The sequence below is a fragment of the Arachis ipaensis genome, chromosome B1, assembly GCF_059453495.1.
Source record: "Arachis ipaensis isolate K30076 ecotype BB chromosome B1, ASM5945349v1, whole genome shotgun sequence".
Lineage (NCBI taxonomy): Eukaryota > Viridiplantae > Streptophyta > Magnoliopsida > Fabales > Fabaceae > Arachis > Arachis ipaensis.
Window position 1 is genome coordinate 137440535 of NC_142436.1, and position 64849 is coordinate 137505383.

Genomic DNA, 64849 nt, shown 5'->3' on the forward strand with positions numbered 1-64849 from the left:
AGAGATATACATCCCATACATATGGATGTTTCATCAATGCATTATTGAAGCCAAGGGTTTTCAGTAGTTACTAATCCCCTGCTGTGATCAATTGGAGAGCCGTGCGTGTTCTTTCTAGTGCCTAAATATATAAGGTAGGAGGGAAAGTTAAGTAATAAATATTAGACGAGTCTATATGTTGTGTTATATATATTGTTACCAAAGCCAAACAGAGGTTGGCACGGTAACAAATTCAAAACCAGGTTCTAGCATTAGTTGGTGGTCGCAAACTCTCTGAAAACAAATCCCTGACCTCGTTATCCATGAGTAACAATAAGGCTATTTTTGCTTACTCTTCATGTGTATTAAAATTTAGAAACATGTATATACAGTAACACATATTTGCGGTATTTTTAATAGGATACAGATTTAGAACAACACGTTGGGGGTATATATACCGGTGAATTTTAGTATGACTATGATATGGTAATTATAATGATCATGTAAGTATTGTTAAAATTAAAGTCGCACTTTTTTTTTTACATTTTAGTAATACTTTTTAAAAAGCATTGTTTAACCATAAAAAAGTGTTACTTTCATTTTATCAATATTTTTTGAAACACCTATAATTACTATAATTATCGTAATATAGTCATACCAAAATGACTTATAAATATTTGGGGTCTTACTAAAAAATTACGATATAAATATTAAACATGTATGAATCAACTTTTTAAAATTTCATCATCTTTGTCACTAACAATTTCCTCTTTATTAGGATCTTTGTCACTAACAATTTCTTCTTTATTAGGGATAAACTCTATAAATAAAACGCTGAATATCGTCGGATTTAGTATCGTACATTAGCGTCAGATTTACCGACAGTTTAGGTGTCGAATTCGTAAGGTCAAATTATTATCGGCAGATTTTCGTTTTCGACGATAAATTTGCCGGTAATAATTAGAGAGAAAACAGGAAAAACAGGCGCAAAATTTAGAGTGGGATTTACCGGCAGATTTTTTCGCCAATAAATCCAATTAGTGGAACGCCGCGTTTTGGTGACTCGCAATGTGTTACTAGACGGTAACGAACTCTAAAATTCAAAGCGCGAACCATCTCCTCCTTCATTTCGAATCCTACTTTCTCTCTTCTCTACCCTCTCTTCTCCCACCCTCTCTAACCCTATCCCCGCCTCCGTCATCCCCGCCGCAGCTGGCAGCCCCTCTGCAGCCCACGCCGCCTCCTCTCGCTTCACCCTCTGCAGCCCACTCTCTCTAATCCTCTCCCACTTTCGTCGGCCCTCCAACATTCTCCTGTCGCCGCTGTCGTCGTTGCTACTAGGGTGGCAAGCGGGGAAGTCGGCCCCGCTCCATCCCGCTAAAAGCCAGCCTTTTGGCGGGTTGACCCGTTCCGCCCCGCCTAATGAAGCGGTCTTGAAACCTCAACCCGCCCCCGCCTAACAGCGGGCTGGCAGGTTGGCGGACCAAACTCGTCAATTTTTTTTTTACTATTAAGTATTAAATAATATATATAATTTCACAACTATTTTAATAAATTTATAATTTCTAAAGACTTAAAAAAATTATAATTTCTAAATTTATAAACATTAAAATTTTTATAATTATAAATATGTAATAAACATAATCATAAAGCAAGTTTTTTGAAACAAAATAATAAAACATACATTGTTCAAAATAAAATAAATATTATCCAAAATATATAATTAAACATCTACAAGTTTAGAACATAATCCAAGACACTAAATTAGAATATTTTCAAAAAAAGCCTGAGCCCGCGCGGGAAAGTCCTCCCAGCCTTGCCAAAACCCACGGTTTAAGCGGTGCGGGTTAGACTGGCTTTTGATTTGTGGCGGTCTCAATTTTTCATCCCGACCCACCTTTTTTGGCAAGTTACGCGGGCGGCTCGGCGGGTTTAGGCCTGTTTGCCACCCCTAGCTGCTACCGTCGGTACTGCCGTCGTTATTGCCGTTGCCGCCGCCCCTTCTCTGTTCTCTTCTCTACTTTTGCATTCCAGGTTCTTCATTTTAATATTAATTTCAATCTTTATTTTAGTTATCCTTAGTCTTATTATAGGTTTTAGTTGTTGGTTAGTATTATGCTCAAGTTAGATTTAATTTTTAGTTTTAGAAGATTTTAATCTTTTATTTAAGTTATCCTTAGTATTATAATAGGTTTTAGTTGTTAATTAGTATTATGCTCGAGTTAGATTTAATTTTTAGTTTTAGAGAATTTAGGTTTTTAAGATAGGTCATATTCAAAGTATTCGATTTTAAGTTGTTGAAAAGTGTTTGGAACTGTGAGTGAATTGATCGATTAAAATTGTTTGTTTGGATATTGTAAACCCCGCTAAAATTAGTAAATAATTAGTCAATAAATCAAATTTTAATTAGAAAAATTAAAAATATAAATCTAATATTAAAATAGGGTAGAGCTCTTCAAAACGAGAATTTTGACACTAATTTCAAAAAAATTTGACCCAAAATTGGGTCGAATGGGACGAACCGATTGAACCGGGTCCAAATCGGGCCCGTGGGCCCAACCAGACCCAATCACTTAAAGGGACAGAAGCTATCTCTTTCCCCATTCAGCAACAAAACACGCTAAACAGCCTTGGGGGAGAGGAGAGCTCCCTAACCCTCACCACCATTTTAATCCACCATAACTTCTTCGTTCGAGCTCCGATCGCCGCACCGTTTGCGGCCACGCGTCCAACGCGTCGAGCTCTATGTTTCTATCGGATCAATTTTACAGGTAAGCCACAATCTCATATCAGATTCTCTACCCCCCCTTTTGATTTTTGAAATTGAGCCCTTGTAATGAGATTGTCAAATTTGGTATTCTAGGTTCGATTTAGCTTGCGGAGCTTGTTGGGCTTGAGTTGTTTTGTTCGTGAGGACGGTAAGGATCACAAACTTTAGCCAATTCTTGATTTTATTATGTGAATTCTAGATTTTGAGGTATACATGTGTAATAGGTGTGAACTAAGTATATATATATATATACATTGGAATTGAATTGTGAACATTTGCAGGATTGATGGAGGATTGGTGCTGAGATTTTGGTGATTTTTAAAACTTGTGAGGCTGTGTGTGTGGCTTGAGTGGTTGCCTTGGACCAAACATGGTGATCGGCTAAGGTATGGTTTAGATTTCGTGCATTTAATATGTAATGCTCTGCAAAAACTTAGGCTAGATGACCATAAGATAAGCTGGAATGCACGGAAATATACCATGCTTTGTATCCTTGATATTTATGTTGAAGGTTGGTTATGTTATGATGATGGTTGCTTTATTGGTATTGGAATGGAAAATGATTGTGTTGGTAATGATATGATTGTAGATATATTGAGTTAGTGTATAACGAAATTGTTGAAAAATGAGAATGTGAATTGTTAATGTGTGATGGATGAAAAATGGTATAATTGAGTTGTGTATTGGGTTGAGTAATTGTTGTGGATGGTAGTAATAGAATGTGAATTAATGAATTTATGATTATGGACTTGTTGAAAGAAATACATGAATGTCCTTGATAGGTGGATGATAAACTTGTTGACATATTTGCAAGGTTGATATATGTGATATTGTGGAGTTGAGTTATGATAGTCATGGGAGGATTATTGTGGTAATGGTAATGTGATGTTGAGCTAATTTTGGTGCATGAAACATTATGTTGAAACTGAATTTTAAGGAAAAGAGGTTTTGAAGCTTTTGTGATATTTGATTTTTGGCCGAACTTCGGTGACTCATAACTTGGCTTCCGGACCTCCAAATGGTTTCAAACTGATTTTGTATGAAAACTGGGTCCGTGAAGTTTACGCCGTTTGAAGAACGGAGGAAAAATGTTTTAAGATAGAAAAGTTATGCGTGCTGGAAGTTCGGGGTTTAAAATGGCAAAGCTGCAGTTTTAGGCTTGGTGAAAAAAATTTTGGAAAATCGTGCATCCACGCGTACGCGTGGCTGACGCGTACGCGTGGCATGGAGGCTTACATGTGTACACGTAACCAGGGGACGTGTACGCGACCTGAGCTAAACGCCTACCCACGTGTACGTGTGGCCCTGTTTTCTACAAAACCAGATTTTGAATTTTTTTAAAACCGAATTTTAAACTTCTAAACCTCTATTTTCATCCTTTTAGTCTCAAATCATAGTATGAGGTCCAGTATTAGGATGGAGATAGGAAATTGGGATAACTTGGAGGTAAAGTAAAATAGGAAAATTGATGAAGCAAATATGGAAATGGGTATTATTGGAGTATATATGATATTATGGCATGTATGATATGCTTTTGCAAAGTTTATAATGGTTATAAATGTTATTGTGGCATTATATACTCATTTAATCTGAGATACGAGTTTCTCTGGATAAAGTACCGTGGCCTGCTACCACGTGTTCCAGGTCGATACTCGATACTCCGTTGACCCGACGACGTAAGATGTGACCGGGCACTCTAAATTCCTGGGAAGGTTGACCCCCATTGAGCAATTTATAACATGAGAAAAAGCTATGCATAGACTCTTGGGGATGCGCGTCGGGGGACAGTCCAAAGGTTTAGCAAACCAGACTTGTCAGGTTGGCTTAATAATCGACAGATGAGACTCATCAGCCATAGGACAGGCAGACATCATGTGCATTTTGTTTGTTTTGTCTGCTATGCATTACTTGGAATTGCCTAACTGAATATATATCATGATAACTGGTATATTTGCTACTTGCACTATCTGTTTCCTACTTGTGTGTGAAATTATTTGGTTGTTTGTCTCTGGTAAATCAATGGTGATGGAGGTACGGAGGAAGGGTGGATCAGTTTGGTGTAATGTTATGTTTAAAGTAAGCAAGGTTAGAATTCTTTAGGTCACCTACCCCTTTTATGGCTTTTGCTTAGAGTTTAAGTTTTAAAACTGTGTGTTGGAGTTCTAGGATTGCCATTGGCATTTCCAGGACCTTATATATTATATGTGTGGCACCTTTACCATGCTGAGAACCCCTGGTTCTCACCCCAGGACCTTATATATTATATGCATGGCACCTTTACCATGCTGAGAACCCTTGGTTCTCACCCCATACTGTGTTGTTGTTCTCAGATGCAGGTCAAGAGGCTCCTCGCTAAGCGTCTGGATTCTTGAAGCGGAGTAGTCCCTGGGTTCTTTTGGATTATCAGTTTATGTATATATGTACTTAGCTACTTAGCTTTCTCTCCAAGAAACTTGATTATTTTGTCCCTCATAGAGGTTACAGGAGAGTTAGGGTTTTATTTCTGTATTTTGCGTATTTTGGGATACTTGTATATGTATGTATATATCCTCCGGCCAGCCTTGGCTTCGCAGGTTGAGTCATGAGCTAGTTATACTGTATTTTTGGCTCTCTATTCCCTCTTTCGCTTATTCATGTCTGTGACCTTTAGGTTTCTTAGCACGCAAGTTATTCGTTTCCTGAAGTGTTGCGCTTTAAATTTTGCGATTTTGCTTTACCTATTTTTCAAGGCTCCTAGTATATTATATTTCTCCACTATTATACGTATGTATTTTCTGATTAGAGATCTGTAATACCACGCTACCTCTATTCTATGACTTAAGCGTAAAGCTCTGTGTAGTAGGGTATTACAGATATTCTGCTGAAAATGTTGTAAATTACTACAGCTAGTATATTATTAATGTTGACTTCTTGTCAATTAGAGTTGAAAGAATATGTGGTTGTGCTATTTGATATGTTTGATGTTTCTGAATGCCAAGTGTTCGATAATATGCTTCTTTTAATAATTGAGTTTTTGGTGTGTATCTAGTGATATAATGTCATATTGGTTTGTTTGTGAACTTACTTTCAATCACTACATATTACACTTTAAAACTTTGCTTTTGCACAAATTAATGATGAATTGTTGTTATCTTTTGTATGTGTATTAAAAATTTTAGATTTGGTGGATTTAATTGAGTTTTGACTGATATTGTGGATTGAGGTTGGTTGGATTTGTGGGAATCGTAAAGGTGGATATATGTCTAATTTTAGGGGAGGCTATGTCATTTTTTTTTAAATAATATAAATATTGAAGGATTTATGTTGTATATGCTGATTAGTTTTAATTGGTATTCTCTTTGCAGACATGACAATAGATAACAGAGGTGTCACGAATCGGCCTCGTGGTTGTGATAAAGGGAGGATTTTCACCGGTACCCCAAGGACTTCTCAATTATTTCCCTCTATCCCGACTACCACGTTGACCTCTGTGACATTACAGGCGCGTCCATCGGACCAGCAATTCATCATAGTCTCAAACCCCAACTACATGGCTCCTTCAGTCCTTCTGCTACGCACCCCCCAACTCCAGCGACAGAGACTGCAACGTCGAAATTCTCTAATACATCCTAGCCGGATGCCCCTCTACCACCACCCATTATACGGATGATGATTTGGGTTGATGGCATGTCAGCGTGAGTACTATTTTAATGTCTTTTATTTCACAATCTATTTTGAATTTTTAAAGTTTTATGTGTTTGCTAATCTTAAATTTTTCATTGATAGATTTGCACCAAAAAATAATGCATGTACATAGGAGCTCTCCAATGTGAGTAAATTCATGTACGACAACCGACGACTGAGCTACATGAAAATTCTTACTGAGACCAGAGAGCGATGGTTTCAAAAGTGGACGGTAAGAATCCAATGTTGTTGAATTAACTGTATTTTTATGTTGTTGAATTACTTTGTGCAGGAGAAATTTATATGGGACAAGGAACATGATCTCATGATTAGGAAGATCTATGACCACCGGATAACTAGACGACTTCAGCAGATGATGCAGGACGTTCGTGAGGGGCACGACCACCTCACGATGTGGATCTGTCAAGATATTAAGAGGGCATTTGACAACCATTTTAGTACTGATGAGGAGTTCAGGCATCGTCGTCTGATGAACAGAGCTAACATGGCATCATCAAAGTCGTCGAAGTATACTGGTAGGTCGGTGACTTTCATGAAGACAAAGAGCAGGATGGTATGTAGTTTGCTAATCTTTGTTAATTATTACTTGAAATAATTGTTACTTGATTTATTTTATTACTTGGTTTCAATACGTGTAGTCTAAGTCATAGGAGCATGAGGTAACATTGGCAGAGACTTTTAAGTATACTCATACATTGAAGGCCAATAAGAAGATTTTTTCTGATGAGCGGTCCACGGCTCATTATGTGAATTTTCAATTAATTCAAAGTTTGAAGTGTGTTCGGTTTAATTTCAATTAACTATCATCCTAATCACATCGTATGTTACACAAGAGGACTACATGCAGAGATTGGAGGTCATGACCTAGCAATCTCAGCCTAGTGGGGACGATCCCAACTCTAATGCCTCAGTTATCAATCGTGATAGGGTTAGGCGCGACTTCACCTTTGAGTCCTAGCTACAAGAATCGCATCTACGAGTTGGGGTCGTTCTTCGCCAGCGGCCTCCGTAACTCCACATTGGCGGCTTCATCTATCTCTACCTCTGCCACCAGCCCTTTCGATCCTGAGAAAGTCATCGATTTGAGAGATTAGGTGTAGAACCTAACATAGGAGCTTCCCCAACAAGCTTAGCAATCTAACGAGAGATACAACGAGTTTCTTGCATGTGCGGGAGCCATCGATTCGCTCGGGCTGCAGCTGAGGGGGGACCCGGAGCGGCTAGAGCATTTGTAAGACCAGATGACTGTATACAATGAGCAAATTCACGTTAGAGGCAACAACGCTGCTGGTGGGCACCGACATCACCACCTAGTCCGCTGCCTCAGCAGAGGAAGACGACAATGATGACGATTATCAAGATCCGTAGGGTTTACTGTTTAGAGATTTTATTTATTTTGTCTATGTCATTGAATTTTACTTCTTTGACTTTTTATTATATTCAGACCCTTAATATTTAATAAAATCATTTGTTTATTTCTGTTATATAGAATTTGTGCACTAATTTTTGTAAAAAAAAATTAGTTTGACTACTAATTGTGAAAAAATTGCGTACAGTCAGATTTACCGGCGAAAACATTCGACGATAAGTGGGCTCCACAAAACATAATATGGCGCCAAAAATTACCGTCGAAAATATCCGCCAGTAACCAATTGCTTATTTCATCGTATTTATTGCAAACTCCGACGCAAAATCAGCCGATAATTACCGTCGGACAAAGTAACATTTAGCACAAGACACAACGACCTATGCAAATTGTTCAGACTTCAAACCCGTATTTATTATATCTAGATCTAGCTTATTGATAAGAAATTTAATTAAGGTTATATATTAAATAATGTTTTATCTTGCTAATTAGGTACTCCTTAGGTACTCCTGGGGTTCTCTGATGTATATAAATTGTTAGATAGAATATGTTTATTAGGATAAGGGTGTCTATTCCTCTTGTATATATATATATATATATATATATATATATATGGATAATAGTAATAACAAAGAAAACAAAGTTTTTCATCCCTTGACTATCTTTTTTCTCTCTTTTCAGAGCCTCCCTCTCATATGGTGCTTGATCCACTGTTTCACCCCTCAACTCTGCAAGTTGAACAGAGTTTTTTCATGGTGCAAGTGAGCATGGAGCCTACAACAAAGTGTGGATTGTTCACCACATATGAAAACTTGTAGTGAGAGTAGCGCGTGAAAGATAGATCTGACCAATTTATTCATCAATGGCAATGAATAAGGCAGAAGAGGTGATGAATCTAGATACGCAACGTTTTACTGCAACAGATTTCCAGAACTTTGCAAAGATGATGGCTCAGTTTTAAGCATTCCAAGCTACTTTCAGATCTAACACCAACCTTCTTCAAGATCCTTCAAGTTGTTACTACCTTCACCCAAGTGAGACACCTGGAATCGCTTTCACAACCACTCTACTGACCACATTGAACTACTACACCTGGTTCAGATCTGTGTGGATCTGTCTAAAATTGAAAAATAAAATTAGATTCATTGATGGCACGTTGCTCAAACTAGCTCCAACAGATAATTCATATGATGCTTGGGACCGTTGCAATACGTTTGTGCTATCATGGCTACATGGATCATTGTGCCCAAAAATTTTAGAGAGTGTACCGTGGTGCGATAATGCACATGAACTGTGGAAAGACCTCAAACATCAATTTTACGAGGGTGGTCTATTTTGGATTGCTGAGCTTGAGGAAGATCTGTCCAGCACAAAGCAAGGTGAGTTATCCATCACCTCTTACTATACAAAACTGAATGGGATTTGGGAAGAACTAGACGAATCCAAACCCATACCAACTTGTACTTGATTGAGTAATTGTAGCTGTGGATTAGACATAATGAGGCAATATAGATTACAGTCTTATATAATTCGTTTTCTTAGAGGTTTAAATGACCAATATGCAAGTGTGCACTCCCATGTTATGTTGCTTAAACCCCTTTCAGATGTGAATACTATTTTTCTCTACTTCTTCAATAAGAGAGATAAATGATGCATCTCATTGAACCACACTCTAGAATGCTAGTGAATGTTGTTCACACTAAATCTATAGGTGAAAAAGAGACATACCAGACTAGGCAAGGCAGTGCCAAATTTGTCAATACATTTGGCAATAATGGAGGTGAAAGAGGCTAATTTAGGCCAACAATGTCAGAGGAAGAGAAAAAGGGCGTGGTAAAAGTGGTAGAGGTACTATTAAAGAAGCTCCCAAACTTTGCTCTTATTGTAAAAAACAAGGTCACTTGGTGGATACATGTTACCAGAAGGCATGGCTTCCCACCACATTACAACCAAATCACTCTAATGGAGTACCACTTTCAGCTAATTCAATGAACTCAGTGGTAGTTGTGTGTAATGTAGAATGCAACCCCTATCCAAAATGAAGGATGGGATATTCTCGGATAGACAGAAAGAAGCACTTATTGCACTATTCCAACAACATAAAGAACCTCTTCATGATGGAAATTTGGCAACTATTCATGCTCTTTTAGCCGTTATATTTCATCTTATTTCTCTTTTCGGTTTTGAACTAAATTCCCAAGATTGGATCTTAGATACTGGGGCAACTGCTCACATTTGCTTTAGTCTTAAATATTTTCATTCTATTAAACATATTAATCTAGTTAAAATTGTCATGCCAAATGGTTCACAGATTGTTACAGCCTTATGTAGAACAGTTTTCTTCTCAACTAATTTTTATTTGATTGAGGTTCTATATATGTCAAGTTTTAAATGCAATCTCATTTCTATTTCAAAAGTTACTAATGCCTTATTTTGTTATTTTATGTTCAATGCTCATAATTGTGAGTTTCAAGAGCGGTCTACCTTTAGGATTATTATTGAAATTGCTGATCAAAAGCGAGGGTTGTCAACAATGAATACTCAAGCAAAGATGTCTGTTAACTTTAGTAAATTAGAAGAAAAGATTTTGAATATTATGACAGAAGAACAAGACATACATATTTCACACACTTCACAGAGTGTTCTTTAGCATTACAGCTTAGACCATATTTCTTTTAGTAGCACTACAAGAAAAAACAATATTTGTAACAAAAAAAAGTTACAAAAAATCGAAATTTTGAAACAAAAAAGGGGTCGTTGCAGTATGTCCTGTTACAAAAAGTTTTTGTAATAAAAACGGAACTGTTACAATTCATAGTGATATTTTGTAACACATTTTTCTGATACAAAAACACCAGAAGTCGTTACAAAAGTGGTAACAAATTTTGATCTTCAAGGTATTTTTTGTGACAATCTATTTTTTCCTATCATTAAATTTTGTTACAAAATGTAACTTGATTTTGTAACATTTTTTTCTTTTAGTTACAAAAGCAAAATAATTATTTTGTAACAATTTTTTTTAATACAAATTGCATGCATAATTTACTAAATTATTTTTTTAATTAACTAATATATTAACTATTTTACTAAGCAAGTCTACATTTATATAATATGTAAAATCATACATAATTCAAACATGCCTCATTTAGCTCAAATTATTTTAAAACAAAATATTAGTGAGTATATTGATTAGTTCTACAAGTTATATGTCTTGCACAAGTTCAACAAAAAGTTAAAAGTTCTAACAGATTAGTGTCTCTATGAATCAAAATATTCTTGAGCCCTCAAGGTAGCATGTGGTCACCAGTTCAGCACTCCTATAAATAAGAAAAACCGAAACAAAAAATTAGAAACAAGATATAACACTAATTATAATTTTTTTCATTAAGTTTTATCCAAAATATTTAGAAAAATTTGAGCAAAACCTCCCCTAAAACTTGGATATTTCCACCGTCTACGGTTCCAACAAAAACAATCAATTCATAACTTATTTCTCAGCCAATACACAACCAAATTTAGGCATAAAGTTAAAATGAACTTGAATATGCCATATAACTAACCATTAGTAACTGTGCTCCTTTACTCTTGCCCTTTGTATTGTATCACAACATATGGATCTATTTTGCCTATTAAACACAAAAAATAAATTATAAAAACTTGTTAGCATATTTATTAGCATAGTTAGAATTGCACAACTTGAACATAGTTAGAATGTTCATTAAATAATACCATCTATTTGAGTATTAAAAGGGAAAGAATTAGCACAAAAAAGAAATTAGGAGAATATATAAAACCAAGTATAACATATCCAGATTCTTTGGTAAGTATAACAAATAGTAACACATGACACTTGGTATTTATATAAAACCAAGTAAAAAATATCCAGATTCTTTGGTAAGCCAGAGCATCTAGTGTACAACGACAATCAACATACTAGTCACTGAACAAATTCAATCAAGAAAAGGAGAATAGCAAAACAAAACAAAATAAATAAATAAAGGCATATTAAATAAAGGACAGAAGATGTTGGAAGGCTCACCGTGCGGTTGCTGACAACATTAGACTAAGCTTTCATAATCTCGACATCACGCTCTTGTTGCTGCTTCTAATCAGAAAGCAAGGTCTCATCCTGTACAAGTTTCAAATTAAAACTGATCCTTGAACTGTTGATGGCAACCAAACAAATTGTACAATAATATTAATCTATGGTGATACCTGAGGTAGCTGTATAGTCACTCTGTTTGGGAAAAGACGACCGAGTTGCTTCATTACTTTGGGTGTTTTTTTGCTCCTATCATGCAGTCTACCAAAATTATCCTGCACAAAGTTAAATACCAAATTACAGTAGTTCAATAATCAATCATTCCTGAAGGAGCCATGACAAAAAGCTAATATATATAATCAATAATCAATAGGTCATTAATAAAGTAAGAAAATATCATCATGCAACATTTGCTTCAAAGCTTTCTTAGTCCCTACCTCAATCAAAATTGTGTCACTTCATCAAAGCTGGTGACATATTCCTCCATCAAATTCTCTATATACAGTGCCTAACCTTGGCCCTTAAAAGGTATTTTAATTTAATATAATTAAGATTTTTTGCAGATTCCTAATAAACTTGAGTACATGACAGCTTGAAGGCAATAAGATAATGATGAAAATTAAAGAACCAAAGTTCATTTTCCTTCCAAGAACAACAGTTAGATTAGTTCTGTTGTGTGCATGTTGAAATTAAACTTGTATTGTAATACTATTTTTTTGTGAACCTTTTCTTCTGATCTTTTAGCTAGTCACTATCTCATCTCTTTAAAGGCTCAAAGGCACTAACTAAGTACTTTTCTACGGTTGGTAGAGAATAGCTTAGAAGAATAATCAACTTTGTTTTAAAAAGCACCTAAACAGAACTCTCTTTTTGTTTTAAAATATTTGAGAAACACCTAAACCTTACACTCATCACTATATGCCCCAAAACACAAACATGAAAGCATTTTTTGACCACTTCACTCACTCAATACCCAATTCCTCTTATTATTTTTGCTAAAGTTATGCATTTGTTGTCTTCATTTTATGTTTAGAAACTGTTATTGTAAACACAAAAAAAGAAGTAATCAATCAGCTTTATTTGTATTATCATTTCATAACGGAATTGCATCAACAAAATTAAATTAACAAAGATGAAAGCATATTTAGTCATTTACAAAATCAAATGGAGAGTAATAAATCTCCAATAGCATAAATTAGAGAAAACAAAATATATCCATAGAAAATAAAAGGAAAACTAAAAATTGATTGATTACTGGTAATAAACGTGGAAAAATTAGTTGGAACAAAACCGGGAGCAATACAATTTACACGAGTGTTTGGGCCATCTCAGCAGCCAAGGCCTATGCAGCATATTACAAATAATTATCAGACTTAAAAATAAGAAGATATATGCAGTTTTGTTAGCTGTTCAAGGAATACTTTGCAGGGCAAGTGAAGTACCTACTTTGGTAACTCCAAAAAGGGCTGTTTTGGTCACTCCATACATAGACATAGAAGCAGGAGGATTGAAGCCGGCGATGGAGAAAATAATAACCACAGATGAGCCTTTGTGCAAGTGAGGAGGTGCATCCTGCAAGAACATAAAGGTTGTTAACACATCAATTAGAACATTAGCTCATAACAATAAGCAATTGACAGCTTGAACTAATTTACCTTGAGAAGAAGTATAGAGGCCTTAACATTAATCTTCTAAAGCTTGTCAAGAACAGAGGGTGTGTTTGGCAAACACGTTGAAGAGAAGAGAAGTCCGTTTGAGCTTCTTGAAAGTTTAACTTTAATGTTTGGCAATTTTTATTTTTCTGAACGCAGAATTGATTATGCCACTGAACGCACGTTCAGGAGAAGCTAAAATTTGTAACTTCTGCATTTCACGTTCATGGTTGCTATTACCCTTAGAAAATTAGGTAAAAAATTTATTTCTTTTTTACCAACTCTACCCTTTATTTTCTTCTATAAGAATGATACCAGTAACTATTACTTTCACAGTAGTTCTTTGTAGTTCTTCCTACTTCTTCACAGTTTTTCGTTCTAATTTTTTTTTATCAAAATCAGTCAGATTTGTTTCAATCATTAGCAAATTGAATATTTTAATTTTTTATTATTTTTAGTATTCATTTTCATATTTTAATTTTTATATTTTTATTGTATTTTTTATTTATATTTTTTTATTATATTGTTTATTTATATGATAAATATTTTATATTATTTGTATAATATTCTGATTTCTCATGTTATATTTTTATATGAGTTTTTTTTTATCATTTACTATATTATTTTTTATATGCATATTTTTTATGAAATCTTTTTTTATTTTTGTTTGGCTTTGTTCATATGATTTTTTATTTATTTTATTGTATTTTTTTTATTCATATGACAAATATTGTTGACTTTTTTTATTTTTTATAGTGCTCTAATTTTTTAGATATTGTATTAATTTTTATGATATTTTTATTATTTTTTTCATATAAATTCTTTTTTTTTCTATCCTTTAGTGCATTGTATTTATGTTGTGTATGAAATTTTTTATTTTTTTTATTTGATTTTATCCATATGAATTTTATTTATTTTTTTTTTGTTCATATGATATATGTGGTTGGTTTATGGAATTTTTATTATTTCTTATCTGTATATTTTTTTCTATTCTTTGATGTACTCTAATTTTGTTTTGTATTAATTTTTTTATTTTTTATTCTGACTTTGTAAAATTTGTAATTGTAATTATTATATACTACGTTTATTATCAAAATTTTGTATAATATAAATTATGATCCTATAAAAAAGGACAAAATAAATAAATAATTAATTATAAGTAACAATAGAGCCATAAATAATGAAAATTTATAGTCCAAAATAATACTAAATTATAGAGTACTGATAGTACTAAAAATATTATAAAATATTTTTTTTGTCTGACATTATAAAATTTATAGTACTCTCTTTTATATTTTTATTTTTTATTGTATTTATTTTATTTATATGATAAATATTTTTTATATTATTTTTTATAGTGTTCTAATTTTGCATGTATATAAAAAAATTATTTAAATTGATGTCTCTTTTAGTAATTTTTCATCTAAAAGTAATTTTGATTAGTATAATCCAAACAACATTTATTTTACTATGATCAATTTTGATATAAAGATTGCGAAACATAAATCATGTTAACCCAAACTTACTTTTCATCAAAATCAATTTTATAAAATCAATTTTATGCAAACTCTCATTTGCAAACTGTAATCCAAACATACACAGAGAGTCTTTGGTTTGCAAAATAGGGTCAACAGAAGGATTTGCAGCTGCGTTTGACAGTGATGGATTTGACAGTGATGGGATTCTCGGCGGCGGCAAGAGCTTCTAATGGCGACGGCGTCTGGTTCACGAACGACAGTGACGACGGAGCACGAACGGCGACGGCGACGGCTTCTTCCTCCCGCTCCCGCTCCTCCTCTTCGCCTCGGGCTCGATGATGGCGACGCGTGGAAGCTAAGGCAGCTCCCTCTCTCGTACAGTTTGCTCAACGGTGTCCCCTTCTCTCCTCTTCGTCAGTGGAAGCAGCGGCGACTTCGCAGTCCACAGTAGCGTCAACGGTGGTGGCGATACCCACGGCACCGGTGCTGTCTTGCTCTGCTTCTCTCTTCTCCCACAGCTCTGATTCTCCCTCTCTTCCCTCAAGCCCTCATCGTTTCTTTCTTTCCCTTTCTTTTTTTTCTGTGTTGGTGAGGGGTAACAAGGTGAGGGTGGGTAGTGGTGGTAGAGGACTAGAATTTGTGTAGGTTAGTGTTAAATTAGGGTTTTGGGTAGTTTAGGAAATCTAAATAAAAATAGGGTAATAATGTGATTTTATAAAATAAATGAAAGGATAGAATAATAATAAAAAAATTAAATTAAATATAAAATATTCATCTTTAAAATACTTTTCAATTACGAATTTGTAAATTAATTTCAATTAAATGCTAATTAAATAAAAATTGGAGATAAATAAATTAATTTTCATTCATTTATAAATAAGGTTAAAAAAATATAAATATTTAAAATTAAGGCATATAAAATATTCACTATTTTTTAATTATAAAAACTCTAAATCAAAATAAGAGTTTACTCAATTTTTATATAAAAAACTCTAAAAACAGTCTTAAATAAGTATAATATATCAGAAATAATTAATTAATAACTTTTAAAAATTTAGGGTCTTACACACTGCGACGGCTGAGAGCTTTAGGATTTGTTTGGAGGGGGTTGAGAATTTTAATTATGTGTAATAGTGGGGGAATTTTTAAAATTATGCAGAGAGTTTTATAATTTGTCACAAATAAAATATTTTGTGTAAATTTTTAAAAATTCTCACTAAAAAATCTCCACTAATTATTAAAAAATTTGTAGTGTAAAAATCTGATTATTAATAAAAATTATATATTAATTATTTAGAAGAATATAAAATAATATTTATAATTTTTAAAAATTAATGAATACACATACTATATAAAAAATTTTAATTTTTGAAATAAAATAAAATTATTTTTTAAAAAATATATACACAATTTTTTTTACTCTTAAAGTGTATAACATTTTGAAAAAAAAAATTTGTTATAACATATACTTATATTTTGTGACAAATAATTAACTTATTACAAACAATTTAAATTTTGTGACAAATTAATTTTTTGTTACAAAACAATTGGAGTTTTTGAAACAAAAAAAAATTGTTACAAAATATTTTAAATTTTTGCAACTTATTTTTTTTTTGTTACAAAATATTACAATATTTTGTAACAAAACACTATATCGTTACAAAAACTAACATAATTTGTAACAAAATAAAAGAGGTTGTTACAAAGTATTATCATGTTTTGTAACAACTTGTAATGTTGTTACAAAACATTATTCTTTTGTAACAATAAAAAATTATTATTACAAAATATTACTTTTTTGTAACAATTTTAAATTTGATACAAATTTTTTGTTACAAATGTTCTATTTTCTTGTAGTGTAGATTACAACAATTAAAAAAAATACATCCATTCATCTCATGTCCAAACAATAATGTACCATGTGATCCATGTCATTTTGTAATACAAAAGAGGTTACCTTTCTTTAATAGTTTGAGTAAATCTGAATTTTATTTTGATTTGATTCATGGTGATATTTGGGGGCCTATTACCATACCATATACTTCTGGCCATAGATATTTTTTAACCATTGTTGAGGATAGGAGTAGGTTTACTTGGATTTTTTTTATGAAAAATAAATCTAAAATTCGCTCTCTTTTAGAGAATTTTATTGAAATGATCTACACACAAAAGGGAATCATGGTAAAAGACATTAGAACTGAAGAATTTTTTATGACTTTTTTCTATAAAAAAAAAATTACATTAAAGAAGCTGTGTGAAAATACCACAGCAAAATGAAATCATCGAAAGAAAGCATCAAGATATTCTAAATATAGTTAGGGCTATCATATTTGCTTATAACCTTCCAAATTGTTTTTGGTATTATGCAGTGGCTCATTCTATTTACATAATTAATAGAGTACTCCAAGTTGTATTCAAACACATATATCGAATTCTTAATGGCAACATTCAAGAGTTAACATCTCTAAAGTTTTTTGGTTGTTTAGCCTTTGATTCCACTTTATATGTTCATTGAAAGAAATTGGATCACAGAACACGAAAGTGTGTCTTTCTTGGATATAAATCAGGGACAAAAGGCTATATTTTACTTGATATTAAAACTAAAAAAGTTGTTATTTTTCGAAATGTTATTTTCTATGAATTCTATTTTTCTTTCAAAGAAATTTTGTCTTCAAATGATCAATCTTTAGGCATTAAAAATTTGTACTCTCAAAATTCCAATTCTTCTCATCTTGAAATGAATTTTCATTCAGATCTTTTTTGCAGTAGTGAAACGTCAAATAAAATGCTAAATTTGGACACTCTTTCTAATTTTAAAAATAATTCACTGACAAGATCAAGAGACTTGCATTCTAATAAAGAAATTCTCGTTTGTAAACCTCATGCACCTGCATCTAATTCTCATGCATCATCCTATTCTGATTCTCACTCACTTGAAATTGCATCTCATGATTTTTCTCCTGGCCAACCTTCTATTTTTGAAGCAAATAATTTGAATCCTGCTGCATTAATAAGTAATCTAAATAGCACATCTGAGGTTAATGAACTTAGAAGATCATGCAGGCAAAGAAAACAGCCATTCTATTTGCAAGAGTACCATTGCATGCAAGTCAATGTTTCGGCTCAGCAATCTCCAACTTCCTTTGAAGGGAAGTATCCAATATCTGACTATGTATCTTACAAGACACTCTTAATAAGGCATAAAACTTTTTCAACTACTATATCCTCCACCACAAAACCAAGAAGTTATGAAGATGTCATCCTCTATGATTGTTGGCGTAAGGCAATAAGTGTTGAATTGAAGGCTCTTGAGGAGAATAAAACATGGAAACTGACTTCTCTTTCTTTTGGAAAGAAGGTAATCAATTACAAATGGGTTTTCAAAACCAAGTTCAAACCCAATGGTGAGGTAAAATGCCACAAGGCAAGGCTCGTTGCTAGAGGCTTCACTCAAAGGGTAGGTTTTGACTACTTTGATACCTTTAGTCCAGTCATCAAATTCACTACTTTAAGAATGCTTTTGGCTATTGCTGCTACCAAAAGATGGTATGTTCACCAATTGGACGTCAATTCTACTTTTTTCCATGGAGATTTATCAGAAGAGGTATATATGAAACCTCCATTAGGATTGACAGTGTCAGTTAGTTCAGTTTCTAAGCTGGAGAAATCGTTATATGGCTTGAACTAAACTAGTAGACAATGGCCTCAAAAGTTGTGTTGTGTTCTCGTTGACAATGGATATACTCAATCAAAATCAGACAGTTGTTTATTCACTAAACTATCTTATTCAGGCTTTACATGTATCCTTATTTATATGGACGACCTAGTTTTAGTAGGGGATGATTGGAGAGAAATTACAAGGATTAAATAGTTCCTGGATAACAAATTTAAAATTAAGGATATTGGCAAATTAAAATTTTTTCTTCGTTTGAAAACTGCCAAAAGTCAACAGGGTATTGCCATGTATCAACGCAAATATATACTTGACTTGCTTGATGAGTTTGGGTTGATGAATGCAAAATCAGCCTCCACGCCAATCGATTATACAACTCATCTATCTAAATTTTTAGGAATTCCTCTTGATGATGTTGCTCCTTATAGACAGCTAATTGGATGTTTAATTTACCTCACCAATATACGGCCAGATATATGCTTCGCGGTTGGCAAGCTTAGCCAGTTTTTAGATTGTGCCACAACAAAATATTTCCAAGCCGATCTACATATACTTCTCCGGCCAAGGGAATGCTATTTTTCACCTCCAACAATCTCACACTCACTGCCTTCTTTGACTCGGATTGGGGAGCTTGTCTAGACACTAGACCTTCAATATCTGGATTTTGTTTCTTTCTTGAAAAGTAGTTGATTTCTTGATGAAGTAAGAAGCAACACACTCTAGCTCGCTCTATGGCTGAAGCTGAATACAGAGCCATGGCTCTTGCCACTTGTGAGGGAGTGTGGCTCTCTTACTTCTTGAAATACTTTAGAATACTTCTCTCTCGTCCTATTGTTATGTACTGTGAGAATCAATCCGCTCTGCATATTGCTGTTAATCCAGTCTTTCACGAAAGGACATATAGAGATTGACTATCATACTATTTGTGATAGAGCTTAGGAAGGACGGATTAAGCTCCTTCCAGTTTCTTTAACAAACCAAGTTGTTGATGCCCTAACCAAGTCACTATCACCTAAAAGTTTTTTCTCTTGTAATGACAAACTGGGTCTCATCAATTTTCATGTGCCCCAACTTTAGGGGATGTAATTAAAATTATATATTAAATAATATTTTATCTTGTTAATTAGGTACTCCTAGATACTCATGAGGTATTCTAGTGTATATAGATTGTTAGATAGAGTATGTTTATTAGGGTAAGAATGTCTAATACTCTTGTATATATATAGATGATAATAACAAAGGAAACAAAATTTTTTATCCCTTAACTATCTTTTTTCTCTATTTTCAGAGCCTCCTTCTCATATGGTGCTTGCTCTACTATTTCACTGCTTAACTCTGCAGATTTAAATAAAATTTTGTCAAGAAAGGTAAAATAATGGAAGAAAGTAAACTAAACAAATAAATAACTGAAAGTTCAAGTTAAGTTGTAATTTATCAAGGGTTGTAAAATGGCTCAATCTGGATCATTCATCTACGTGTACCCTTCTAGCGATTAGCTAATAATGGTGTAGGTAGGTGGTGGTGCTCCACAGTCTCAAGCCATGTTTCATGTTTTAAATTAAGTAGTTAAAATAGACTAATTTGGACGCTATTAAATCGATAAAAAAAGATATTTTTTCAATAAAAAAAGATTTTTTTTATTTTTTTAATGTGTTTGGCAAATTTCTAATAGTAAAAGTAAAAACACTAGAAAAATTTAAAAAATATCTTTTTTAAAAAGCTACAATTTACATCTTTTTTTCAAAGATCCTTTTTAAAAAAAAAAGATATTTTTTACATAATAAATGAACAAAAAAGTACTTATATCTTATTTTACTCAAACATAATTGATAAATAAAAAAAATCTTTTATTATGAGATATCCAAACATAAAATCACTTTTATTTTTGTAAAAAAAATTTTAAAAAATATCATTTAAAAAAAAGATCTTTTTCGAGAATGGCGCACAAAAAATCCCTTAAAATTATTCTCTTTGTCTATTTAAATGAAGAAATTTTTTATTTCTAAAATTAGGTTTATTTAAAATTTGAATTGAGCTCAACTAATCCAAAAAAATTAGTAGGTCAAATGGATTATAACCCACGAGTTAAATGGATAATCCATTTATTTTTTGTGTATTTTTTTAATATTATCCCTGGTTCAGATTCGAAAATCTAATACATCTTAAAAAATGACACTTTATCTAAAATATTTTTAACAATTAAAAAATAAAAAATAAACGTGCAGCCTATATAATTTGAGAAACTTTTCAAATGATCCAGACCGTTTTTCTGAAAATCTGATGATTCGGTTTTAATGTTCGTTAGATTTAACAATTAAATAATGATATGGTTGTGATTGAGATGGATTAATGTAATGTGAATCCTCAAAAATTTGAAACACCATATGAGTTGACCTGATGGTCCAGTTGTCCCCAATTTGGGGGGTTTATAGGGGAGTAGGGGTAGTTGATGGCCTTTTATGGCACCGTGCTGGAAGTGATAGCCAGCTAACTGGATGAACGGGTAGCTGAGTAGTGGATGTGCCAGGATGTGGGTTATTTCCACTATGGGCCATGTGGTTATGGGACCATGTAAAGTGTTAGTAGGCCTTGATGTAACAGCTGGTCTTATTACTATGTGATCCAATCTGGATATGCCACAGTTTCGAGTGTAATCTGCTGCGATGGTCGAGTGGCGACAGCCATGGATAGAAGAAGGTTTGTTGGGTCGTGTTACCTGCGACAGGGTTATGCGATGGAGATTGGGTCAGGTTGGACGGCCCAAGAACAAAAAAAAACAAAATAGGTCATTCTAGAAGGTTTTAGCCACTGATAACAAATATTTCAAACCCTATCGCCAATCCAACACAAGCACGAGGAACTCCCGAACATATAGGGATCTCAGATGGGAAGCATCCACTCCATGTTTTGTATCATAGCAATGTTCCGGTTTGGCCTCGTAAGTCCTCGTGCTTGTATTCGCCGAGTCTGTTGTTTGATTTTGTGGTTTATGTTATTCAAAGTCGTTGTGGTTCATTTTGTTTGATGATTTCATTAATTCTGAAATCAGGTTGACGGTGGGCTAGGGATGTGAATACAGACGGATCCGAAACACCTTCGGATTAGGTGGATGGATTCGTCAGTATCGATGACGGCGATAACCGTTTGGGTCTTAACGGACTCGGGACCACTGAAGGTGGCAGAAACCCACATCGGAATTTATCTGTAAGTTTAACCACCAATATTTGGACATGCTAATATTTAAATTTTGGTTATGAAGGAGGTTGAATCAATACTGTTAATATAATTTGTGTAATTTTTGTATTATAGACTGTTGTTGGAGTGTATCGGATGACAGATGCAGATGGATCGGGCAAAGAAAGTGCAGTTTGTATGTATGACTTGCCCACGTGAGTGTCCATGAACTCTGTGTGTGTGTCATATTTTAATTTTGTAATCAGTTGTTAATTGTAGTAGAGTTAGTCACCAATTACTAAACAAGTGAATTTGCACTGTTAAACAATTTGATACACAAGTAATTGGTTTAGGGTTTTTACTTGTTAAGTTGATAAGTTCCATTGTTTCATCTCCTGTTAACAAGTTTCTGGCTTTTCTATAAGCATTTATTCCCGCAATGGGAGATAAAATTTGTTGCTCGAATGCTGATATTGAATGTTTTATGAAATGATGGTAGTGATTTTTGATCGGCTAAATCATTCAATGTTTACAAAGTTTATAAAGAAAAGTGGCGAAATTTGCGAGGAACTTTGTGTTTTACATGTATGTTCATGATCCGACGTGACGATAATTTTGAATGCTCTTGAATGTCTTCATCAAACCTAGTCAACGAATATTTCTGGCAGAAGACAACTAAATGATAGTTCATGTTATAATTTTTGCTCAATAGAGACCTACATATCACTATCGAAAGTATGAGCATTTCACTTGATGCATGTAAAGCCCCTGGGTCTTTCTTATTAACACAATGGACTCCTGTTACGTGGTATATATTTTAGCATGAGTTACATTTATACATATAGAAGTTAATCTACAGCAAATATGAAATCTTACGGAACATTTATTTGGCAGTTAGTGAAGTGATGGGGGGCATAAAAATCATTAAGAAGTTGAATCCATTGAAGAAGTTGGCTTATTCAGGCATTGTGGGAATTCTAATTCTTTCTTATGAATGGTATGTAACTTTGTTTTAGTAACTTCTTTTCTGTGTAAAAAGTGACTTCGGTTTTTGGTTTCCAAGTCCCTCAGATGCTGCCAGAGCTCTCACCCTATGGAATAATGCAAAGAGGCCGTTGAAAAACAGTAGCACCTCAAAACCTGTTGACCTAACTGCTTATTCCGTCCTCTTCTTCGACATCATGAATCGGTTCGTAATAATTATTTGCGTTTCTTTAATTTGCCTCTTGCTAACAATTAATTGCGCACGTGTCGCCGAACACAGTAATAAGGATCAGTTTTGGTAAAATAAAGTTCAGATGGGAATTTGGTATCATGAATATCGTCGGACGTATCATCCGGGGATGGAGTAAAAGTAGAATGGAGCTAGAATCACGTGGTACTAGCACGATTTAACGAAGGTAGGTCCAGACTTCCCGATTTATTAGTGTCAAAGCGTTGTTATTTCGTTTTTTTAAGTGTAACGATGAAGATATGTTTAAATTCATTGTGATCCATCTGAGTGAGTCGGGGAGTGATTATTCTAGTTTAAGCAGTTTTCATGGCGATCACCCTCGCATGGGAAATAAATTTCTGTTTCGTACGGGGGTCGTCATTATGGAAACTCCCCAAACTTGAGTAATCAATCTCCGAAGCATTTGAATGAATTGCGATGAATATAAATTTAGATTCACTGTTATACTTAAATGCAACGAAATAGCCATGTTTTAAGCCGAATAACTCGACAAGTCCGTTGCAACCTTGGTTCGACGAAGCAGTATCATTTTCTTTCTTGCTCCATTTTACTTTTATTTCATCCCCGGTTGGTACCTCCAACGATATTGGCTTCCATATTTGTTTCCAACGTTTGGCTGAAATAAAGACATTCCACCCAGATGTGTCAGCAATATGCGGTAATTTAAATACTAACAAAATCCTTGTTATATTGATGTCAACGATGTCATATTCTATGTGTGTCTACTAAAATTATTTTTGCTACCGAAGGATACGATCGCACTTTCTGGATAACAATTATACATTTTATCCAATTCCCCATCCATGTGTAAGTAAATGTTTATTCATCAAATTTAATTTTATAACCAACTATTTTCTTCCCCATTTGATGACGAGGACGAAAGCGATCAGGGGGTAATCGGAAGCCGTGCGAGGCGAACTGGCTAATGGATCAGAGCAGGATTAATTAGAAGCCTTTGGGCCACTCATTGGTAGTCTTTGCTCACCTTGCTTTTTTCGATGTTGCATTATTATGTTGACTGCTCCCTTCTTTACAGTTTTATGCAACCATATAGCAAGTTAACCGATGCATGTGGAAGAGTGGGGTGACAATGGAAGCAGTTGTCGAAGAGGAAGGGATAAACAGCCCTCGACACTCGCGGTAAAAGGTAAATTATTACTTTGTTACAGAAATACGTCATCACTGGCGGATTATTACCATGTTAATTCTAGGGGCTTTTCCTTTAGATAAATGGTTTAATAGAACGAATTCGCAATGAATACATGCTCCTTTGGTTGTTGTTGATGCCGTATTACCACTTCCCATGACTTGTATGTCTCTATCCGTTCAGACCGCTTGTGAGGAGTATGAAAACTCCATACAATAATTGTGACTGGCTTTGGCACAGGCAGTACTATCCATCAGGTGTTAACGTCCTACAGTTGAAAGATTCATAGCAGCCATGCATGGGTTATGAGTCCACTCGCTTTGTTGTGTAGTTGAGCCGTCACATTCATGTGAGTGCTATTATAAGAACTATAAGAGTGACGCTAAGAAACATACGTCGGTAAGTAACACCTAGCGCGACAACGACTACGGCTTGTCGTAACTTGGCAGAGTAAGCATTCATCAATAAAAGTGATTGTGGATGTCCAAGTATCGCATGACTAAGGTTGCCTGCTTTATGGGGAGATATGATTTATCATAGACAGACTCTTTCTGGACAATGAAAACAAATGTTGTTACTAAGGGTAATTCATCGTTGTGCGGCAACATGAAGTTACAATAATTATTTTGTTTCAAAACTCATTGGTGTACCTTAAGCCAATTCTATCTTCAATGCCATTGCGTTACTAGTTATTTTCAATGGTTTTGTCAATGAGTAATCAATCAGCCATATTTTACACTTAACATAAGTTTTCAAATCAGCTAAATGTTATGTTAACATAAGTTTTCCGAACACAATTTCTATTCATGACAATCAAATGTTAATGATGGTGGGAAAATGTTACATGAACCTTGCTAATTACTTTTTAAGTGACATTATCAACAATGAGCTCAACCTCACAGGCAAATCCAGGTGATTGATGTCGACATTTACTGAATAACGAAAAATTTACATATTTTGAACTCTTGAAGCCAGTTTAAAAATTCTTTATTTACATTTAACTCCCGATTCGCGTTTTTCATAATTTAATCAGCAAACCTGAAGTGTCAGTCGCCTCCGACCATTTGGTTGCAGATCATGGCATCGTAAAGAACGTGTTAAAAGTTTTTGGAAGCGTTTCCCAGTCTCACTTCATCAGGACATACAAGATAGATAACCACGAATGGTATTTTTTCAAACAAAAGTGGCTAGTTCTTTACTTAAACCAAGTAAAAGATACATGCAAAGGACAAATATTAGAAAACCAAACTTAGAAGCAAGAAATAAACAATTAGCCCGGGGTAGTAGCCATGATTTTTACTTCAATCTACGGGGTGATGCAGTCAAGGCTGTTGTCGCAAATAGATTCAAGCATATGTATCTTAGACTCCAGCCTCGTTATCTGTTCCTGAAGATTTGCGTTTTCCCTCTGCAAAGCCTTAGCACGAAGATAGTTGAAGTCTCTGACCTCTTTACCCGTGTTTTCTAAAAGGACCCACAACATGGTGAACACAGCGTCCTCCCTCGCATCATTCTCCAGGAACGTGTACCGACCCTTTGCACAGACGTTTGGCTCGAACGGGTTTCCAGGGATGATAACATTGAATGCATACAGAGGTCTGAGTTCGCGGTGGAATTTTTCCTTACGGAAGAAACATGGGGCGGGAATTGCAGTGTCGTAGCAATACATCAATAGCCAGAGTTCCATGCTGTTGGTAAGGGTGAAGTGATGCGATACACACTCATCTGTTGGAATCAATGGTGCTCCTGTTTATAAATACAGTACACAGTGAATGTGGAAGTGTTTGGTCTCTCATAAATCTATGACTATGTAGTTAATAGGTTGCTAAATTGTCATATAGTGACATTCATGAATGGGTAAATGAGAACGTTACCACAAATAACTAGCGCAACGCGTCCGTCGAATGTTGGGAGCATTCGGGGTGCACGCGGTGGAGACTCCACTGTGCTTATCTCCGCCATCATTTCCACAATGGCCTCTTTGTCCGCCTGTAGCGTTTCCATCCTTGCTTCATAGGCGTGAAGTGCGAGCACGTAACTATTGAACCCGGTGTACTCCGGTTTGGGGTGGTTGACGATCTGCCTGTTGGCTTCTTCAAATGACACGTATACGCCCATGTTATGTCCCTTTGTGACAACGAGATATGTGAACTGCTGCATGCTCTGCTCCATTCCCCCTGACAAGCGTCGCTGAGTAAGTATTTATGGGGGTTTGGCGGTGGAAGGATTTGGGGAACGAAATCTTAAGTGGTTTTGCTTCCTCCACCTTCAGCATGAATACTGTCTTTATAGGGTGTACGAGACTTCTTGGGGAAGCTTCGACACTGCTTTTTTTTATAACAACACCCAAAAAAGCCTGAAGATAGCGTCTTGTCTCTTCAATCACGTCACATCACTCTTGATTGGATTGATACTTCTGCCGTTATTCGACAATATTGCCCTTTCCGGAACATCTAAGATTAGGCAAGTTGATAAAGTCGTATCTGTTGCTGTGTATTAAATTTCAAGTCTTGGGCCTTCCAGTCCTGTGTTGTTCTGGGTTCGTTTCAGGCTTGGCCTAGGCCACAAGATGAATGTTAAGTGAGTTAATTTCCATAAATGGGAGCAAGGGTCGGTTACAATAACGACATGAGGAGTGTGTTTGCAAAGACAAAATCATTGATGCCTCACAGATTCATGCTAGGTATAGGGTCTAGGGTTCAAATCCCGTGAACGGATTGATGTCATGAGCCACTTCATAATTGGAAATATAAGGTTGTGACATCAGGAGATCATATTCGTATGTCCAACTGAACACGTCTATTGTTCTACCTTTGACCAGCGAATTTTATACAGGAAAAAATAGATATGAAAGAGTAAGGATGGCAAGCGAATTGTTATGTAGGAATTGTCTTTTATAGAATTTTTCATATGGTTTACTCATTAGAATTGAGAGATTTATATTTAATTTTAATAAGACTAAAACAACGTTTTAGTATATTTTAAATGACTAAGATTTTCTCTTTAATACTCAAACGAAAACAATTTTTTTGTAATTTTGAAAAAATTAGATAATAAATTGGATTTGTCAAGAAAATAAAAGAATTGGATAATAAATTAGATATAATAGAAATTTATTTGTGCGGAGAGTGTGATGTTCATTTTGGCAATTAAAAGAGTGAAATGTGATTGTGCCACATGTACAAATGACTAAAACAATATACTTTAATTTTAAATTAATTTAATATCATATAAACCCTAAATTTAAAAAAAATTACATCAAGATTCTGGTCCTTCAAGGGAGGATTACAGGCAACGTTACCTTTTAACTAGTTTTACGTTGTTCGGGGTAAAAAATACGCATCTTGTGTAATCAATTATGTTACGTGTCTTAAATTTTTAACAATAAGGGACCAAATGAAAAAACTCCATTTTCTTGGTGAAAATGGAGTTTCTACTTGTTGGCAATCTAGCCATCAAGTAAGACACTTAATGAGGAAAACTAATTGCCAGAGCTGGCTGCTGGCACAACAGGGTGTTTCCTGCCGCACCACATGAGAACGGGCAGCTAGCGTTTAGAGTTATGCTTTGGGAATCCATTGCACTGCGTCCTTAGGGTGAGTACGGTTCGGTTTGGTTCAGGTTTATGGTAAAATTAGAAGTGAACCGATCAAAATGTAATTGGTTCGGTTTGGTACGAATTTGCGATTTTTTTTACATGTACCCAAACCAAACCAAACCAACTAAGAACAGATTAGTTCGGTTTGGGTCGAAGCACTAAAGGAAAGGCTTACTCTAAAATCACCCCTTCCTTTATGATGTAGGTCGAGGGATTCAGACCGCAGCCAGTAACCCTATAGAATAAAGGGAAGGAAAGGCATTTTTATAATATGAAGGTAAGCTTCATAGCTCCAACCAAGACAAGGCCTTTCTTTATCCCTTTTTTTTAGCGACGAGAGATTATGGACAATAAGTTGGGAATCCAGCTGCTTTTTGCCACTTACGATCAGTGTGCACAAGTGCGACACGGTTCAATGTCTTACACAATGTTCTAGAACGATTCTTGTCGAAAGGATTTTTTTGGCATCCTGGACACCTACCGAACATCCCTGGTAATCAAAAAATATTTTCGATTAAGGTGCGTTAATTCGAAGTAAAGAAGCAGTCGAAAATATAAGTAGTTATCGAAAAGATGCACGCATAGGTATTAGTTGGAGATACTCCACACGGGTTCGATTTTGAAACACACTAGCAAGTCGGACGGGTCTAACAGGACATATATTCAAGATAATTAATCGAACAAGAAATTCGAATAAATGGGTCAAGCAGTTATGGCAGTGGAGAAGTCAAAGGCTTTCGGCACGCGACGAAATCATGGGTAACGTTTATAGGCAAAGAAGCGGGAACGGTTATCAAGGAGTATGCATTCAAGTCTGTGACTCTCTAATTAATTGTCAGTTACAAAAGTACATTATAAATACCAGAAATTTTAGGAAACCACCATCGATTTGTTAAAAATCGACAAAATAGATTCATTACTAATATCAGGGTTTAGAAAGTCATCGAGCCCCTGTAGTTTGCCGGAATTTTTCAAATCCGGGGAAGATGCTAAGATGGACACCACGCTAAGTCATCATCTGATCCTTCTATTCCGCTGAAAATGATGAAGGTGCCAAAGGTGATCAATGCCTTACCCAATTATGAAGGATATTAACAAGTGTCACACGTGAAATACTTATTAACCTGGTGTGATTTTATTAAACCGTATTGAACCAATCCTTAAGTTAAAATTAAATGGTTCCAAATTTAAAAATACTAATATATCTTTTGGAAAATATTTTTACTAATAAATTATGAAATACTAATTAATTAAACAGTTTAATTTAAATCCAAGAACTTATACAATTATTTATATTTATAATTATATTAAGCAATTACCAAATGTTAACCATTATAACTTTATCAGTTTTTGAAATACGTTTGTATTAATAAACATTCGAAGTCTAATTTAAAATTAAGAATGGTCGTTCGATTGTAATATCTTTGTTGAGCTTAAATTTTATTTAAAATTAAGCATTATTTCATTTAAAGTGCACGTTTCTAATTATAATTGATTGAATGTTAGAGCATGTCTAATGCTAGTTGTAGATTCAATTTTATTTTAGTTTGAGAACTATTATTTATGAATTTTTCGTGCAGTAAGTAAATTTCTTCGTTCCATCCATGTACCTAAACGAGGGTTTATTTGTTTTTATTTCAACCGTTGGACAAGCCAACCTCTAAAAGGCCTGAATGTTAGTTTAGTTTACAAAATCAAGGGATACAAGGAGTCTATTATGAACAATTAGGAGTGTTTTACACATAGAGTTATAGGGGGTTGGTTGCACAAAACTAGGTGGGTCAACCTACAATGGTCACATCAACAATTTTGGCGCACACGCATCACTGAAGGGATCTCTATAAAATCGATTCTTAATTGAATCCAAATGGGAACACACAAGCTGAAGGTAGCCTAACCCTGGTACTGTTATCAGTTAGCAAAGGTAGACATTAGCCACAAAATCAATGGCGGGAACGGATGACTATGAGCATCAGTTGGAAGACTCCCAGGATCCTGACCCTAATGATGCGTAAGTTTTGCTTTCTTTCTTGTATATGGCTTCTCCGTTGTTGGTCTTTAGAAGCTTACATCTTCTTCGTCCAAATCGGGTACTCAAAATGCATGTTGTTCCTGTGTATGCAAGTTATGTTATTTAGTAACAATGTTTATCTTCTGTTCCAATGTAGTACCCACGATAGAGATGGGGACCGTTCGAAGCGTCTCGGTCGAAAAGGGAACGTCGAGCCTTAATTTGGAGCTATCAATGAATGTGGTACGACTAATATTTCCCTTTATTGTTGTATCCTCTTTACTTTTTGGAAACATGAGGTGGTTATTTCGATATATTAACCCGAGTTTTTTGTATCACGAAGTAAATATTCTGGCTAAACTCTGGCAGTGATACAGAGCGCTAATGCTGGTCACGGAGAAAACCTAACTGAAGATCCGAAGTCCCAACATGATGGACTACTACTGCTCGCAGTTAAGCTGCTGGAGGTACGTGTGTCAAGCAATTTCTCATAGAGCATTAATCACACTGTCGTCGAAGACACATTCATGACATGTGCCTGGGTTTAGAACAAAGGCAGTACCTTTGGTACCTTATATAGTACACTTCCCTGTGTTACTGTACATGCGGTGATCCTTTTTTCGTCCACACTTTTGTTCAATAGTTTGACCCCAGCAACTAATTTTTCCCAACTCATCCCGTCTTACCAAACCCACATGTGACCCATGTTAACCTTACGGTTAGCTTCATAACTGGTATTGAAATATGGTATTCATTGTTTTTGTTTTGTGGTTTGTTCACTGACTCCACAGAAGATCGATGCTCGGACAGTAGCTTTGGAGGATCGCATGTCGGCGCTGAAGTGACCCATGTTTCAGACAGGCAAATTTGTGACGGAGATCCAATCACTACTGACCACCCAAAGGGGGAGTCCAACTGCATTCGCCACTATTTCATCCACAGTAGCAGCGAGAATGGCTATTCATGGTAACCTCGTGGCGGAAACCGACTTAACAGCGCAAAGGCAAAGTAGAGGTGCAGTTACTAACGATATTGGTTCACCACCAGAAATCCTTGGAGAAAGGAAAGGGGTTGGTTATGTCGAATGTGAATTCGTCGCTTGACATCATCATGCCAAACTCTCCCGATTTTGACAACGACGTCATCATGGATGAGGCACTATCAACTCCTCTCCCTATTAAGGGCACGAACAGGTCAGGATTGCCAAAGCGATCCCTTGCGCAGTATTGGTGCTCTGGGTTGAGGCAATTTGTGAAAAAGTTAGTTAAGGCCTTCGTAGCTTCATTCACAGGCTTCGTTTAGCTTTTATAAAAATTACTTACCCATGATACCTATGCTGTGCAGATTTTCAAGGACCTACCCAGCATGTCTCAGCTTGACTGCACAACAAAAGTGTGTGAGCTATTCTCCCTGCCGGAAACCTGCGACAGTCCACTAAAAATCCCAAAATTGGAGCCCATTGACTCTAAGCCTATGCACGGGGAAGAACAGACGGATTGTAGGAAGCGCGCAACCAGTCCGTAGAATTGCCAGCGGAACGTTCATAGTTTTCTATACAGGATGGGAGTGTATTCAAACCATTTGGGATGGTGAACATAATGGAGTCTCCCGTGTTGTTAATTCCACTGGCAAGTATTCCAAACACTCCACGCTTAATATATACTTCATGACGCCTTGAATTTCTTAGTACCATATTTCCATTGATGGCTTAACATTGTATTGGTTATTTGTTTAGGGGTTCCAAATGGTATTTAGGCCAATCGTCCACATGGACCTGACATGTGACGAATGCAAGATGGCCACTTACATTTACAGGAAAAATGATCAATATTTGTAGGGAAACACTTGTCGTTATTCATATCTTTAGAATGTGTCGTTTATTTCTTCATCGATAACGTGGTCATGGATCTAATACTTGTTTGTTAACAACCAGGGAAGTGTTGTTCAAGTTCTCAACATTGGAAGTCCCTAGAGCAGGGTTCCACTCCCTATCATCAGTTTACATGCCCAATGTTGATGTGAGTTAAATCGGACCATGCCGTAAATATAAGAAATATAAATTCGATGGCAAGACTGACACATTTGTTTTCCTTTGTGCACAACTTATGAACATAATCCTTATGAGCGTGTTCATGAGAGCCTACTGCGTTGTGCCACCTCGTGTTTGGTACACACTGTCTGTGTTTGCCGATGATGTACTAGCTATGACGCCCTTCGAGGTCATTACGAGAAAATACATGAACAGATGGATGCCGGCAACTAGTCGTCTAGAACATGTTGTAAACTTAACTTTTCATTCGACATATGCAGCTTCTTGATAGAAGTTTAAACCTATTATTGACCTATCTGTGCTGACAAATTTTTGTGCAGTGTGCGAACCAACATACACATGGTACCTGATGGTCGTTGACGTGAAGCATGGCAAGGTGTACTGTCTAGATGTCACAAGAGCTCCAGAGCATACGGAGCACAGGGAACGCAACATGCAAACCATTGTGAGTGTAATCCAATTTACATAACACTTTTAGACCCTGTAAAACTTCTCAAGTTACAATTCTGACCGCAATCATCAATCGGTTCCATGTGCCGATTGTGCTTCTGTTGCCTGCAGCTACTTATGCTAGGCCAGTTTTTCAAGCTGGAACTTAACATGCAGAGCTTTTCCCATGTTAGTGCTGATCTAACCACTTGGGGACCAATTAAGTATCCTGAAGGAGTCCCCAGTTACCCGGAATAGTAAACTAATTTTTTACTTCGTCATATGTCGAACTCGAAAGCAATTGTGATTAAGAAGGAATGTTCCGATTTAGTAAATTCCGGATTATTTGGTTGTTTTGTAGTAACGATTCATGTCTATGGATTTTGAACTGGATCCAAACAGAGGAAAAATTCAAAGTTTCCAACCTTCCTTGACAGGTTCGTGATGACTAAATTGCCATGTTGTGTCTGTATAATGGAAGAGTCGTATTTTCGCCCTTTCCATTTGTTACTGGCAGATGGACCGGTTGAAACCAATGATGAAAACCGCAACGAAGATTGTTCTTTTGGATTGTAACGAGGTGAGGGCAACAGTGGTCTCGAAGGCAGAGGCAGCGTGGAGGAAGCTTATTCGCACTAAGGAGTGATACACTTTGCACATGTGGGCAAAAGACACAACTTTGGACCATTTTGATATAGATTAAGTTTTAATTTCATCCTGAAAACTGTTTAGGAAGTACAAAGCATTTTAGTAGTGTCGTCAAGTGCTATTGGTGTAGTCTAGATTATGTATGTTTGCTTTTATATGTGTAGGATGACCACTTTTGTGTGTGGAGACAAGTGGTCCTGTCGACAGGCTAGATCACAATATCCACACCCCCCCCCACTTAGACCAACTGTGACTGAAAGGGGGATATGGCCAATACTTATTTGGACCCAAGTTGTGGCATTTTGTTTGGACTGGATGACCTATTTGTTTACGGCTCCATTAGTATACCGTCGTGTCCTTTGCTTGCAAAACTAGGTGTACCTTATGTAGTGAATTATTGAATGGATATTGATAGTTTTATATTAATTTCTTTACCTGTCACCGCTGTGTTGTTAGAAACATGCTATTTTGAAAGTTACTAAAAAGGAACTAAATTAGGGCAACTATTCGAAATGAACAAAGAAGAACTAAAATAACGAATCTGGACATTTGTATTCGTGGACCAAGGATACATAGATCTTGATGTTTCTGGACAAGTCACCCCGTGTAAAATGATTAACCAGGTTTCACGTTAAAGATATAAAAAACAATCAACCCAGTTGAGTGCAAGGCTTGACCTTCATGCAAGATTTATGTCACCTTTGGGGCAATATGGAAAAACATCACGGTTTACAATACCAAAATCAATAGGTACATGCATCGATTGTCAACGCCGATCGTAAAAGGATTTGGGATACTACACAGAAAAGCCAACTAATCGGCATCAAGCCGTCGTTATTTGCATTTAAAAATGTAATCCACAAGGGAGCCTGCGTGCTTAGAAATAAAAAGGAGCAGGAGCAGACGGTTACATTGTTGGCGTGAACGAACATATAGAAACTAGAATTGGCAGGTTCTTAATAACATCATCCCCATATGCCTACATAAGTATTAAGTTAAAAAACGGTTACATATAACATGTTCTCGTTAACATCATCCATCTAATAATAGATTACAACTCAGTCGACGACGGTCAGCCGTCTCCAAGAGAAAAGTGTTCCCACATGTGGCTTCCGGATTGAGATGGATTTTCAGCCTGCGTGTTCCCTGGGCCAACGCTTGGTACCTGTTGCAGGAACAAGAATGTTTTATTACAAACCGGTTAACACCAATATAATGCAATCAAAACGGATTATGTGTTGCAGCATGAACATTTTAGTGCCTAATTCGTGCTGAACCACACAGGATTTAGCATTAACCATTTGCGAGGAGTCTGCATTAAGCAAAGCCCAACTGAAGTTGTAACATTAATTTAATTGCGAAGACTACTAATTCTTTCGTAGCATCGAGACTATAAAATATGCCAGCAAAACGAGTTACATCTTAAGATACTGTTCAATGGGAAACGAAAAAATAAGACAGCATGAATGGCCTACGTGCCTCCATCACTAAGTTCATTTTCTTTACCCACAGCTTTCTTTTTTGAATATGTGATAGAAAAACGTGGAAACACAGAATAATGAAATAAATACTGGTGCCCCAGAACATAGTTTAGTTCAGTTCAAAGATTTAAATGGCATTAATAGTGATCCTTTCGATAGAGTTACTTTTATTGGTCTACGTGGCAGAGTAAATAGTCGATGAAGGACTAAGTTAGAAAGTAACCTTTGATCACTTGTGCTTTTATCCCCCTGCGAGTGATTTGTCATTTCTTGATGAAGGTTACGTGCCTCCGTTAGGGCATCTAGTCCTCCGGTGCCCTAGCTTCCCGCATGTGCTGCACTTTCTTTTGGTCTTAGTCGCAGAACCGCCAGCTTAACTCATCCGACCCGTGCCTTTTGTTCTAACACGAATCGGGTCCTTGACACCGCTATCTTTTGCCGTTGTGATAACATTCGTTGATGGTCTTAGGTCGTACTTTATTTCAAGGAAGACAGCATCGCTCAGAAGCTTTTTTGAGTAAAGCTTGAAGTCATCATCACTCATGCAAGCCACACGCCCTAACCGCTTACATAGCTGGGAGAGAGCACCCAATCGTGTCCTATAGGTCACGCTTCGGTCAGCAGTGTGTTGGTCAACACATTTGTTATGGATCTCCATTTTGGCTGCCTTGGACCACCTACGCAGCACTAGGCTTTCAGGAATTTCCACTAAGTCAAGCCTAACACACACAACAAGGATATGCACATATGGAATACCAAACGACTCCATTTGCATGCACGTGCAACTGAATCTGTTTGAGATAGGCTCCTTATAAACCTGCCAATTCATCTCAGGCCTCCGATACTTCTGGAGAGTATATACATGCGGGTTCACCGTGTCATTTAATTTGCATATTTTAACACGAACACACCATTTCAGGCTATCCCAGAATCTGGCAACATTTCACGGGTGAACTTCATCCAGCCGGACTTTTCCAACTCAACAAACTCGGTTTGTAGTACAGGTGTTCCGTACCAAGAACGAAATTCAAGCTCGTCCTCAGTGTCACGCAGAAAATCCACACACCTCTGAAAATTTGTGACAAATTCTAACACGCCGTACCTGCTCTCAACAAACCTCCCTAGTTTGGCATGTAGTGACTCGCACCTAGAGATAGTCTGTATTCCAGCAAAAAATCTACCACAGATGTATGCTGTTGCCCAAGCGTGCTTTTTGGTGTACAAGTCCTTTACCCACTCAACCTCCCTAACACCACACTCATTTAGCATTGCCTCCCAATGCGCTTCGAACTCATCGATTTCCATATTCGCCAGCATGCAGTGTCTAAACAGTTCCGTGAATCTCGGGTCGCATATGTTAATAGTCGCGTTCCTCAGCAGATGCCAGGCACACAACCGATGATGTGCGTCAGGAAAAACGGACTGGATTGCTATCCGCATGGCTGGGTCGCCATTTGTGATGACTGACTGCGGTGCTTTACCTTTTGCATGCATTCCAGAAACTACCGAAGAACCCAAATTTATGACTCCTGCAATTCACATGAAACCATTGCTGTACCGAATACGCATGTCTGGTTGTGGTGGTTTACTCCGGATAAGACAACAATGGGTAGGTTGTACTTGTTGCAGCCATACGTAGTGTCGAATGCTAGCACATCGCCGAATATCCCATAATCTTCCTGACAATGACCGTCGCTCCAAAACAAGTTGCACAGGTGTTGCCTTGCCCGAACTTGTACCGCCAAAACATTTTTCCATCCATGCGTGCCAGACCTTCCAAGTACCTAATAACTGCACTTACATCTCCGCTTTGGAGACCTCTCTGTTTCCGTATCTCATTATACATATCTTGCTTCGTGAATGTTACCAAATTAAAGCCCGCTAGTTGGGCTGTGAAAGACTCATAAATCTTAGGTATGCTAATCCCAATCTCCCTTATGCTTGTTAGCTGAGAAACTTCTATCTCAGATATCTTCCTGTGTGACCGCAGATAATCAACAAGCTTCCCATACGCAAGTTCGTGGTTATGCTCCTCGACAAAACGCGAGACATACCACCTCCCACTACCGTCTTTCCTCTTTATCCTCATCTCGGCCAGGCATCCGCATCGGGTTACTACCTTATGCTCCCTTTTGTGATCAACCTTTTCCAACCATTTCTTCTCTCGAAATCCTTGCCTATTACAAACAAACGTGTACCGTACGATCTCTCCGGCAGTGTTTCTAACCATCTTCCCTCGTCTTGATGCAAAGCCCTTTAGTCGGCTGTAGTTGTTATAGAAGCCGCCTGCCTCCTCAGGTGTTGAAAACTCCATTTCGAGGACATCTTCTACTCGCAACCCATCCAAACCCAAAAAACCGGGCAACATAGAATCCCCCCTTCCTTCCCAATCGGATAACTCGGCATCTTCCTCTACTCTCGTATCAAATAACAAACATTGTGTCCTGAAAGAATAAGAGAAACATTTCGTTACCAGCTGGCGTTATGTGGAATGCTTTCTATTTAAAAATTACATATCCATGCATATTAACATTAAATAACATCAAAGCCTTGCATTTTAAATTAGTTTCAAAGTATATTTCACAAATAAAATGTTCATAGGTACTAATATGGTTATTAATTCAACCCTGTAAACTTGAACTGAAAAACTTCTTTCTCGATTATTAATTTGATTTAATAAATATTATCATGTTATAATTTAACATACAATTTACACAATAATCGTAATATTTGGCCACTACAACATGTTAATGCCAATCATCTAATAAAGGATATGCTTGTCGATGCTCATTATCAAAGATGCAAGTAGTGCATATTTCTTTAAAATGTGAAAGTTCAAAACCGCAAACTTAACAAATACTATAGCCACGAAAAACTTAACAAAAAAACACCAATCTACCATTTCTTCTACGTATCAGACTCGTGACATCATAGTCAGCACATAAAATATCAGTTCTCGCAACATAACCCTCACAGCTGCTAAGAGTACAACCAACTGCATGATCAATACCACCCAAATCATGTATCAGAACATCCCCATCTAATTGGATCCCACTCACACCCTATAAATATGAAATGCCACGTATATGCATCGTACCTGTGAATTCGACACACCCGCATTGCCCTCCATCCAGTAATCCGCAAGAGGCTCATTCCACATACACGCATCCTTGCAAAACTGGCTACTTGATGCCATTATTACCTGAAAGACAAACAGGTCTAACTATAACGAACAATAAACTAGAGATTGCACAAACTTCTTCGCCATAGTTACTACACTCACCTCGGCCGCCTCAAAACTGTGTCACCTGATCAATGAAAAAATATGCCACTTACGTAGATCAAAAACCCTTAGTTTACCACCTCATCTACTATCCAACCTGCTTCCAACATCCTCATAGCCTCCACTTGCCAACTACAAACACAAACATCCAAAAACACCATATGCATTACACCTACGACACCAAGACACAAACACAATGAGCGTTACCTGCTAACATTCCTACCAATACAAATAAAAACCAAATTGTAACAAAATAAAAACCGAAGGATTTACAGTAATAAACGAACTGGCTAATGCATTCTTTGCAGCAGCAAATTCAAGGCTTTGTCACGACATTAAGCAACAAACTCAATGCGCTCAACTTTTTTATGAACAAAATTTATGCTCAATCATCTGATTAGGTCGACAATGCGGTTAAACCAACAACAAGACATTACTGTAATTTTCAACAGGAAAAAAAACAATTATCAGAATTTTCAAGAACAATAACAACATCAAATTTAAGTTCGAAAAATTCACTATTTCAGTAACAGATTAAACTTTCAACAACAAAGTCAGGATGGAGAAATGAAATTGAAAACAAAATAAAATTTGGCAGAATGAAGCTCAAACGCCCACGGACCTACACACGGCAATGGACCACAGCGTCGACCAACGAAAGACCGCGACGTCGACCTCGCGTAATTAACATGAGCCACAATCTACGGTGCCAACTCGTGCGATCAGGCATGTGAGATAAACAAGGTCTCCGCCGTTATCGGGGTTCCATATCTTGAAGGACACAGTCATAGAAAATACATACACAAACAACACAAACAATGAGGGATGAGGACAGCCTCCAAGCCTCCATGGGTGGATGCACATTGTCACATTAAGGCATCGGGGGTTTTCCAAAACGACAACGTATTCACTTTTTTTACCAAAATTACTATTGCTTGCGCCACCGTCCCCACATGGAACATGTTCATTACGGGCTTCATTTTCTTTCGCTACATGGATCAGCAAAGCAGACGTAATTCTAACAAACTCATCAATGACACAAAGGCCCATAATACAAAAACCCTTCAATAATTTAATACAAGCCCAAATTCAATCGCTTTTACTCTTATCAGCCCAAGCCCTCCAACTTTTAAACCAATTGGCTGAGGGGCAACTTGGCTTCATTTATCCTTTAAGCTGATAATAGATCACTACTCCTATCGTCATTTTTTACTTCATTCAGGGACATTCAGGATATTTCACATCGGGCTATAGGACAAAACTAAAAGGTGTGACCTGCCGTACGTGGATCATCAGAGTTTCAGAAAAGCGGTCTGAATTATTTGAAAAGTTTCCTATAACTTGTTGGACTAGCCATAAACGGCCAAATCTAAAAATTGAAATCATTAAACAAATAAAAAATAAGTAGATCAATCCATGTCATTCGTAGATATAGGTAGACTGAATCTAACAAAAATGTTATTTGTACATTAAAATCAGTCACTAAAATCAGCTACGATTTATTTGTGTATAAATACATGTGTAGTTTAATTTATTTTCAATGTGTATTTATATTCTAACATATATTTTATACTGGTGGCTGATTTTGGTGGTTAATTTTAGTGTACACGTAACATTACTATGAATCTAAATAGGTTGAATTGGCCAGTTTAACAATCAAATAGAACACGCCCTCTTCTTTCCATCTCAAATATCACTTTTACAGTTTTATTACATTAACTTGCCATAGTATTGATATAAAAATAATAAAAAATAATTATCATTTATATGGTCACAGCCATGAATATAAAGCAGATCTTGTAATGTAAGAGGCTCATGCTGAAGCATTAGCAAGAACCAGGGATTGCCTTTTGTATGTGATGCATTTTTTCAAAACTTAAATTCAGAAGATCTATTTCCCACAAATATACATAGCTAGATCCAAATTCCAATTGTCTAATATCATAAAATAAAAACCATAGGCCGAAAAATTAAGCACGTTTAAAACAAAAACATTTTAGCTAAGCGGTGGTTGCCAATGGCTTTCTTTGAATTTTGATCAGTGGTACGGCAAATTATATCTCTTGTCCTCATTGAGAGAAAAAAGTATTCATTCATCAACTATTCTAAAAAAATAGTAGCAGTACTACTACAATAATTCATGAGTAATTATGAGGGTTGTATTACATTAAATGCCTAATGAAAATGATCTTAATGAAAGAAAGGTGGAGGTGGGGGATATTTGGACCTCAGGAATCAATGCTTTAAGGAGACAATAGAGACACAATTATATAAATGTGACCCATAAGTTCATATAAAAGGACAAACATAGGGGTAAATAATACTAGAATAATGGTTTTGTAGTATTTTCTATTGGGTTGTTGAATCCATGTTTCCCTATGTATGTTTTTTGTGAATGGCAAATAGTTGTTCATTGTGCTCTCATTCATGTTGGTCCACACTCCACACTCCTTTGCCTTCATATACTTTTCCAATAATCCGTCTTATTTGACCCATAATAGAGTCCACTTTTACTATCAAACAAATGGGCCATCAAATGTAACTTGACCCAATCAATTTTCTTCACTTTTTTTCTTCTTCTAGTAATTGTTGACAAAACAATTAATTATGAAATATTATTTAATCATCATATATAACCTTGAAACTAAGATGTACCAAATAAAAAAATCGGAGCTCTTTTCGTTGGTTCAATGTTCTGCCTCGATGTAACTAAAATAATGGTTAAGGGAAAAATTGAATTGTATATAAGTAAATAAATAGGTTGTAAATAAAAAAAAGTTGCACATGGGATTTTTTTTATTTAGAGGAAATGTAGGACCGACATTTTAATGTCCGAACATGAAGTGTGTGGACACGTGGAAAGCTTCTACCAATAATCTCAATTCGTTGTTAATAATCAAACGTGTCACTTTTGGAAAATGAAAACGATGTTTGCTTTTGTTTATAGACTATAGTTTCATACTATTTCCCATATTATATTAAAAGGAAAAACTATTATCAGACCCAGCAATAATTTTTCACTGTTCAGTTGTCAGTCACATGATACATTGCATGTGAAAAGGAATAAACTAATTAGTTCTAATTATCTAAATTGAACTAATTAGTTTGCAAGAAGATCATAGGGTACGCAGAATAATACTGTTGCTAATTAATGATTTTTATGCATTATGGCGTTTATTTTATTTTACACCATATGCATGTGAAGGTGATGTTCTTAGAAATTCATGTACTTCTCATAGAATATAATTATTTGACCTAGGCCTCGGATATATAGAGCCTCATCATCCATAGTAAAAAAGAATTAAATTAATGCAAATGTGGATATGTCACTTTCGCAAGATTGCATTATATTATTGGCTATTAGATACTCAAAGATAAGGCAATACATTTGGGCTCTCAGATTTTATAACTTTCAACGTAACCAGAGTTTGATTAATGATAATAATCTATTAGTAGTAATTTATGTTGATACAACCAATGATCACACACACTTTAAGGAAATATATAGATTCTCAAACCAAATTAAGCTGCAACATTGGGAAGCTACCAATTTCCATCTTTTTGTTCAATCCATGATGATTAGAATCAACGGCACCGTCACTAGTGTGTTCACACTTCACATCCACTAGATATGAAATTTTACTCGTTACTCCATATCTTGTGCTAAAGTGGCTAGAGAAGTCCTCAACAATAAGTCAAACAAATGAATCTTATATATTATTTTAATATAAAATACTAGAGTATTAGGTTTACTGGTTTAGTGTTTTTCTTTTACAAATATATGTATACTATTCACTGAGATTTCAACAAATCTATCCTCTCAAGTATGAACAATAATATGATGGTGAAAACTCTGGTGTAGTCGATTTCACGTGAAGTTGATAACTGAGAGCTGTTAGATGGTTTGACTGATTTGATTAAATTTTTATCTAACAACTCTCAACTATCAACTTCATGTGAAGTCAACTGCACCTGAGTTTCCACCTAATATGATTTCTCAATTTTTTTTAAATACTATATACACAAAAAATAGTCATAATATATATATATATATATACTATTATTTTTAAGATATATTTTATGTTTTAATATATATTTTATACGAGTGATTGATTTAATGATATTTTTTACGTACACGTAATATAGTTTATTTATTTATTTATTTCTTATTGTATTTCCAATTTCAATAAGTCGATCAATAATTTACTACATACATAAGATAAAATTCAAACATTGATACTTATTTAAGTAGATAAATAAACTAATATAATTTGTTATAAAAAATTAAGAAATTTTTATTAATAGATTAAGAAAAATAAAAAATAAATTTAATAGCACATTTTAACAAGAAATTTTAAAATTTTATATATTTTTAAAAATATATATTAATAATTTAATCCAGATACACATTTTGGGTATTTTATGTAAAAAAATTTTGGAGCAATAGTACTATGCTACTAGCTAAATGGGGCTTGAAAATGAAATGGCTGATGGCTGATGCATAGAAACCCCACAAAGGGGTTGGGTTTGTTTTTGGGGTTATCTTGTGTTGTTCATAGTTCCACGTTCCCATTCCCAAAAAACACCATGTCAGTGTCACATGCCATAATGAAGCGGGTAACTAAGCCTTTGTCCCAATGGCTTCTCTATCTCACATTTTCACTCATTTTCATTACAACAAGTTAAAAGGACTCGGAATGTTTTGCAGAGATGCATTGCATATTATAAGGGTCCCTCTCCACCCTCAACATTGTTTTGCCCCTCCCTTCAGGCCCATTAGATAGATAAAAATGTCACACAAGACAATTTTACATTTTTATCATATCTATCCTTCTAGTACCATCCATCTCATCCCATATGATATTTATCAACATGAACCAATGTAGTAATAAAAACATGCCATGATCAAAATAAGAGTAATGTCAGTTCTAGTTTCTACATTGAAAATGCATGTACCTCAAGAATCCTCATCATGGATAGAGACGTAAAAAATATTAAATAAACTTATTTCCTTAAATTTACTTTAACTTATATATTTATTTTAAAAAATTAATAAATTTTCTTATATTTAGATAATCTACTAAATTAACTCGTTATCTCTTAAATTCACATGGAAATTTAACAAATTTTAGCTTTTTTTAATAAAATGGTCCGCAGGATTTTACTCAAATAAAATTAGAAATAGCGTGTCCATGCCATCACTATTGGTTTAGGGTTTTGAGTTTTCACCTTTGATGTATGGTGATATAAATATCTTTCACATGAAAAACAAGGTTTGGTACTTGTTGGTAGGAAGAAGGAAAGTAGAAAGGTAAAGAGAGTAGAGAGGAAGGAGGACATACACATGTGAAGTAGTTAATAGGGCCTTCCACGAAAAGGGCATAGGTTAACTTATTTGGGGAGAGAGAATGAAGAGAAGCAGCCAAACAAAGAAAGAGGGTAAACTGGTAAAGTGAATACAATTAATTAATTCATTCAATGATACACATCCACTCAAACTATTAGATATTTATAAAATAAATTTAACTATGCAATAATAAAAATTGATTATTTTTTAAAAATATAAAAATAATATATTTTAACATACAGTCATACACAAACATACCTAAGGCTACGTTTAGAAGAGAGATTAAAATTGAGAGATAAAAATTAGAAGATAGAAATTTAAAAAAAAAAGATTAAATTAAGTCTTTGTATTGTATTTAATATAAAATATATTAGATCTATTTGAAAAGCTTCAAAAACTACTTTTTTTTTAGATTTTTGACTTATAAAAAATTATATTAATGGTGTTTAGTACAAATTTTTAGATATACTTTTAATTTTCGAAAAAGTTGTTTAAAAACTCTTGAAGAAGTCAAAAAATTTAATTTTTTTCATTTTCAAAAGCTATTTTATCATTCTTATTTATTACACAACTTTAAAATAAGTACTTCTATGATAACTTTTAAATATAAAAATAATTTATTTATAAACTACTTTTAATATAAATACTTGTGTTTTAAGCTTTTTTTAAAAGAACTTAATTAAGTTGTTTATCTAAACTGGTCCTAAACTATGGCTAAATATTATGTTTGATTTAAGATAAATATGAAGATTAATTAATAGATTTAAATTTTAAAAAGTTAAATAAAAGTATTTAAAAAAAATTAAAGTTTTAGTCTCCAATTCCAAAAAATTTAATCCCCTCTATTTCCACCTTCTAAAAATACTGAAGAGGCTGAAATTTTATATCCCAAAATTAAAATTTTATTTTTAATTTTTTATCATCAAACACAATACTAAATTATAGTCTTCTAATTTTAATTTCAATTTTTAAAAACAAACCCTACCTATTGAAAAAAATTATTTTGTGCTTTGAAAGCAAACATGTATTCTATTATTCTTGTTTTATGTCATTTATTTTATCAATGGTGTTAAATTTTATTTTATTAATATTTTTAAATTAAATATAATAATAAATATATAATATTAATGTAAAAATAATTAATTACAAAATAAGAATACTAATATGATATTAGAACACTTAAGAATTTTTTTCATAAGTAATTATTAATAATTAAAAATTATTAAATAATTTAATATATTTAATATTTTTATTTTTTAAAGTATTTCTCAATCTGATAAAAGCAACAAAAGACTAATTCATTGTGGATCTAAGTTCCATTAATGAATTATTGTATTCAAAAATTAATATTTGAATTTCTGACATTTGTATAAATAAACAAGTAAATTAATCACTTGACCAACCTAAATTAATTATTTAATATATTTAACTAAATTATTTAATATAATATACATCAGTATTTTAACTATAATGTTTAAATAGCTATTAAAACAATTTGATAAGTAATTTTGAATAATTTATAGAATATAATAAAGTAATGGTGGTAGTGAAAAAGAATTGACATGTGAGTGTGAGTGAGAAGGGGCGTGCAGCATGTGCTTTGGCGCAGTAGCCGACCCCCTCAACTTTTTTTTCCCCTCATCATATCCATAGCTATGACTATATCATAATCACTCATTACTTAATAATAATAATAATAAAAACCCACTCTCTTATTTTCCATTCCATTCTATTCCATTCAATTTCAACACAATACTCTTCTCACGGATCTTGCTCCTCTCTGCTCTCTTCTCTTCTCTTCTCTTCTCTTCTCTTCATATATCATTCCAATTTCCAAAGGGATTTAATCTTGCAATAGCAATTCAAATGGCATCTTGGAAGAAGACCATAGCAACCCCATTCAAGAAAGCTTGCACTTTCTTCAACAACAATAACCAACCTACAAGGGAAAACAACAACAACAACAACAATAAGAAGTCCACTCAAACAGGTTTGTGTTTCTTCAAGGTTAGATCTATATTATTCTGCTGGAATGATTGAAGCTAATTATTAAATTTGCAGTGGAGGAAGAGAAGAGTGTGATGGATCTGCATGGAGAAGTGATGGCGTGTGGGTATGAAGATGTTCGTGTAATGTGGTCAATATTGGATAAGTCAAAGTCCACAGCACCCTGCAACATAACCTCCTCATGATCCTTCCTCAAAGAAAGTGAAGCAGCAGCTGCAATTAGCAAGTGGTTTTTTTTCGTATGCTAATTAATGTATGTATTATCGTACGTACTAGGTTGCTTAGTTGGTCATGGTGGTATGAATGTAATTAATCATCATTGTAGAAATCGGCTCAATAGGGGATTGAATCCATGGAAAATCAGTCAGTATTCACGGCCCATTTTCATTTTTCTTTTTCTTTTGTATTTTCGATTCAAAGTGTTGTTTATAGGGAATCCGAATCCCCGTGATTGATGAACAAAAATCATGGCGAGATTTTAATGGAAAAAGAAAGTCACTTTTCAATCTTATCTCTCTGTCTCTCTCTCATAATTTTTTTTTTTTTTTGAGAAGTCAACTTTGGAGTCCTCAAAATTTGATTGGATTTCGTTAGGAGGAGAAGAATAGTAGAAGATTTGATTTGGTTTGATTAGGTTGATCCGATTAGATCTATAAAATAATGAACATGTTTGTTGGATTGATTTGCAGATCAATTATAATAATTCAACTTCTTTTTTTTTACTTTGATAAACTTAGTAATTCAATTCTGAATAATTTATTCTATTTTAATGATTCTTTCTGACCCGAATTGGTATGTATGAAATGCGCAAGCAAGGTAAACTGTAAATTTGAATAAATCAAGCATGAAAATCATTACTGTATATGCAAATATTAAAGGTGTGAATTTTACTTTTTTTTTTTTAATATTGATTGATTAAATCAAGTGATATTATTATACTGATTATGATTAAGCTTGTCAAATTTCAAAAAAAAAAAAAAGAACTTCAGTAGATATATAATCAATAACTAATATTTCTTACATTTTAAAATTTTATCATATCGAAATAAAAAATAGTATGATGAAAGTTTCATTTTATGCACATAATGTTCCTGTGGAAAGTTTGATTTCAATCATTAGATTGATTTCAATCAATGGCGTGTATTTAGCATCTTAAAATAATGGCAGACAAGCATACCTATAAACTAAAACATCTTGAAGACAGTAACATGCTCAAAACCTATATTAGAATTTAGAAGCTTACTAGACCAGAGAATGTTCATTGAGTGAACCTTGAACGTAAAAATATCAAGTTTGATGAACACGTGGATTAATTAAAGAAAGGCATCATCTACCGCTGCTAATAAAGGCTTCATCTACCACATGCCCATTTTAAGTAGTCAAATTATATCGCAGGCCAACAAATGCTTGTTCTATCAAACGTTTATTATGACCAAAATATTTTCATTTAATTTTACATTGGGATGAATTTGAAGATATTTATTGCTGAGGCACATTATTATTCAGTTGGTTCTGTCTTCCTCCTGTTCCTTTCAGTACTGAAACGCAGATATAACAAGCCCACATGATCCATTCTCTACCTTTCTCGAGAGATGAGTATTGGAGCAATATCTTCAACTCTGTTATGTGTGGACATTTTCTCTACAATGACAGAAATGGGGCCACTGTAAAGTCTGTCTTTACATATTGGCCCTGGCAACCTCAGATGGGATAGGCTCAACCCCACATTTTGTTTTATTCTATCATGGATATTCCCATTTCTTTCCAGGCATGTGGGGAGGAAAACATAGGATTTTGATTTCTCAATCTGTTACTGCTTCATATTTCTTTCTTGCTTGTTTTTTCATCCTAGCTTTACTTAGCATTGAAATTGAAACCCTCCGTCTCTACTGTTATAAGATATTGCACGCCTTATAAGACACTGCCCTACTTACATTTTTCCTTTCGTGGAGGGTTCATAGGTTTATGTGATATGAACTTGATTGGAAATAATGATTTCAGTCTTGGATAATAAATAGTTATAGATGGTATTCAAATAATCAGGGAATAATGTGCTATTCTTTTGCCCCAGCAGGGAAAGGTGTAAACTGCAACGGGTGCATATAAGTTGATAAATTAGTATCACAAAGCACATCAAATTCAAAATATATACACCAGAATGAATTAAACTCTACGATTAAGAGATGTTATTTTACATGCCACCCCTAGTTATCCATGTCTACATTAATCTTTTTCAGAGCCGCGTTTACAAGGAAGGCCAACATCACTTTTATAAAAGGAAGTATCAAGTGTCATATAACTTAAATTGTATGGTAGATAAGACTACTTGTGTAATATTGTTCAGTATCGTAGAAGATCAATGTAATTTACCCTAGATACTATGCTAATAAGATGTAATTAATTTTCTTTTTTAATTTGGCCTTGATGCTGATTACTGATTAGTGTCTTTGTACACAGAATGAAGATGAAGAAATGATACAACCTAATATGATAACACATGCTGACTCGTTGATTTTCTGATTCTACGAAACCAACTTCCACACAGTACAATAATAACTTGGTAATGATTCCCTCTAACTAATATAGGTTTCAATAGAACTATACTACTCTTCTAAATAAGCAATGCTTGTCAATTCACCTGAAATTCCGTTCTTCTTTTGCTTCAAGGGCATCAACTTCTTCATTGGAAAGAAGGTCCACGATAGGTTCATACACGTCCCATTCCTTTCTTTTCCTAATGCAACAAAAGAAAAACACGGTAAGCCAATGAACATTCCATTTTGAATCTAAGTACCACTATAGGAGAATATGCATACAAAACTTGAAAATTAGTTCGTGGCCTAAGAAAATGAAACTTCCATGCTTAAATTAGTTCTTAAGATGAGATTATTAACAGTGTCAACCAATAATTTCTTTTACATTATCTGTGCATTGAATTGTTCTCTTTGAAAATTGCTAAAAAATTTATATAATGGAGCATCAAACAGAATTATAAACAAAAACATTTTCTAACAGTTAATAAAGACAATGTAGTTTTCTATATTCCGAGTCAAGTTCCATAAGTCATATCCAGTTCTTTCTGAGGAAGTGTATTCCCAGTTCAAGTCACAATCCTTTTATTATAGGACACCATCATATCCACTGATTTTTCCTCATTGATATCTTCACTTTATTCATTTCTTATTTGCAAAAACATATGATATATGTAAGATGTTGCCTTATGCAACTACTGATCTGCTTCTGCTAGCATAATTCTGATGCCAATAACTAAGCCTTCTAGCATGTTTGGTTTTCACTTCTTGGAACTTGAAAACCATTGGTAGGACATAAGTCACAAGAGACAATCTCTTGTTATATCCAAGATTTAGGGATTTCCAAAAGCTCAATAAAACATGCTATTACCAATTAACTATCATCATATGCCATTTCAATTAGCATTTTAACTGCATAAACACCATGGCAATGTGCAGCATAGTGTGGTTAGATGATGGCATAACAAATCAGCATCAAGTTATCTAATTTTAGCAAAGAAAAGTGCATCACGCATACTTAATAGACTCACCGAACTACACTAGATTTTGGGCCAAATAACTTGACCAAGTCCACTGCCACAGCACCTCCTTTGCTGTTAATAGAGAATTGACAAGCAGCAATGAAACAACAGATTAGGGACATAAATATCCTTCCTTGAAGTAATCATATAATGCAACTGATCTGGGAAAGAAATGTATTGAATACCTGACTGGAGCATATTCAGCCCCTCGACGACCCTTCTTGCTCAATCTGCTTTCTCTTGCTGAAACCACACTTTGAATTGCAATCTAAATGTGCAAACAAACAAAAAATTTATGGTAAGATACGATATGTAACACACAAACATGATATATAGCATAGCAAATAGAAACATGGACCTCGTAAAGCTGCTCTCTTATAGCAAAGGCAATTGCTGGCTGCAAAACAAACGCATGTTTCGGTTTAGTAAGTTTTCACTTTCCAAGTGTATCTGTGTTCTTATTTACAAGGAAGAGAGTAGTACTTCATGAATGATAGAAGAATCCAAGTCCTCTATTGACACAACATATTGTTGCTATCTAACGAACAGAAAATGCAGCACCAACACAGTTTTCACATAGTAATAAACACAAATCATGGCACAGTGTAAGACTTCACTTTCCATTCAAAGTTTTCCTTAACTAAGAAGCAACGAGTTTAAACGCTGCAACATGTCCACATTACGCGATAGATAGATAGATAGATAGACTTACTCCAACCTCGGGGTCTTCAATGGCCATGTCTTTGCAGAAGATTCTGGCGAATTCTTCAGGATCACTCTCGAAATTGTTCAAGTCCTAGAAACTCAACGAGTTTAGACATACAACACAGAAGCAGATAACAATGACGACAATAACAATAGCAACAGCAATATTACCCATAAGAACTGGTCCTTCACGAGAGTATGGTTTACACGGAGATCAAGCTGAAATTACGAAAAAGAACGAGTTCAATTAATACGCAAGCGCGAAAAGTAAACGGGAAAAAAAAAAAGAATGAAGAGAGAAAAGACCTTGATAGGAATAATTTTCTCGCCGGCATACATGTCTTGGCCTTCATAGGAACGAAAATCGGCGAGCTGAGACTGAATGGATTGTGCAATTTGGGTGACGAAAGCGGGAGGGAGTTTCAGGTCCTTAACGGTTCTCTTGGCGAAGAGTACGACCTCGGAATCAGGATCGGTAGGGTTCCAAGTGAAAGCGTCTTTGTATCGCTGACCGTCGATTTCTATGTCCAATCGAATCGGCACCAAATTCTCCGAAGTCGGCCTGCATCGAAAACATACATACCTCAAGAATCAATGAATGAATGAATGAATGTATCAACGCGATGCAACGCTTGGAGTGAAGGTAGCAAGCAAGTTACATTCTGAACTTCACGGGGTTTCTGTAGAAACCTGAAGCTGGGGTTTTCATTATGCTGATGCTGAGGCTTCAGTGAATCGTCTACTGCTAACTGCTAACCGCGAATTTTAGTTTAGGCTCCAAAGATTTCTCTTCACGATGCATTCGAATTGGATGAATTGGAATTTGGAGGATTAACATTTAACATTTAACATTTAACATTTAACGCCGCTTCCGATTAACACCGTCGTTTTACCTTTTTGTTTCGTTTTGGGCCTAACACTGCCTCTCGATTTTTGGACGCCTTGATTGCTTTGTAAACGCTCATTCATTTTGGGCCTCAGGCCCATTATAGCTACCAGTCTATCCAGTAAGGCTAAATATTTGTAACATCCTGACCAAAAAAGAAATATTTGTAACATTGTTTATCATATAAATTTTTTAATAACCAATTTGAGTTTTTTTTTGGTGACTAATAACCAATTTGAGTTGATCGAATAATTAGTTTACTCGTCTACTTAAATAAATGTCATTAGAAGTTCAAATTTTATCTTGTATATGAACCAACTCATTGGCCAGTAACAAACTAAAAAAAAGAAAAAAGTAATTTCTCTAATGAAGTGGAGTAAAATATTAGGGTTGTTATTTATCAAAATAGGTCATTTTATGAAATAAATTGAATTACAAAAATTATATCTATTTCAATTGTGGATTTAGATCATTTTGGAGTACAACAATAATTTAAAATTTTGATTATTCAATATATTCAAAAAATTAAAAATATTTATCATTTCAACAAGATTTTTTCTTTTCTTTTCTTAACAATTAAGTACCTTCAATTATAAAACCAAAACCTTTGCTATGGCGTAAGACTGTAAGAGCATCACTTCTGTGAACGATATGGATAGGTTACTGGCAACTTGTTTGTATAGGTTTTTCCTTCAATAATTTAAAATTTTCTAAAAGAATAATTCAATTATTCAACCAAAGAAAAATGTGTTCAATGTTTGACATATAAGTATATAACTGTTATTTGACTCCAGTCCTCCTCATAAAAGTTCAACTATCTTTTTATTCTTGTGTAAGAATTCAAACTCGAAATTAAAATGGGTATCAATGATTGTCCCAGATGTTGCATCATTGTCAGTTGGTGAATGTTTCATCAACAATCAAGTAAGATGAGTTCACATATATTACGGACATGTTGTGTTTAATTAATATTTTTCTTTTTCTTTATTTGAAAACAAAAAATTTTATTGGACTATGATGAATGAGTTTTAATTCAGTTAGAATCTTGTTCACTAATCAACGAAAATGAAAGCAAAACCACTGTTCTTGACACGAGCCGTGTGAACACACACATTACCAATTATGTTGTACCCAACAAAGCGAAGCAACATCAATTTCAAAGCACGTACATACACTCCAGAGAAATTATGAACAACTTTACTTAATTAGCTTTTCATTGTTTCAATTCACTATTAGCTTTATTTCATAAAATTCTTTTGATTGAAACACATGTGGTTTGGTTGCATTGGTTGAGTATTTGGTACTTCAAGTTGTTGGTAAGATTATTCTAGGAAAGTAATAATTGAGATGCATGTATATCAAAATATTGCTAATATTAATGATAATAACAAATAGCACTTGATGCATGCTAGCTAACTAGCTAGCACCAAAGGACAAGTTAACTAAAATATCGAAAATATTTGGTAATAAAAAAAATTAAATAAAAATAATTAAAATTTATTTTATTTAGTATTAATAATTATTGTTAGAATTAATAATAAATATTAAAAAATTAGACAAATTTAAATTATATTTTAAATTTGTTTTCCTAGTATGACCATGAACTAGCAATAATGGGAGCCAGGTGAAATATTATCTCATATGGCTACAAAAGTTAAATAGTTAAGCTAGCTACAGTCTAATTAAGACAATATGGTTAATATATTATCTATAAATAGTTAGGAGAATCCACCATAAAGCAGAGAGAGACTAAAAGACAAATAGACACAATAGATATGATTGATGAATTAGCAATTAGGTAAGAAGCTATACATCTATATAATCTTTTTTTTTTTTTTTTGGTGTATATGATGATAATTAATAATGGAAAGCCGTTGTTCCCTTGTGGAATATTTCTATATATCTCTACTGTTTTTTTCCACCCACCCGCTAGATTAATTAACTAATTAATAATTACTAGGGGAAAAAATTCCTATCAACAGTGAAAATTGATGAGGGAATGCTTGCATGGAAGAACATTGTATATATGCAAATTAACAAGTTATTTATGTATTGACTTAACATCTGTCAGCTCTTGTGATCTTCAACTTCTTCACACTTGTCAAGAACATCCTGTATATATTATATAAAATATAATGAGAAATTGTCAAAATAATCCTAAAAATGGATAAATAAATAGTTAATGTTGTTTCCTACTTAGCTTATAGTATAGCTATACTAATGATGTCTATATAGAAAAAAAAAAAAAAAAAAAAAAGCTATACTAGTGATGAATGACGTTGTTAAGATAAATTACATTCAAGGGTAAAGCCATTTTAATTTTAGATTTTTTAATCCTAATATTATTCAAGTAAAGCAATAGATTTTTGAAAAAATTCACTTCACACTAATTAGCCTTTAAAAAAAATATTAATTTAGTTCTCTACGTTATATCTTTTTATTAATTCATCACTAAAATTTAGCAATATGCATGTTTATATATGCTATGAAATATTGTAATATATTTCTATATAAAAAATCATCATACAAATAATAATTTTTAGAATAAAATTTTATATGTTTTGATAGAATTTTTTGTAAATAAAAAACAATTAATAAAAATTATATAAAAATTCAAAATATAATAATGCTTCATTGTTTAGTACTAATATTATTTTTATACTCATGTGATAACAAATATATTTATCATTATAAATAATAAAATATATGGACAACTTTATTTTGTTTCACATTATTTATTAACAGAAAAACATATATATTCATTATATATTATCATAAAAAATTTAATTGATATTTTTTTCCATCGAAAATTTATTAGTCCAAAATTAAAATTTTTAAAAATTTAATTGTCACCTTATTTTTTTTAATTAAATATTAGAGACACATTTTAAAAGAAATCAATACGAGCAAATGGAGTGAATTTCAGCAAATTTTGAAGAAGATGAATATAATTAAACTTACTCCCATGGAACATCTCCAACCATCATCCAATCCCCTTCTTGATCCTCATAAGTAAGAACATGAACATTATTCCCAGAGATGAGTGGTAATTGATGAGAGTTAGGGCCTAAAGAAAAGAAAAAAGAAATTGGCAGTGTGAGATTGATTATATATAAGATTGAATTTGAAAGAAGAGTTGATTTGCTTACAGAGTATGGTAGTTCTGAACATGTTGGCAAGAGCCTTAACAAGAGCATGATAATTATGGTGTGCCAGCAGATTGAGCTTCCTACCGATGGGGATGCCTTCCATGTATACTTTAACAAAGTGAGATATTTGACTTTTCTCAACAAGGGTGCACCTCAATGTTGACTTCACTGGTGGCCAATCAAAACTACTTCTTTGCTCCCTGCTATTAACATCTTAATTAATTAATGTAATTAAATTAAGGGTGTAGATGGATGGATGGATGTATGTACCTTGATGGTGTTGAATAATGAGAAGGAGAGAGGCTAAGGCCAAGTCTGAGGTCGGTGCTCAAATCGGTTCTTCTTGTTGAGATACTTGAAGAAGAAGAAGGGTGGTTGTTGTTATTGTTATTATCAGTGGTGGGAGAAGATGAAGATGATGAAGATGAATGAGGAGATGCAGTTATTAGGTCCAATGTTCCCATCACCATTTCTTCCATTCAATGCTCCACCAACTCTCTCTCATCTCAACAAACCCAAACAAAAGCCGTCACCTTACCCTCCTTTTATACCAGACAGACACTCTTTTCCGACCTTGTTTAGAAGCTATTTGAATATAAAAAAAGAATTTTATTTCGGTCCAAGTTTTATGAAAGTTAGAGGCTTAAAAAGTAATTTTCAATGGTCAAAAACAAAAATATTCGCGAGACAAAAGATCAGAGACCTATTTATCCTTTTTTCTTATTTTTATTTGAGATTCAGTTCCATAGTTTAGAATGATTTTATCATATTAATATAATAGAATTTAATTTTAAAATAATTCTTATATATATGAGTTAAATTTTCTTCTTTTATATTAAACATCTATTTATTGTTAAAATATATAAAGAGAAATATTTTTTATATTTGATTTGTAAAACTAAAAAAAATAATTCTTGAATAAATTCTAATTTTTAGATTTCAAACAAACTCATAATAAAATGAATAAGTAGCGAGAAATGTTTGATCTACTACTTATTTGAATCTTAAAAGAGTTCATGGGTAATGTATTATATCAAAATCTCTCACTGTCTAAAGATTTAGAATATCTGGGTGAGCATAAATATTTTGAGTATTTGAATTGTATTAAACACTCTATAATAAAGAAAAAAGAATGTATATCAAATTATCAATAGATTATACAAAATTTAAAAAGATGAATTTATCAATGTGTGCATCAATTTAGTTTTTAATTTAATTTTAAAAAGATCAAATGCTTTAAATTAATTCTACTACCAATTAAATAATGAGCGTGACATAAATTATTTTTGTCGCACGCGTGATTATTTAGTTAACAGAATGGCTAATTTAACTTATTGTATTTTTTAAAAATTAATTTGTGACTTTTATTCTTTTAAAGATTAAATTTAGACAAATATACTTTTTAAATTGTGTTTTTGAACATTAGCTCCTTAAAAACAAAGGATAAAACAATATATATTATATATTATATTAGAAGCAAAAGAAAAGAGAAGGAAAAGCAAAGGGAAGAAGGGTTTTTGATTTGCCCTGAGGGTGGGCGACATGTCCACAAGGACCAAGTTACACGGTCTCAATTTAATCACTAATTTTCAAGTTATGGTTGGTTGGAACCTGGAAACTTCGTTTATTTTAATAAAAGTCTTAATGATCTCCCACCCCACATACATAGTAGCACACCATCTCTTAATAATTAATTTCCTCATTATTATTTTAGTTTAATTAGAAAAAGGTTATTGCTAAATTATTATTTTGATGAGTGTCTCTGTCTTCCCATAGCCAGATACATGCAATGATTATGGGAGTAAATTTTGCTTATGAATATAAGATTTGGGGCAAAAGGGTTTAATTTTGGCCTAATAGGCTTATTATGTGCCCATCGACATGCACTCCATGTTTAATTAATTAATTAATTAAAACCATAAAAAAAATGAAACGTGATCTCTAGATACTAAAATGTATCATGTCTTTTTCATTTCTGGTATATAGACTATAATGATAAGATATATACTACAATAAAAAATTATTTTTAGTGACAATAATAGAACGGTTATTATCTTATTTAAATTTTTGAAAAAATTATATATTTATTATTATTATTATATATTATAATAATTAAAAAATTTTATTGATAATTATATAATTACTGCTAAAATTTTTTAAAGATAAAACATCAGATAAATAATGTCTAACTGCCGAAAAATATATTAGCGACTATTTTTATTGTTGCTAAAAATAAAATAAATGACCTCCCAAATTTTTCTAATAGTGCAATCAACATATAAATTAATCAATTTTATTGATATAGTTATACCTAATTAAATGTCATTAAATTTCGTAAACAATAGTTGATAAAATTTTCAATTCTAATATGTTAACAAGTGCCAAAAGTAAAATAATGCCAAAGATGATACACAATTCTAGCATTGCAAATACCATTTAATTATTATTTCCCGGAATCCTAAGAAAAAGATTTATAGTTAATTAAGAAATTAATCAACCTATATATCATTCAACTCTTGTAACTATACTTGATTATCGTCACAAACAATATATATATATTTTCACTCTCAAATATATAATAATGCTCAATTGTGATGTCATCGTCCTTGTTCATATTTATGCTTTTAATACGAATAAGGTCATTTATGTGTAGTAGGATATAGTATACTCATACTTATTATATGACAATATTTCTATACATATGGAAGTTATTTTTTAAAATAAAATAAAATAAAATTGAAGGGACCATATACTCTTAGAATCTCTACTAAACTTTACTACCAATGAAACTAACTCACTTTATTTGAGAAGCTCTGGACACAACAATAATAATAATGTCAACTAATTAATTAATTGTAACTATATATATCTTACAAAGTAAAGGTCATTTATTTGAATTCAAAATAAATGGTTTGTTGGCTCCATTTGGGTAATTATTCTTTATTTGTTAAAAATAAAAAAATGTGATGACTCAATAGGTTTAGCCAAACTTAACTAAAGTTGAACACAAAGTCATGCCACCAGTGCATTAGTGTTGGAGGATAGAGAATTATGATGGAGACTATGGTCATTATATTGATGATGAATTTTTTCATCAGATCTTTATTAATTGTATGTGTACCAATCACACAACAACAACTCCCCCAAAATCCAATACTATAACTTAAATTAGAAAAAGAAATAAAAATGAATCGAAACAATTAAATATTTGACAGCTTAATGCATACCATCACCAATCCTAATTTGGAAAAATTCGAGTAACTATGTTGTTCAGCCTTATATAGTAAACAGTGATGCATTTATTCCAGCTAAACATACACTTAGATTTTTATTTTTTTTAATTTTTTTGTCTTTAAATTTTGAAATGTTGGACACCATCTCATACACGGCAACATGTGATAAACAAATTCACAATTTTGCAAGATTTTTTCTTATATATAAATGTTTAGTGCAAGTATTATTATTATTATTATTATTATTATTATTATTATTATTATTATTATTATTATTATTATTATTATTATTTAAAATTTGATTACCAGCCAGAGTTTGATCCATTGGGAATCCTGTCACAAAAATATGCATTTGGTTGAAGAACAAAAGTTTTGCAAGATGTACACCTTTTTCCTTTTTTATTTCTTTTGTCTTTTCATTGAAATTGTATGTGAGGTAGTCTGATTTTATTGAAAAATTAATATTCATTGGTTATTGAAACGTAACTAGGCTCTTATTGAATATTGGATGAAAATTTGAAATAGGAAAATCTAACAATTAATTATTTGAATGAAATTAAAAATATGTATTATTTAATTTATTTGACAATATAATGATAAAATAAATATATTTTAATTTTTATGTATTCTTAATGTAAAATTAAAGAGTTTTATATATATATATATATAGACAACTAATTATTATTACCATATTAACATAAATAATTAATTTTTAAAACTATCATTTAAAATTATCTAAATATATGAATCTGAACAGATAATTATGTGAAACTTTTTACACTGTGAATGTATTAAAATTAAATTTATATAAATAAATGATAGAATAATAATAATATTGGTACAGCCATATATGTATATACATGATATCTATGGAAATGGGATTATTTTTCAATATATAGAAGCAAACGTGTGGGGTGGGGCTTATAAGGATGAAAGATGGAATAAAGTGAGAAAAAAGAAATGGAAGAGACAAAGAAACATGAGTTAAAGTCACAGTCTCCACTTTGGAATTTGCATACTAGACAATCTTCCTTCTCTCTTTGTTTTATGTTTCTACGTTTTCCATCTTTAATTATATCATCATCCCCATTTGTAATTAAATCCATACACTTGAATTTAAGCACCTTTCACATTTTAGTAATTATTAAGAGATTTATATTAATAAGAGAAATTGGATCATATAGAGAAATAAATTCATGACTGTTAATAATAATAGTGAGTTGGTTTTAGATAAGTTAATACTAATTATATTATTCTTGTTAAACAAGGTTTTAGGTTGTGTCGTCTCTGAATAAAAACAATAGTGTATGTAATCATATATATGACTCTAATCCAGATGTTTAAAAAACTAGTACCAAATATAAATGAGAATCAATTTTAACCCATGGATATATATTTATATTAAAATCAATCATCAAAATTAATTATTGTCATGTATTTATGTATAAATATACATGTTTAATTTATTTTTAATGTATATCTTATATTATAATATATATTATACTAGTAGATAATTTTAATATATATCTGTATATATTTTTTTTATTTTATTTTTTAATGATTAAAGGTGAGAGAATACTTTTTTCAATTTTTCAAGCGAAAAAGAATTATTCCAGTGATTTATTTTCACGACCTAGTGCAAACACTAATACGTCAATTTAAGGATATGATAATATCATATGTACATATTTTTTAAATTTAAATAAATAAATTCTATAATTAATATCACATCTAAACTATAAATTTTATAATTATCAGACATGTCAATAAGGAGAAGAATTCAGAATCCTAATGTGTCCTCCATTTTTAAATGGGACTAGCACTATCATAATAATTAAAACTTGATATGATATATGTCCTATACCATAGAACCCTTGTCATTAAATTGGTTAAGTACTGGCTTAACAAATTTTTGTGGTGCATAATATGTTTTGGCTTTTGAAAAAGAAAAATTTGCAGCTCAAATCTTTCATATATATAATTACAGAAGTTGATTTTTTTTAAAACAACTTAAGTATATTTTTTAAATATTATCCAATCAATATGCAATTTTTTCAGTAAAAATAGGTGATTTTATGAGGAAATAAGTGGATGGACACATATATATAATATTTGAACAAATTATAAAGTAAATCAATTAATTTACGTGCATGCGTAGTAAAAGGTTGTATATAATAATAATGTTTATTTAACCCAAAAAGTACCATGATACATGACAATAATAAATTAAAAGAAGAGGAAAAAGAAAAAAGAACTCAATGCAAGTGGAAGTTGAGAGAGGACACAAGATTTGAAGCTTGCAAGCAATAAAAATAAACCATCTTATTTGAGTAAGTTTGGTACGTTGGAATCTTTTCATCACTCTTTTCTGAAATGAACTAAGCAACTACGATTACAAAAGTAAGGACATTAGCCCAACTTTAAGAAAACATGCAATCCATTATATTTATATCTTCATCTCCTTTTAGCAGCTCTCATTACAAGAAAATTAAAATGCTAAATACCATTAGATTTAGTGTCATATATTAGTGTTAATTTTATTGATAAATTTTTATTTTTGATAATAAATTTACCAGTAATAATTAGAAAGAAAGTGAGAAAAATAAATAAAATTTAGGATCGAATTTATCGACAAATTTTTCTGTCCGTAAATTCAATTAATGGAGTGTTGTGTGTGTTTTAATAACTCGTAATACATTTTTGTGAGATTTATTCACCAATAAATTTAACAAAAAATTTGTCCTAAATTTAAAATACAAACCTTCCATTCTCATCTTCGAAACACACTCTCTCTCTCCAACCCTCTCCTCTCTCTTTCTCCCTTCTCTCTTTACCTCCAATAGCCTTTTCAGTTCTTTCAATAAAATGAAAGTTTATATATATAGAATACAAATATGATTGTGATCGGGATTAATTCGCTGGTAACTAGCTCAAGAATTTTACCAAATAAAAATTTATATTAACCATTAAATTTGTCGGTAATTTACGGTAGACAAAAAAATTCACCAATAAATAATTATCAACAAAATTTTTATCGTTAAATTTATTCTATCACTAAATTTAACAGTAAATATATTATTGTAATTTTTTAATAAATCTGATAATATCGAGCGATTTTTTTTAGCGTCCAAATTCAAAAATAAGATAGAGATATTGATGAGTTACACATAGTTACATGTAGTTTAATAAATTATTAGTTGTGTAAAGTTGTATCGTCATATATTTTGATTTTTTTAAAGTTTAGTCCACCCCCTCCCCCCGGGCGTCCAAAAAAAAAAAAGAAAAAAGAAAAAAGGAAAAAAGAAACAAGTAAAGGAAAAATTAATATGGCTTTCTCTTTAATTCTTTGTCTAAATTACACTAAATTTGCATTGTATATTATTGTTGATGCATCATGCATGTGAGTTGTCACGTGCAAAGCATCCGCACTCTCCCAATTGCTTTCAATGGCAATTGGCAGTCTTAACAAAACTATGAGGCTCAATTTCACGGTCCATAATCAATGATGTTAGAGTCCAAACCAAACTATATAAAGATTATATTTAGAGGGTCAAACACTATGAAAGTATGAAGATGGCACAAAGTGCCTAACTTTCTTGGTGGTTCTTATGATGCATTTCCATAAGATGAAAATGTAATGGAACACTTTTCTTCTGGCACCAATATGATTGCATAGGGAACTGCAACAAGAGGCAAGGTTGGAGTTAGAAGCCAAAGAGAGCATAATTGTTCCTCAAGAAAGGAGGGGAGAGAAGATGAAGATTTGGTTTCTTAAAAACAAAAGGTTGTTCCCCCAATGTTGCTTTAGTAGGACATCAACCCCACTCTTCTTTATTCTATTATTATTATTATTATTATTATTATTATTATTATTATTATTATTATTAAACTAATTCAGTTAGGTATTTGTGATTTTCTATTTTAAAATGGTATTTTTCTTTTATTAATTTTCATAGAATTTAAACTCAACATCATAAAAAATCATCTAAGGTCTTATACAACTACATGACATATTAACTATTTAATTTAGGATTCGTGACATTTTTCAATATACTTTTTTGTTATTTTATCCTTGATTTAAACTCAAAATTACAAAGAAATATCTAGTTGAATCTTGTATTGCTATAACAACTCTCTCTCTCTCTTTGTCAACATAATTTCATTGATTAAAAACTAAATGTCTAATCAATTTAGGTTAGTCGAGTGATAGTTCATTTATATATTTAAATAAATGTTGGAGGCTCATATCATATCTTGTGTATGCAATGATTTATTGGCCAATAACAAACTCTTAAATAAGATTCATATTCGTAATAAATTAGTCATTAGTCTATCAAATTAGAAGTTATCGTAAAAAATTATTAAAAAAAGAAAATGAAGACTTAAGTTCATTAATTTTATTGTTTAGAATGATAAGTTTAGTTTAAATATTACTATAGCAACTTTTGAAATTTAATTCCCCCCTTTAATATTGGTTTTATATATTAATTTGTCACATGCCACTTTGTGTGTAGCTGAAGCATATGGATTTGTATCTCTTTTCTTTCAAAAGGGACTTACAAGAAGAGACAGCATAGGAGAAAAAACAAAGAAGTGGGCCTCGTGCATTGAGCCCCAATGGTTGCACCTTTGTGTTGGCCCTAAACATTAGATTACATTTAAACCTACTTAATCACCTCCTTAAACTGTTCCCCTAAGTGACCTACATGGCCTTTTTCTATATTCATTTGGTTTCCACCTTCTTCACATTTTTATGAAACCCAATAAAGGTGACTTCTTCATTAACCCTTTTTCTCCCTTTGTGGTTTGTGCATTTCTCCACTTTATTTTGCAACCATATTGGTAATGACTATAACTATTAACTATTTTAAGATAAAAAAATTATTCATATTCTAACATAGAACAAAAAATATAAGGTATATTTGATTTACATTTTATTTATTTTTTTAATATTCTCTGTGTTTAAACTTTTATAAAAGAAAAAAGAATGATTAAAATAATAAAAATTATGTCTTCTATTTTCATTATTTTTTTTTACAAAATCTAAAAATAGAAATAAAAAAAATACAAACCAAATAAATTATTGTTCTATTTTCTCTATTTTTTTATTTTTAATTTTCTATTTTAAAGACATTTACCAAACACACTTGACACTTCCTATGTTAACAAACAAACAATCCACACTTTTGGTCCAATTGAAAGCCTCTCTTGTTTCCTTTATCCTCTAAATCTTGTGGGAAAGCATTTGATTGCAATCGGGTAACTTGTCTTTGTGTATGAGTTGTGTGAATGAAATATTTATTCTCAAAAGATTGTTTTGAAAGCAGAGGAAAACTTGGAAAGATTTTGTGGAGATTGGTGAAGTTCATGTCAACCTTTTATTGGTGGACAAAGATTTTACCTAAATGTGCGGACTTTCAATTCCCACTATACCTAGTGATTGCTACCTTAAAGAGCTCATAACTATTTTACAATATTGCTCATGTAAAAAATAGGGTTTAGCTATCATGGTACATGTGCAATTATGTTGAGTTGTTTGCGTTCGTTTATTTAAATGGGGCGCTACACATCCATGTAATTATGTAACCAAGTTGGCCTAATCCCAAATAGAATCACGCGCATTAATGAGAGTGAAATCACGCTCAGTTCTTCTTCTTCTTCTTCTTCTTCTTCTTTCTTCGCGTTTCTCCTCCTCCTCCTTCTCTTCCTTTTTCGCATTCCTTCTTCTTCACGTGTTTTCTCCTTATCGTCATTCTTTTGTTGTTGTTGCTGGTGTATTTTTTGTCTTTTCCTCCTTCTCTCTCTGGTGAAGAAACAGTAGAAAGTGAGGAATAAGAGTTTTGAATAGTGCAGAATGAACCGAACACAGTACTCATGGTGAACCGAACATAGTACTCATGGTGAAACAATTGTATAGTACTGAGTAAACGAAACATAATCCATTATATAAAATCAAATTCAAACAGCTTTCTGCAGAATGAACCGAATACAGTACTTATGGTGAATCGAACACAATACTCATGGTGAAATAATTGTATAGTATTGAGTGAACAAAACATAATCCATTATATAAAATCAAATTCAAACAGTTTTCTGCAGAATGAACTAAACACAGTACTCATGGTGAACCGAACATAGTATTCATGGTGAACCGAACACAATACAATTGTATAGTACTGAGTGAACGAAACATAATCCATTATATAAAATCAAATTCAAACAACTTTCTGCATAATGAACCGAACACAGTACTCATGGTGAAACAACTGTATAGTACTGAGTGAACGAAACATAATCTATTATATAAAATCAAATTCAAATAATTCTGCCTACAATTTACATATTATCAATTCAATTCAATTCAATTCAGTACACCTCCGTCCATTTAACTCAATTCAAATTAGCAATTGCATTCCATTCAATTCGATTCAAAATTGAATAATCCAAACTTTGTTAGTTTGATTCGTTTCAGAAGAGTAATCTAAATCGCTCTCCTGTTTACCAAAAAATTATGAACCCCTAAACACTGAACCCTAAACCCTAAACCTAAACACTAAAACCAGAACCCTGAACACTGAACCCTGAACCCATAAACCCTAAATTCCTAAAATCCTAAAACCTAAACCATATACCCTAAAACCTAAACCCTAAATCCTAAACCCTGAACCCGATCCCTGAACTCTGAACTCTAAACCCTGAACGCTAAACCCTAAACCCTAAACCCTGAACCCGAACCCTGAACACTGAACTCTGAACCCTGAATGCTAAATCCTAAACCCTGAACCCTACCGTAAACCCTAAACCCCTAAAACCTTGAACCCTGAACCCTAAACCCTAGACCCCTAAACCCTAAACCCTCAACCATGAACATAGTGAACTGAAATTAATACACGGGGCGAACTGAAAGTTTGAAATACACTGAACCCCTGTACATTGAACCCTGAACCCATAAACCCTAAACTCTAAAACTCTAAACCCTGAAACCCTATCGTCATTCTTTTGTTATTGATCTGGATTGCCTTCGTCGTTCTCCTCTAGTCGCGTTCATCTTCTCGTTTTCTTATTTCGATCTGGTTGCATTTATCTTCTTCCTATTCTTCTTCGTTTTCTTCTTCGATCTGCACTTATGAATCGAAATAATAAATGACTTAACTTCAAATCAGGAAAGCGATTTGGATTACTCTTCTGAAACGAATCAAACTGATAAAGTTTGGATTATTCAATTTTGAATCGAATTGAATGGAATGCAATTGCTAATTTGAATTGAATCAAATGGACGGAGGTGTACTGAATTGAATTGAATTGATTAATAATACGTAAATTGTAGGCAGAGTTATTTGAATTTGATTTTATATAATGGATTATGTTTTGTTCACTCAGTACTATACAATTGTTTCACCATGAGTACTGTGTTCGGTTCACCACGAGTATTGTGTTCGGTTCACCACGAGTATTGTGTTCGGTTCACCATGAGTACTGTGTTCGGTTCATTCTGCAGAAAGCTGTTTGAATTTGATTTTATATAATGGATTATGTTTCGTTCACTCAGTACTATACAATTGTATTGTGTTTGGTTCACCATGAGTACTGTGTTCGGTTCATTCTGCACTATTCAAAACTCTTCTTCCTCACCTTCTACTGCTTCTTCACCAGAGAGAGAAAGAAGAAAAGAAAAAAAAAATACAGCAGCAACAACAACAAAAGAATGATGATAAGGAGAAAACACGTGAAGAAGAAGGAACGCGAAAAAGGAGAAGAAGGAGGAACGCGAAGAAGAAGGTGAAGAAGAAAAAGACGCTCCGTGCGTAAACGAGCGTGAGAAGAAGAAGAAGAAGAAGAACAAAAACGCGATACGTTACATAAGGTGTGTGTATAACAAACGACTGTGGGTAGGGGAACACGTGTATGGAGAAAGTTACTTGGATAACATCTATGTATTTTTTATACGGATGTAGAGTTTTTCTTATTTAAATTATTATCGAGAATTGAATTCTGTTTTATATATGTAATAATTTACTGGCCACATGTTAATTAAATTTTAATAAAAATATAACTATATTTATACCTATTTTTTTAAACATTTTGAATAAAATGATTTATAACTGTATGGTATTAGAATTTTTATGATAAAATAATTTTAAATTCTATTTTTGCAATCCAAAAAAAAAAGTGAAGTATAAGAAAAAAAAAAAGATATTACAAGATTTATATAGGTAAATGATTAAATTTGTCAAAGATTACTCGTTCTTCAAATTGATTTCTGAAATATT

At 33.3% G+C, this 64849-nt stretch overlaps 4 protein-coding genes and 1 pseudogene across 7 annotated transcripts; 2 read left to right on the plus strand and 3 right to left on the minus strand.

The window, feature by feature from the left end:
- Nucleotides 1-30918: 30918 nt before the first annotated feature.
- Nucleotides 30919-32933, plus strand: LOC148578541 (uncharacterized). The gene is made up of 10 exons (XM_088503087.1): nt 30919-31067; nt 31153-31204; nt 31368-31436; nt 31544-31641; nt 31742-31824; nt 31909-32087; nt 32133-32303; nt 32420-32544; nt 32649-32703; nt 32805-32933. Exons 1-10 carry the CDS (start codon nt 30919-30921, stop codon nt 32931-32933), a joined length of 1110 nt encoding a protein of 369 aa, XP_088359213.1.
- A 967-nt stretch (nt 32934-33900) lies between these two features.
- On the minus strand, nt 33901-38749 carry LOC148578542 (protein FAR1-RELATED SEQUENCE 5-like; annotated as a pseudogene).
- A 5960-nt stretch (nt 38750-44709) lies between these two features.
- Nucleotides 44710-45564, plus strand: LOC107619537 (uncharacterized). Its single transcript, XM_016321831.3, has 2 exons — nt 44710-45036; nt 45108-45564. Exons 1-2 carry the CDS (start codon nt 44913-44915, stop codon nt 45236-45238), a joined length of 255 nt encoding a protein of 84 aa, XP_016177317.1. The 5' UTR covers nt 44710-44912; the 3' UTR covers nt 45239-45564.
- Nucleotides 45565-47167: 1603 nt separating this feature from the next.
- BSH (transcription regulatory protein SNF5, putative (BSH)) lies at nt 47168-50184 on the minus strand. Of its 3 annotated transcripts, none has more exons than XM_016339182.3 (8): nt 49971-50184; nt 49618-49873; nt 49483-49530; nt 49325-49402; nt 48965-49003; nt 48792-48874; nt 48616-48678; nt 47168-47787 (listed from the first exon to the last, which is right to left on the minus strand). In XM_016339182.3, exons 1-8 carry the CDS (start codon nt 50018-50020, stop codon nt 47688-47690), a joined length of 717 nt encoding a protein of 238 aa, XP_016194668.1. In that variant the 5' UTR covers nt 50021-50184; the 3' UTR covers nt 47168-47687. The 3 variants fall into 3 exon arrangements, 2 of the variants coding, with proteins under 2 accessions (XP_016194668.1, XP_016194659.1); XM_016339173.3 differs by having other exon boundaries at nt 49319-49402; XR_015902475.1 differs by having other exon boundaries at nt 47186-48496; nt 48551-48678; nt 49319-49402.
- A 1706-nt stretch (nt 50185-51890) lies between these two features.
- IAA31 (indole-3-acetic acid inducible 31) lies at nt 51891-53892 on the minus strand. Of its 2 annotated transcripts, none has more exons than XM_016321842.3 (4): nt 53617-53863; nt 53347-53546; nt 53159-53264; nt 51891-52309 (listed from the first exon to the last, which is right to left on the minus strand). In XM_016321842.3, exons 1-4 carry the CDS (start codon nt 53823-53825, stop codon nt 52255-52257), a joined length of 570 nt encoding a protein of 189 aa, XP_016177328.1. In that variant the 5' UTR covers nt 53826-53863; the 3' UTR covers nt 51891-52254. The 2 variants fall into 2 exon arrangements, with proteins under 2 accessions (XP_016177328.1, XP_020958742.1); XM_021103083.2 differs by having other exon boundaries at nt 52201-52309; nt 53347-53549; nt 53617-53892.
- Between the last annotated feature and the right edge of the window lie 10957 nt (nt 53893-64849).

Excerpts from the sequence above, each read along its gene's own strand:
- LOC107619537 (XM_016321831.3), top strand. The coding sequence starts at position 44,913 with ATGGCATCTTGGAAGAAGACCATAGCAACCCCATTCAAGAAAGCTTGC. Across the intron at positions 45,037-45,107 it reads TAAGAAGTCCACTCAAACAG|TGGAGGAAGAGAAGAGTGTG; the intron begins GTTTGTGTTTCT and ends TTAAATTTGCAG.
- IAA31 (XM_021103083.2), bottom strand. The coding sequence starts at position 53,825 with ATGGAAGAAATGGTGATGGGAACATTGGACCTAATAACTGCATCTCCT. Across the intron at positions 53,550-53,616 it reads CATTATTCAACACCATCAAG|CAGGGAGCAAAGAAGTAGTT; the intron begins GTACATACATCC and ends AGATGTTAATAG. Across the intron at positions 52,310-53,158 it reads GTTGGAGATGTTCCATGGGA|GATGTTCTTGACAAGTGTGA; the intron begins GTAAGTTTAATT and ends TAATATATACAG.
- LOC148578541 (XM_088503087.1), top strand. The coding sequence starts at position 30,919 with ATGCCAAACTCTCCCGATTTTGACAACGACGTCATCATGGATGAGGCA. Across the intron at positions 31,205-31,367 it reads TGACTGCACAACAAAAGTGT|GATGGGAGTGTATTCAAACC; the intron begins GTGAGCTATTCT and ends TTTTCTATACAG. Across the intron at positions 32,088-32,132 it reads CTAGTCGTCTAGAACATGTT|TTTAAACCTATTATTGACCT; the intron begins GTAAACTTAACT and ends TCTTGATAGAAG.
- BSH (XM_016339173.3), bottom strand. The coding sequence starts at position 50,020 with ATGAAAACCCCAGCTTCAGGTTTCTACAGAAACCCCGTGAAGTTCAGA. Across the intron at positions 48,875-48,964 it reads TAAGAGAGCAGCTTTACGAG|ATTGCAATTCAAAGTGTGGT; the intron begins GTCCATGTTTCT and ends TTGCACATTTAG. Across the intron at positions 47,788-48,615 it reads CCAAAATCTAGTGTAGTTCG|GAAAAGAAAGGAATGGGACG; the intron begins GTGAGTCTATTA and ends TTGTTGCATTAG.